The sequence below is a fragment of the Hippoglossus hippoglossus genome, chromosome 22, assembly GCF_009819705.1.
Source record: "Hippoglossus hippoglossus isolate fHipHip1 chromosome 22, fHipHip1.pri, whole genome shotgun sequence".
NCBI classification, from domain to species: Eukaryota; Metazoa; Chordata; class Actinopteri; order Pleuronectiformes; family Pleuronectidae; genus Hippoglossus; species Hippoglossus hippoglossus.
In genome coordinates, this window is record NC_047172.1 from 26,222,879 (window position 1) to 26,294,967 (window position 72,089).

General features: G+C 40.2%; 4 protein-coding genes and 2 pseudogenes across 4 annotated transcripts; 3 read left to right on the forward strand and 3 right to left on the reverse strand.

Annotated features, from left to right (window-relative positions):
- Window positions 1-2,575: 2,575 nt before the first annotated feature.
- On the forward strand, window positions 2,576-8,703 carry LOC117756562 (serine/threonine-protein kinase pim-1-like). Its single transcript, XM_034577105.1, has 7 exons — window positions 2,576-2,617; window positions 2,726-2,947; window positions 3,593-3,773; window positions 3,886-4,059; window positions 4,172-4,269; window positions 8,487-8,546; window positions 8,632-8,703. Exons 2-7 carry the CDS (start codon window positions 2,726-2,728, stop codon window positions 8,701-8,703), a joined length of 807 nt encoding a protein of 268 aa, XP_034432996.1. The 5' UTR covers window positions 2,576-2,617.
- Window positions 8,704-12,585: 3,882 nt separating this feature from the next.
- LOC117756563 lies at window positions 12,586-13,874 on the reverse strand (annotated as a pseudogene).
- Window positions 13,875-15,322: 1,448 nt separating this feature from the next.
- On the reverse strand, window positions 15,323-17,174 carry LOC117756565. The gene is made up of 3 exons (XM_034577106.1): window positions 15,965-17,174; window positions 15,606-15,862; window positions 15,323-15,357 (listed from the first exon to the last, which is right to left on the reverse strand). The coding sequence occupies exons 1-3, from the start codon at window positions 16,375-16,377 to the stop codon at window positions 15,323-15,325; spliced, it is 705 nt and encodes a 234-aa protein (XP_034432997.1). The 5' UTR covers window positions 16,378-17,174.
- A 9,289-nt stretch (window positions 17,175-26,463) lies between these two features.
- Window positions 26,464-28,610, forward strand: LOC117756566 (annotated as a pseudogene).
- Window positions 28,611-32,369: 3,759 nt separating this feature from the next.
- Window positions 32,370-38,656, forward strand: LOC117755898 (proteoglycan 4-like). Its single transcript, XM_034576062.1, has 7 exons — window positions 32,370-33,013; window positions 34,400-34,558; window positions 35,719-35,841; window positions 36,772-36,883; window positions 37,192-37,215; window positions 37,392-38,039; window positions 38,593-38,656. Exons 1-6 carry the CDS (start codon window positions 32,830-32,832, stop codon window positions 37,444-37,446), a joined length of 657 nt encoding a protein of 218 aa, XP_034431953.1. The 5' UTR covers window positions 32,370-32,829; the 3' UTR covers window positions 37,447-38,039; window positions 38,593-38,656.
- A 14,957-nt stretch (window positions 38,657-53,613) lies between these two features.
- Window positions 53,614-58,204, reverse strand: LOC117756567. Its single transcript, XM_034577107.1, has 9 exons — window positions 57,963-58,204; window positions 57,448-57,847; window positions 57,271-57,372; window positions 56,928-57,160; window positions 56,654-56,832; window positions 56,073-56,166; window positions 55,812-55,898; window positions 54,101-54,218; window positions 53,614-53,792 (listed from the first exon to the last, which is right to left on the reverse strand). The coding sequence occupies exons 2-9, from the start codon at window positions 57,479-57,481 to the stop codon at window positions 53,614-53,616; spliced, it is 1,026 nt and encodes a 341-aa protein (XP_034432998.1). The 5' UTR covers window positions 57,482-57,847; window positions 57,963-58,204.
- Window positions 58,205-72,089: the final 13,885 nt, after the last annotated feature.

The window sequence follows — 72,089 nt, forward strand, 5'->3', positions numbered from 1 at the left end:
TATGACACAGCTGGAATAAGATTGCCTCACACGGGGCACCAATTATGTTGTGCAATAGTAGGTAGACTGGATGTTGGCTAATTTTCAATAATCATAAAATATGATTATTAAAATAAATAAAATTATTTAATTAAAATAATAAAATACTTAATTAAAAATGATAGAGTTATCAATTAAGAATAATGAAATAATTAATGAAAAACAATAAAATTATCAATTAAGAATAATAAAAGTTGTAATTATAATTTATCAAAGACGGGGCACCACCCTGGAATCAGGGACCAACAATCAGTCAATAAAGATCAGTCTCATAATCTGAAAAGTTCAATTAGAAATCTCAATATTTCCTATTAATGATTATATAATGAACAGTGAAGGTTTTAAGTTCGAGCACAGGCAGTCATAATCCAGCTGTATTCACATATACATATGCACAAAGAATCACAAAAATACCGGTACTTTAAATATAAAAGGGGATTTATTTAGGATAATGACATCAATGTAACTCAATGACTATTATCACAGCAAACCCACTATATCAAAGATAAAACACCACAAGCATCTATTACAATCGTAACACATATGTAATGCCTCCAATGTGTCTACCCGGAGGCGAGTATGTGTGTGTGCGTGTGTCTCTGTGTGTGTGTGGGTGGGTGTGTGTGTGTATATGTACGGGGAAGATGGAGACAAGATGGCGTCTAAAGCCGTGGTGTGGGGTTACGAAATCAAAAATGGCGTACAAGTTACACGTGGTGTCGGGTTACAAAATGGCGGTGCACCATGTGGTTTGACCACAAGGGAATGGTGGACAAAGGTTACTTGATCTATCTCGTGGTTAAAAGCGCCGAGTGGCGTCGAGATGCGATCGCACTATCTAGATTCTAGAATGTATATAAGACGTGAAGTGCGGGGATGCAGTTCGGACGTGCATGCAGGCGGATTTAGGAGAGAAGAGAGAGAGGAAGGAAAAGTTATACACTAATTTATCAGAGGAGATCTCAAACACCGCCAGAGACAGCTTTGCGGGAACTCTACCACTCGGTACCCAAGCGAACGAACTAAGATCCGTTCCGCTGTGTACCGATCTTTTAATAGGTTAGAATCTCCGTAAAGTCGGTCTGACGGTAACACAACGCGGTGACGTAGCCGGAACTGCCGAATACGTCACGACGCGCGGGCACAATGTAGATAGAATTAGACACAGCGGTCTCACACAAATGTACGCTCAAATAGTAACACACTAATAATTAAACTAGTCTCTGCCCAGACATAAGCCTCTTACTTGTCGATGTTCCGCGGTTGGTTCGTGCGCGAGCGGCGCGTTCCGGGAAGACGAGTGGATTTGGTTCGTGGCCGTCGGAAACAGTGATCAGCTGCTTCGTGTGATGGCAGCGGGGCAAAGCTGCGGCCGGAAAGTGGAGAGAAATCGGTCTCGTTCTCCGTGGCGAAAAGTCTCAATGCCTTGGCGAATATAAACTTGCTCTTCTACAGGGATGAATAGCGGCGGAGCAGCTATGATTTGTGGGAGCGGAGGAAAAGTCTGTGGATAACTCGGCCGGCGAGTATTCGACTTTTGCTGCGGTCCTTTCAGAGTAAAGTTCAAGTGAAAAATTAAAAGAGGTTGAATGAACTTTAAAGGAGAAAAAAAATATAAAAACTACAAACGTTTGTGGTTGCTCCCTTAAGTGTCTGGATCATCTGGAGGGAACCTGGAGAGGTTCTGGTCCTATCTTCAGTGCACGGGGAATGAGCCCTGATTTGGGGGAGCTCTCGGTATTTATTACCTGAGAATTGTCCGGCCTCCCTCCTGGAGAGGGCCGGGGGTCTTGTTGGCTCTCGGCCAATAGAAGGCCCAAGTTGACCTCAGGCCCCGGTCAAGACAACATGGCTGTTCTGTCGAATCTCGGGAGGGTTGTCTCCTGAGAGAGCAAAACTCTAGACAGGGCTTTGAAAAGCACACGCAGGCCTCATTTACGACCCTTTGTCTAGGCTCGATCCCCAACAGATGTAAATATTGACACAGATTAAACAAACCAGATATGATATGTAAATGAAATGATTCAAACAAATACTTATCTTTCAGAGCTTTCAGCCGACTGTTAGGCAGATGGATTTTACTTAGTTGTCATGAAGCTATCTGATGGTTTCGCTCCACTGAGCTATTTCCACAACATCTGAAAAGACTCCATATGTTGAAATGTGGTGGTTGAAAGCCTTAGAAATATGAAAAAGTGGATCATGAGTTAATATATCAAAATGTCAGTCCTGGAAAAAGAATATTAAGTTAGAGGTAGTGATGCCATCTTTTTTTCACAACTATATTAAACCATGTGTCTGTGTCTGTGTTCATTGGTGCAGCTGACTTCGAGGCCAAGTACTTGGAGCTTAAAAACTTGGTCAAGGAGGCTATGGCTCAGTTTATGCCGGCCACAGAAGGTATGATGATTTACCAGTAAGTACATAATATGATGTGATAAAATAATTGAATGTAATATTCTCACATCAAACATAAATACTGTGACTTCATCCCTTGGAATAACCAAAGTGCTCATGATCTGTCCTGTAGGTGGCGATAAAACACATCCCCAACTCGGCTGTGCGCTGTCAAAAAGTGGTGAGTGATCTGTTGTCTCATCACCAACTGTTGAAATCATTCTTTAACTTTTATGTTTTTGTTGTTTACTTGTTGTTGATGAGATAAACACACATATTTTCCCTTTAGATGTTAAATGGGAGGGCATGCAGGATTCCCAGGGAGGTGCTGCTCATGCACAAAGCCGCAGGCGAACCAGTGACTGTGGGAAAATCTGCAGCCGTGTCGATACTGGACTGGTACGATCTGGACCAAGAGGTTCTTCTGGTCATGGAGAGGCCAGTCCCGTCTATGGAACTGCTGCGCTTCATGGATGAGAACTGTGGTCTGATTGCCGAGGACGTTGCAAAGGTACTGGAGCTTTATTCTTCGTGTGAGCTGTTTCCCAGACTACTACTGAAAAGGTCATTCATTTGAATATCATCAGTTTCAGTGGAGAGTGTTTGGCTGCTATCACACCCATATTTCATTTGGGTCCAATCACAACTAACATTTTAAATTTCAAAATTAAATTATTTGAGATTCAGTCTTTAGAAACCTTCCCTTTATCGAGGGCTCTTGAGTTTTAATTAATGGATATATTATTGGCTGAAACATTGAGAAAACTATTTCAGCACAAATTCCTTTTTGAAGTTTTCTGCAGATCACATACTATGATTAAAAGCTACACAACAGCCATTAAATAGACCTTGTGTCAGGTCGTTTTTACAATTGCTGGTCCCAGAAATAAGAAAGGCCTTTGGACCTCAGCTTAGTCCTCAAAGTGCTCAGAAGAAAATGGAAATTTTAACTCCACACTTCACATGGACTTGTGTCCATGTGAAGATGTGGACTTGTGTCCATGTGACTTGTGTCCATGTGAAGTGTGCTCTGGTTGAAAAGATCCAGAGCTTGAAAGATCCAGAGCAGCTACAACATAGACTGTGTTTTTCAGTCCCACCCAGAGTCCCTTCTTCACCACTCTAACTCATTTGTGACTCTTTATCTCTTTCTCAGATCATCATGAAGCAGCTGGTGGATGCTGCCATCGATATACAAGCCAAGGGCGTCTTCCACCGAGATATTAAAGCAGAGAACATCCTCATTGAGTTCAGCTCCGATGGCCTTCGAGTTCGGCTCATTGATTTTGGATGTGGCTGCATTTGGGAAAAAAACTGCATTTACAGCCAGTTCTCTGGTACGGCCAACCTGTCTTGTATTCCTGCTTTTCATTCATCTGACTGTAAAATCTCTGCCTGTAAATCATCCATTGCTTTTTTTTCTGTCTCCTTCTATTTTACATATTGTAGGAACACTAGCATACGCTCCTCCAGAGTTTCAAATCAACTGGCAATACATGGCCGGCCCCACGACAGTCTGGCAGTTGGCATCATTGCTATTTGAAATGCTGGATGGATTCAGGCGGTTCCACACCACAGGGTTCCTCAGAAATGAACTCCGAATCAGCTCTGTGTGGTCCAAAGGTGAGACAACGCTGGTTTCAATGTGCAGTTATTATGTTCCTTCCATGTTACAGTCGATCCCTGTAGATTCAAGCCTCATCGTTTCTTTGTCGTCTGTCCTCTCTCCTCACAGACTGCCAAGACTTCTTGGGAAAGTGTTTGGCTTTAGAGCCTGAGGACCGTGCCACTCTGGAGGAAATGCAGCAGCACTCCTGGTTTAAGTTCCCCTGTGTATATACACTACCGTTCAAAAGTTTGGGGTCACTTAGAAATTTTCTTCTTTTTCAAAGAAAAGCACTGTTTTTCTCAATGAAGATAACATTAAATTAATCAGAAATACACTCTATACATTGTTAATGTGGTAAATGACTATTCTAGGTGGAAACGTCTGGTTTTTAATGAAATATCTACATAGGTGTATAGAGGCCCATTTCCAGCAACTATCACTCCAGTGTTCTAATGGTACATTGTGTTTGCTAATCGCCTTAGAAGACTAATGGATGATTAGAAAACCCTTGAAAACCCTTGTGCAATTATGTTAGCACAGCTGAAAACTGTTTTGCTGGTGAGAGAAGCTATAAAACTGGCCTTCCTTTGAGCTAGTTGAGTATCTGGAGCATCACATTTGTGGGTTCGATTATACTCTCAAAATGGCCAGAAAAAGAGAACTTTCATGTGAAACTCGCCAGTCTATTCTTGTTCTTAGAAATGAAGGCTATTCCATGCGAGAAATTGCGAAGAAACTGAAAATTTCCTACAACGGTGTGTACTACTCCCTTCAGAGAACAGCACAAACGGGCTCTAACCAGAGTAGAAAGAGAAGTGGGAGGCCCCGGTGCACAACTCAGCAAGAAGACAAGTATATTAGAGTCTCTAGTTTGAGAAATAGACGCCTCACAGGTCCTCAACTGGCAGCTTCTTTAAATGGTACCCGCAAAACGCCAGTGTCAACGTCTACAGTGAAGAGGCGACTCCGGGATGCTGGCCTTCTAGGCAGAGTGGCAAAGAAAAAGCCATATCTGAGACTGGCCAATAAAAAGAAAAGATTGATATGGGCAAAAGAACACAGACATTGGACAGAGGAAGATTGGAAAAAAGTGTTATGGACAGACGAATCAAAGTTTGAGGTGTTTGGATCACACAGAAGAACATTTGTGAGGCAGAACAGGTGAAAAGATGCTGGAAGAGTGCCTGACGCCATCTGTCAAGCATGGTGGAGGTAATGTGATGGTCTGGGGCTGCTTTGGTGCTGGTAAAGTGGGAGATTTGTACAAGGTAAAAGGGATTTTAAATAAGGAAGGCTATCACTCCATTTTGCAACGCCATGCCATACCCTGTGGACAGCGCTTGATTGGAGCCAATTTCCTCCTACAACCGGACAATGACCCAAAGCACACCTCCAAATTATGCAAGAACTATTTAGGGAAGAAGCAGGCAGCTGGTATGCTGTCTGTAATGGAGTGGCCAGCGCAGTCACCAGATCTCAACCCCATTGAGCTGTTGTGGGAGCAGCTTGACCGTATGGTACGCAAGAAGTGCCCATCAAGACAATCCAACTTGTGGGAGGTGCTTCAGGAAGCGTGGGGTGAAATTTCTACAGATTACCTCAACAAATTAACAGCTAGAATGCCAAAGGTCTGCAATGCTGGAATTGCTGCAAATGGAGCATTCTTTGACGAAAGCAAAGTTTGAAGAACAAAATTAATATTTCAAATAAAAATCTTTATTTCTAACCTTGTCAATGTCATGACTATATTTTCTATTCATTTTGCAACTCATTTGATAAATAAAAGTGAGTTTTCATGGAAAACACAAAATTGTCTGGGTGACCCCAAACTTTTGAACGGTAGTGTATGTATGTACATCATGTTATCGATTTATTTTCATTAAATATTTAAACCTCCTTGTCTCCACTTCCTGGTTTCATATGGTATCCTCTGTCTGAGGCTGTATCCTCCAAAGGAGGTAAGTTCACCGTGAATCAGAGAATTTGCAAGAGAAATGAGAGGAACAAGCATCAGGATCCAAGTCTCTCAAAAAGTTTAGGTTAAACACAGATGTCATAAATTCAGAGTGTTCCTGACCTGCTCCTGACAGAGTCCCTGGCTGGGCTCGGAGCAGAAGGAGCACGGACACTGTTTGGGTCCTCACAAACCCTGCGGCCCTGGACCATGTTGCGATGGAAATAGCTTCTGTACAGTTAAACTCCTCCATCACTGTAGATCTATGGCGCTGAGCACAGTGCAGTTCTGACTGCACTCACTGGTGAAAAAATGAAATCCAATATTTTTGTTTTTAAAGTGAGTCTTGAAACAAATTATTCATGTTGGTGTAAAAAAATAACCACTTATTCAGTGGTACAGTTGTCAAACTGCATCATCACCCTTGGTCAAATTCCACTTTTCTTGACCTCAGATAGCAACAGGAGAAAAGAACATCTACAGGCAATCTTTATAATAAGGGGGAAAGCTAGAATTCTTGAATTGATGAGGTTATGGGTCAAAGCTCTGCAAACTTTCAATTTTTCTGTTTCCAAAAAGTAAAGACTATATGTATGTTTCTGTTTTGAATCATCGATACATTTATTTATTTAAATATGCAGTGTCTAAAAACACTGCAGAGAACAAAATCCAGGGTTTCTGCAGGTTTCAACAAGTTAAATATAAAACTTGTCAGGACCATAATGAATGCAATTTAACACGAATGTCAAGTACAACAGATAAGCAGGAATATCAGAGTCCCACAATCACTTTCATTTCCCCATAATTGAAGATAGGGTGAAGTGGCCGAGTAGAGAATAACCATGGAAACACCACGCTATCTCTCAAACTACAGGCAGAGATTGTATGTATTCATAGCTGTTCCCACAGCCAAGCTGAGTGTACTGACCAGGGTGTTTGTACTTATCAGGTATTAGTTCCACATTGGTCTTGTTTGTAGTTTTACTACAGTGCACTGCCATTGAGAAAGAACTATAACACACAGAGACATCAAAAACTGTGCATGCCACCAAAATAAAATTTGATTGAAAATGTATTTAAAGAAATGAAGCTTGTCAGTAGCATTAAATTAACATTAACACAATTTGTACCCACTTGAACATATTTAAGACTTTTAAAGACCTGGAATTCAAATTATTGTATTTTAGACACCAACCCTATCAGCACCATGTCTGTGTTTTAACTGTTAAATTGCTGCTAATACTATGGGGCCATTATTGTGCAAAAGTATTCTCAATCCGTCTGTGTTGTGTGAATGTGTATACAAATCTACATGGCGATTAATGGCCTAAAAGTATTTGGCTTCAAGAGCTGAAAAAACAGACAAGTCATCAGTTTCTGCTCAGAACAGAAACATAACAAGCCTCCATCCGGCTCCTGTGGTGTCGTCCAAGTGCCGAGCCCCGACATTCGAACTCAACTCGAAACTGCGTCATTTACACCATGTTGTAGCATGCTAGCTACCGAGACATCGGCAGGTGTAACAATGGGCGTGGACCGAGGCGGCGGGTGCGTGGTGGAAAGTATGTGGAATAAGTTTCATTATCAGAAAGTCATATCAAGCAGTAGAACAACGTTTTGAGGGCCTGTAGTCTGTATTATTCACATTCTGATATTTGAGTATTTTCAATCAGTATTGTCATCAGGGTTCAGAGTCACTTCCAGCTGATCTAGCATTTTGTGTTTTATGTGTAAAACGTCAGACTGAGACTAACACCACTATGAGTTGTAGTTACTAGAGTGTGCCAGCAGAGGGAGTAGAGCGTTGCTGTAGGGGACACAACACTTTCTCCACAGTCACAATACACATGAGCAGAGGGAGATGGTCTCTGTACATTTTCATACGACTTTTACAGGAGCAGCTCGGGTAATGATGGGGGAAGGAGAGGAGACTGGGATGAAAGGAAATCTCCAAACAAATGCCAGATTAGCATGAATATAGCATAATCATTTATTACTGCATTTAGTCTGTATTTTTTGTTTTAAACTAGGCCTGTATTGAAATGTACTGAAATGAAATCCTCCTCTCTCTCTCTATCTACCTTTGGCCTCCCCCCATGTATTATTTTTTATCTCTCTCTCGTTCTCTCTGTGTCTCTCTCTGATCTGTTGCTTTCAGGGACCTGATAGAGACCAACATGGAGTTCCTTTGTTAGATCATCATGCAGAACAAAATAAAGCAACAGACTGCCAGGGCTTTATGTGAATCATGACAAGCCAACATCCGCACCTTGATGGTCACAGGTAACCCAGCTCAGTGAATGTGTTGACTTATCTGTGGCTGAAATCATGAGCATCCATGTCACTATGGTCTCGTTTTCCCTCTCCCTCTGGTATCACCTGTAAGGTGACAACATGCTGACAGCCTGACGGTGGCTGGAGACTGAGGGATGGTCTGCACATGAGAAAGTCATGATAGCAGATGCTGTGCCTCCTAACGATATCCAGCCTGCTAGTACCACATGGCATTATGCTGAAAACCCTGCTCAGACCGCTCAGGACAACCAGGTAAGACTGAAGCTGCTCTCAGACATGCACTGAACTCCAGGTAATCTCCTGACATTCTCTTGAGTGGCTGTATGTGAGAACGCAGACGCCCAAGTCAGAGGCTCCTGACTTTCTCCTGAGTTTCTCCTACCAGACCCCTCGTAAAAACTCTGGATAATGTCAGAGTCAGCCCATGTGTAAATACAGCAGGAGATCACAATGATGTCAGTTATATATCTGCATCAATCAACACTCTGGCCATTTAAATGAGCGCAAAAGCCCAGAGTTTCACACAGTGTCGTGGGATGAAGATGTGATAGAAGTCATTTAAAAAAAAAGAAAAAAGAAGATGAATGAGCTGTTTGACTGCATGTAGTAAAACCAACATGTATTCCAGTGTGTATGAAAGTGAATGAAAACAAACTGTGATCACTCTCAGGAGAGTCCAAATGATCCTCCATCAGTATCAGTGTCCCTTGAGTCAAAGTAAGTGTGTAAAGGAGTTATGGCTGTGTCTCAATTCATGGGCCAAATCCTTTGGAGGATACAGCCTCAGACAGAGGATACCATATGAAACCAGGAAGTGGAGACAAGGAGGAGATTAAAAAATTTAATGAAAAATAAATAGATAACATGATTTATATACATACACAGGTTTAAGTTCCTCAACAGAGGAAAAAATTATCAGAGGCACGAAGGCAGGGAATAAAAGTCCAACGGAGATTGTGGGATGGTGGTGGGAGGAGATGGGGGTTGGGGGGGCTAGGGGGCTATGGGGCTAAGTACAGCCCAAGGGGCAACATCCCGGGCTGAGTGATGAGGCCAATACGGAAGTGCAAAAAGCTGCAGTTCACTGGGTGGCCACTTGAGGCTGGCTCCAAGAAGGAGTCAATTCCCATTGACTCCCATGTTAAAAAGCCCGACTTTAGAGCAGAATTAAACCTGTTTACAGCATGGTTCAAAAAACGGTTTTAGTCTCAATCACTTAGTTCTTCCTTCATGACAACTCTGAGGGGGGTGAATTTTTTTCTAACTCACTCGTTTAAATTATATAGAGGTTTGATATTATGAATAATTATCACTTGATGGACAGGTGACGTCACCGTTAGCTCGCGACTCCAGCTCCTAGCCTGTTGCCTGCTCGGCTTCACCTGAGCTAACAGGCTAACATGCTAACAGGCTAACCCCCATCACTGAACACGACCTGAGTCTGTGGAGAGGTTTCACTCACATATCGGATGAATAATACGGTTTGATGTTCGGCTTGTTCTCCTGACGGAGAAGTTAAAGACGTCTGCGCTCCCGTTTCTGTGGTAAGTAAAGTATAGTATGTTATTTATGTGTTAGTAGTGATGAGCAGGTATCGGTGTCTCTGTACCTGGCTTGTTAGCTTAGCTCCGCTAGCCTGCAGGCAAGATACCAGCAGTAATGGCGATGCTAACGGGACCGTACGGGAGTTATTGAACCGACATGAACCGAGACAGGAGACTGTGTGTTTGGAGAATAAGCTCCACCACGTAAGATATCTAATGTTATGTAAAGTTGTTTCACCCGCCAACCCATTTGACTTGACTACGTTACACAGATTATTATTAGGCAGACTGTACTGAATTATTGTGTTAAATAAGTGGACATGCAGAATAATGTATTTGTTTGTCACATAAATCAATTATAGGAAGTGTAACTTTACTAGAATAGACATTCACATAGAGAACCTGAGGCTGATGTCCACCACCTATTTCCTAAGCTGAAGTGATTATGATCTGATGAACTTTGAAGTAATACACTTTTATTTTTACCATTGTAAAAGTCTGTTAAGGAGTTAACCTTGGCACATGTATGACTTTACATATCTGTGTATTTGTGTTGAATGTTCCTCTAGGTGACTCAGACAGCCTGCACCTGTGGATGTCCAACATGAGACACAACTGGAATCCAACCAGACTGAACACTGAGAGTCATCACTTCAACACTGACTCCAGGTACAGACCTGTTTTCATAACTTACAAACAATCAAAGCAAAGTATTGCACATAATACATAATGCATTCAATTATATATGCAATACTATTAATGTGTAAGAACTCCATACTGCACATTCATTGTCTGGTAGTGCACTGTTAATCCAAAAACCATATTCAAATACATAGTTGAATATCCACAGAAAATAAGGATACAACTTTGTTCAATAAGTAACACTTCCTCTACAATAATGCCATACTTTTATGTTTCCTGTCATGTTATTAGGACGGACGCGCCTGAAGGACACAGCTGTGCTGACCGTGTTCTGTCTCTTATGGCAAAGAAGAAAAATAAAACACTGGGTTTTTATCTAAAGTGTATCAAATCAGAAAGTAAAAGACAAACATTGTTCTGATAAGTGTTCATTTTTTTAACAACCATAATGAATATAGAAATTAACTCTATTATCCATGACACTTAGCAATGACTCTAAACAGCTGCAGGCCATCTTTAGTAAGGGAGGGAAAACATGAAGTGTTGTGCAGATGAAGCTGGTGCAGGTCGTCCTCATGTTGACCAGCCTGAAGCTGCCGATCTCCACCATGTTGCTGCTGCCACAGTGGATGCTGAGGACATCAGGTGCTGCAGTGCTTCATCTAATGAAAAGAAGAAACTCACTATAAAAGGATGTTTCATGTTGTGTATGTTCCAGCAAAGACTGGTTCTTACAGTTTATTCTGTGTTCAGCAGGTGGAAGCACCACAGATTTCAGACAGAACCGATGTACTGGGCTCTGGGTTTGTACCCTCATGGTTAAATGCACATATTGTAAGTCGCTTTGGATAAAAGCATCAGCTAAATGAAATGTAATGTACTGAAAGAAATATAACATTGTACAAATAGATAAAATGTCTTTCTACCTCATCTGTAATATTCAAGGTGATAATCTCCCACAGAGCTGTTGATAACAGTCCACATCAAGTCTCTCCACTTCTCTCAGTGTGAAAACACAATTATATAATAAATATGAGAACTGTTTACAACAGTGGTGTGTGGAGATTATAATCTTATCTAAACTGTCTAATTCACTGTAAATTCCATAACAGGCTAAATAAACAAGGTGGCTATAGTAATGGTGGTTATACAGCCTGTATCAGAACATTTGTGAAACATATAGTTACTATCACTTTCAACTTACACATGTAGCGTATTGATATTAACTTATTAAAATCAAGTCACAACCAAACACACGACTCTGTAGTAGTGTAGTTAATTTTGCTTCAATCTGTTCATTACACGTGTTAAATAAACGGTTACTTTTATAACAATTACATATTAAAAACCCCTTGAGGCATGTAAGCATATGATAATAGATAAAGCAATGGGTTTTGTTGTTGTGTAGTTTCAAGGTTACTTACCTCTAGTGAGTTCGTTGTAAAGATCGCGACCATCCGGAACCAGCAACACCGCAGCGCTAGCCGGTTAGCAGCCGCGGGTAGCATGTAGCCTAGCTCCTTAGCCTGAGCTAACCAGGTAAATTGAGCTCTGCGGGCGTGGCTCAGCTGTCAGTCTTCACTCGCGCTCCTCCTCTTTGCCCATTTATTGTTAGCCAGGAACTAGGAGGAGTCAGCACCGGCAAGATGGCGCCGGGTGAACGCCCACTACTAGCCTCATTTTCACTCTTCAGAAACCAACGGTGACGTCACGGACCCTACGTCCAGTATATAATACAGTCTATGGTTACAGCCTCAGACAGAGGTCACCTAAGAAACCCGGAAGTGGAGACATTGAGGAGATTTAAATACTTAATGAAAATAAAATGGGTAATATGATGGAGAATAACATGGTGTATAAACATAGGACAGGTTCCTCAACATAGGAAAGCATTAACAGAGGCTGGAAGGCAGGGACCCAAACAATTGTGGGATTGGTGGTGGGTGGGGATGAAGGAATTGGGGATGGAGGAATTGAGGACTGTGGGGTTTTGGTTGGGATGACAGTGGGTGGTGGGTATGGGGGGGTTGGGGATGGAGGAATTGGTATGGCGGGCTGGTGTTGGGATTACAGCGGGTGGTTGGGGATGGGGGGGTTGGGATGGAGGAATTGGTATGGCGGCCTTGGGTTGGGATTACAGTGGGTGGTTGGGGATGGGATGGGGTGGGGTGGGGCTAAGTACAGGGTTGTTTAACCAGGGGTGCTGCTGCATTTCCTCCAGAGGTGCACGGTCCTCAGGCTCTAAGCCAAACACTTTCCCAAGAAGTCTTGGCAGTCTGTGAGGAGAGAGACAGACGACAAAGAAACGATGAGGCTTGAATCTACAGGATCGACTGTAACATGGAAGGAACATAATAACTGCACATTGAAACCAGGCGTTGTCTCACCTTTGGACCACACAGAGCTGATTCGGAGTTCATTTCTGAGGAACCCTGTGGTGTGGAACCGCCTGAATCCATCCAGCATTTCAAATAGCAATGATGCCAACTGCCAGACTGTCGTGGGGCCGGCCATGTATTGCCAGTTAATTTGAAACTCTGGAGGAGTGTATGCTAGTGTTCCTACAATATGTCAGATAGAAGGAGACAGAAAAAAGCAAAGAGATGAGGAACAGGCAGAGATTTAACAGTCAGATGAATGAAAAGCAGGATAACAAGACAGGACCGGCCGTACCAGTGAATTGGCTGTAAATGTTTTTCTTCCAAATGCAGCCACATCCAAAATCAATGAGCCGAACTCGAAGGCCATCGGAGCTGAACTCAATGAGGATGTTCTCTGCTTTAATATCTCGGTGGAAGACGCCCTTGGCTTGTATATCGATGGCAGCATCCACCAGCTGCTTCATGATGATCTGAGAAAGAGATAAAGAGTCACAAATGAGTTAGAGTGGTGAAGAAGGGACTCGGGTGGGACTGAAAAAACACAGTCTATGTTGTAGCTGCTCTGGATCTTTCAACCAACAGCACACTTCACATGGACTTGTAGGAGTTCAAATTTCCATCTTCTCCTGAGCACTTTGAGGACTTAGCTGAGGTCCAAAGGCCTTTCTTATTTCTGGGACCAGCAATTGTAAAAACGGACCTGACACAAGGTCTATTTAATGGCTGTTGGTAGCTTTTAATCGTACACTGTAAGAAAAATCCTGTGGTTTTTACGAAAAAAGGTTGGCAGCTGGGTTGCCAGAATAATTCCGTAAAATTTACAGTTAAAAATGTAAACAACTTTACAAGAACAACTTGTAATTTTTTAAACAGTTTAATCTGTTCTAATTTACAAAAAAATTACATTTAAACAGGTAAATCCTACAGCCCTTTCTGCTAAATTAGCATGACCACGCTGCTATTTAACAAATTCCTTCCGTAAGATTTACATGCAGTTGTCGCTTATTATACATTGAACCCCATTCAGTTTCACTGAAAAAAACTGTAAATTCTTCATGTATAAGGCTGTCATTTAACTGAATTTCTCTGCAAATTTTACTCCAAAATTGTTTATAATGTAGTGTATTTTTCAGTATTTATGACAAGACTTTACAGTATAAACAACATCTAAATACTGCAATTACATTTTCTGTAAAATGTACGAATTACGATTTTATGGACAAAAAATCCTGTTCTATGACTCCTATATATATCCCATCTCAAATATAAACTGTAAAAGGTATTCTTCACCACTGTTAGGATTATTGCTCTCTGAAAAAAAGAAAGCTTCTATACGTCATTTACACTGCCTTGCCTTCTTTTAGATGTTTGACCAGAAATGTGAAAAATGTAACCCAGTGTACACAGATTAAGCATTTAAAAATTGTAAAGCAAAGCTAGATATACCTTAAGTGTTACTGTACTAAAATAAAAAAAAATTTAATTAAACAAAACAATAACTTGCCTTTGCAAGGATTTAATTAATCTAAAAAAAGTGCAAAAAACATGTAATTTCTCCACATACATATTCGTTTATGTACATTACAAACATCAGAACTCTCTGTTCATGCTCTCTGCATGTGACAGATTAGTGCTCATATTATTAACTGTTATATATATATATATATATTATTAACATGTATTAACTGAATGAGGAAAGATGGAAAAAAAGAAGGGGTTATTTGCTATGAATAAATGTTCCATGTAACAATATCTTCACAAAAAAAAAGCTCTTCAACTGAGGTATAGGTATGCAAGTGAAGAAATACAAGTGCAATAAAATTCACTAACAACTGCATACAAACTCTGTAAGAATTTAGTCTGAAACTTTAACTTTCTTAAGCTTGAAGAACTGAGCAGACAGAGTTGAGTTGAAACAAACTCAAACTGTGAGGTGGGCACATGGCATGAATCTTACTGAGTTTTAGTCCATATTCAAAGATCACGCCACTCATGATCCGAAAGTTCTTGAATCAAGGTCAGGACTCGGGGTTCACGTGAAGACGGGACGTGTTTTCTTCTCCACTTTAGTGTCCTTCTCCGGGTTGATGGAGAAAAAACACCTTGGGAAATAGAAGAAAAACAGATGACTGTATTAATAATTAAATACCTAAATTTACAACAAAAACACTTCACATCGATCAATATTTTTTATTCAAGCTACTAATTTAAAACCATTTATAATAGTAAAAAGGTAAAATGACAAGTCCCCTAATCTCCAAGTCACTGCAGCAGTGACTTTAGATAATATAAAGAATAAAGTGAAAGTGTTGGATCCAAAAATACACACCTCTGCAGAAACTCCAGGGTTGATGCCAGCTCTGATGGGTAATGGATGTTGAAACAATAATAGCTCCCAAACATCATGCACAGGCAGAAACGAAGGAGGGGATGTTGTCGTGTACAATGTTTCGATCCACACTCAGCATGAACGTCTCGAAGAATAACAGGATCGTCCTAACAACAAAACAAAAGCACAATACAAAATTAAAACAAGACTTGTCTCCCTGAAACATCACAAAACTATTTGAGCATATATGCTTTGAAATTATCACTATCAGTTAAATTGCTTAACATGAAAATAGAAAACAGTGCATGTGCAGGTTGGGGAAAATAAATTATTCAATAGGCAGAAAAGAGAGAGAAAGAAAAGGAAGAAAGATACAAAATACAAAATTTTAATAAAATAAAAATAGTAAACTTACCACACACAACAATGGTGGGAGTCAGGTGAACTTGGTCCATCTGTACTTCCTCTGCCAGGCATGTGTCCTCCACATGGCAGAGCATCGAGTCTTGCTTCTCATCAAAGTAGGAAAGCAGAAGCAGCAGCATCTCTTTGACGTCTTCAGAGCAACCACTCAGCTCTCCCCTCATCACTTTAGACTTTGTAACAGCCTGTAAGAACTTTTTGTTCTTGTTCAAACAAACAGTATTCATGTAGTTCAGGAGCCGTTTCCCCCTTCAGATCCAAATTCCGTGTGAAAGTTTCTTTGAGCCCCAAGTTCCGGTGAGTTCCTTGAAGTGGACTGCCATGCCGAGTTCGTCGAACTAAAACGGCCACTCTTCCAGGAGGAATTGTATATTTTTCCCCTGGTTGACTTGTTCACGCTGTGTGTAGAAAGTCAACTTCATTAGAAGTTTGACCTCCTCTGGATTAGCATCAGTTTGTTGAGACATGATCTTCAGTTTTTCTTTCTTCTCATGCTGGCTCTCATGAGTCTCTCCACGGGGCAGGAATTTTAAATCCCAGTTAACGCAACCATAAGTGTCCTGGATTGTTGCTCTCTGTTCTGGAGGAACTTTGTCTGTGTCGGACTCATCAGTGCGCTGCTTTCGCTTTCTCACTTTTGGGCTTGTAGATCGCTTCACATTCTCGATCCTGTTTTGCAGTTGCTTTACAAGAGAGTGATACCCTGGCCCAATCACATCTCCTCCGATTATGTCTTGAAGAGATTTGGGATATTTTGCCACCATCTTTTTACCAACTTGAGTAGTGTTTCTTCTACGCAATGCAATAACTTTTTCGTGTCATCTAACATACCACAATCCGGATCATCTCCCTTCTCATTCGTGGACTTGGTCATTTTTCCCTCTCCAATGACTGCATAAGTTCCTCTGGGAACTTATCCCACGGTATCATAAACATATCCACCCAGTCTATATCGGGGCTTTGGCAGCTGTTGGAAGAGTTTGAGGGTGAACTTCTGGGTGAAAGAGACTGTAAGGATGCGGGAGGTCCTGGTGAGGCAGCAACAGATGAGCTGCTGGTTTCAGGAGTCTGGCCTGCAAAAAAAACACACACAAAAAAAGGAACACAATGTGAATGTTTCTATATTTCTAATTGATCTTTTATGAAGGCGACTTTGGGCACTGGTTGCATCCTGTATTGTACTGCAATACTGGACTTACATCTCAGCTTCCAAGCAGCAAGGACTTTTCAGGCTTGAATTGGCCTCAAGGCTGTCAGCAAATCGGCTTCCTCGATAAACTGAAAATCATCAGATGTCTCCACCCCAAGCGAATTTAAGGTCTCTTCCAGGACATCTTTCATCATCTCTGGAAGGTCAGGCAAGACCTCAGTGATGGCAGTGCGTAGAAATGTTTGTTCCAAGTGAGTCATTTCTGGAATCAAGGAAGAATGACAATAGTTTTCAAGATTAAAAATGAAAGAAGAGAAAGGTAATTAGCACATTTAGTCATGTAATACTGTACATATATACAGATAATATACAGATACTTTAAGTATATAATGTGAGTGAGGATTTACTTTTTATTTTTGTACATACAGAAAGAAAAACTTCTTAATTCAGACATACTGATTCGGCGGTCTATTCTACGTACTACGGGTAAGCGAGTCGCGTCATTTCCTGTTTTCCCTGCCGCTGGTGGTGGTCGCTGTCTCTGAACTAGCTCCTCTGCTAACACAGATATTTCTCTATATTACTACGGCTAAGTCTATAGTTAAACATCAACACATACCAACTCCTACTCTTTGGTGCTTAGTGATTCTGTGTCCTTACATCAGCGTGTCACCGGATTCTTCTGTTTGAGCTCACCCTCGTAGTCTAATATAGAAGCGATGGCATCTCTCTCTCCCTCTCGCTCCCCTGCTCTCTCTTGCTCCGAGTGTCTCATGTTTACTTACTCCTCTGCCTCCTTTAACAGTAGTGGTACATGTAATAAATGTAGTGTATTGGTAGCGATGGAGGCGAGGCTTAGCGACTTAGAAGCTCGGCTCCGCTGCTTAGAACCTCCGTTAGCTGTAGTTAGCCAGCCCCCGCTAGCCGCCGCGGAGCCACTTAGCTTAGCTTCCGCTATCAGTCCCTCGACTTGTCCCGTGCAGCCGGGAGCCCAGGGCGGCTGGGTGACTGTCCGGAGGGGGCATAGTGCTACCCTTAAAAAGCCCACGATTAAAGACCCACCAGCTCACGTTTCAAATAGATTTTCTCCACTCAGCGACGCACCCGTTGAGAAGCAAACTCTGGTCATTGGTGACTCGGTTCTGAGAAACGTGAGGTTAGCGACACCAGCGACCATAGTCAATTGTATTCCAGGGGCCAGAGCCGGCGACATCGAATCCAAACTGAAGCTGCTGGCTAAAACTAAACGTAAATACAGTAAGATCGTAATTCACGTCGGCAGCAACGACTCCCGGCTTCGTATGTCGGAGGTCACTAAAGTTAATGTGGAGTCGGTGTGTGCTTTCGCAAAAACGATGTCGGACACAGTAATTTTCTCTGGCCCTCTCCCTAACACGACAGGTGATGACATGTTTAGCCGCATGTTGTCTTTAACCGCTGGCTGTCGAGGTGGTGTCCTGTAACTGTGTGGGCTTTGTAGATAATTGGCAACTTTTTGGAGGAAACCTGGTCTTGTTAGGAGAGACGGCGTTCATCCCACTTGGGATGGAGCATCTCTCTTATCTAGGAATATTACCCAGTCTATTAAATGACAACCCAGAGTTGGGACCAGGACGCAGAGCTGCAGTGCTAAACACGTCTCTGCGCTCCCTCTGGATCAGTCACACAACCACAAACCCATAGAGATTGTGTCTGTCCACCGTCCCATTACATTATTTAAATCAAACAATAACAGAGGGAGAATTCCACACAAAAATCTAATACAAATTAACACAACCTCTGCAACAACTCAGGAATAAAGACTTTTAAATGTGGTCTGTTAAACATAAGATCATTGTCATCAAAGGCTATTTAGTTAATGAACTAGTCTCAGATCATAAAATAGATTATTGTCCCTCACTGAGACGTGGCTGCATCCTGATGAATATGTCAGCCTAAATAATCTACTCCCCCCAGTCATGTAAATACACACGTTCCAGAGAATTTGGTCGAGGAGGTGGAGTTGCTGCTATTTTTAACTCCCAGTCTATTAATTAATCCTAAACCTAAACTAAGCTACAACTCATTTGAATGTCTTGTTCTTAGTCTTCCACGCCAATCCAAGAAACACCAACAGCCAATCAATTTGCTGTAGTTTACCGTGCCCCTGGGGCTTATACTGAATTTTTAACAGAATTCCCTGAGTTTTTATCAAACCTAGTCCTAAAGACCGATAAAATTATTATTGTTGGTGACTTTAATATTCATGTTGACAATAATAAAGATAGCCTTAGCGTAGCATTTATTTCGCAATTAGACTCAATTGGTTTCAGTCAGTGTGTACACAACCTACTCATTGTTGTAACCACACACTTGACCTTATATTATCATACGGTGTCAAAATTGAACATCTAACGGTACTTCCAGCGCAATCCAATTCTATCAGAACCATAATTTAATAACCTTCGATTTTTCACTATCAGAATATATGCCACTAATAATGAACTCATTTTCAAGATGTTTACCTGATAGTGCTGTAGCTAACATTAAGGAAATAATTCCGATTACATTTTAAACCCGTACTATCCGTCGATATAAACACAAATTCAATTAAAAACCCTAGCTCCACTGAGATTGACCATCTCGTCGATAGCTCTGTAAGTCATTACGAATTAACATTAGACTCAATAGCGCCTCTAAAAAAGAAACTATAAAAGCATAGTAAATTAGCTCCGTGGTATAATTCCAAGGACACATGAGTTAAACAAGTATCAAGAAAACTAGAAAGGAAGTGCGCTCCAGCAACCGTGTTGAAATCTCCTAGACTGGAAGAATAGTGTTAAAGCATATAAGAAGGCCCTCCACAAAGCAAGAGCTGCCTACTATTCAAAACTAATAGAAGAGAATAAAAACAACCCCAGGTTTCTCTTCAGCACTGTAGCCAGGCTGACTGAGAGTCACACCTCCACCGAACCCAGTATTCCTCGATCCCTAAATAGCAATATCTTTATGAATTTCTTTAATGATAAAATTCTAACCATTAGAAATCAAATCAACCATCTCCTGCCCTCAATTGGCACTAATACCCCATCAAGAATAGAAAACTCAGAAACGGCCAAGAATCTTACCAATTATTTAGACAGCTTCTCTCTGATCAGCCTCGATCAGCTGACCAAAATAATCTCATCTTCTAAACCAACAACTTGTATCTAGATCCCATTCCTACAAAATTACTTAAAGAAATTCTGCCACCTAATTGACAGTTCATTACTGAACACAATACATCTGTCATTATCATCAGGATATGTACCACAGTCTTTTAAAATAGCTGTAATCAAACCCCTCCTCAAAAAACCCACCTAGACCCAGAGGTTTTAGGCCAATTATCGTCCGATATCTAATCTCCCCTTCCTGTCTAAAATCCTAGAAAAAGTTGTAGCCAATCAGCTGTGTGAGTTCTCCAGGAAAATAATATATATGAAGACTTTCAGTCAGGGTTTAGAGCCAATCACAGCACAGAGACAGCCTTGGCAAAAGTCACTAATGATCTTCTAATAGCTTCAGATCAGGGGTTTGTGTCTGTCCTCGTTCTGTTAGATCTTAGTGCAGCATTTGACACAATTGACCATAATATTTTATTACAGAGACTAGAACAGTTAATTAGCATTAAAGGAACCGCCCTAAAATGGTTTAAATCCTATTTTTCCACTGCTATGCGGATGACACACAGTTATACTTGTCAATAAAACCTGAACAAAGTAATCAAAATAACTAAACTTCCAAGCATGTCTCAAGGACATAAAAACCTGGATGACCCGCAATTTTCTCTTATTAAACTCAGATAAAACAGAGGTTCTAATACTTGGCCCTAAACACCTTAGAGATACATTATCTAATGATATAGCTGAGCTAGACGACATTGCCCTTGCTTCCAATGAAACAGTCAGGAACTTGGGAGTGATCTTCGATCCTGATTTATCCTTTAATTCTCACTTAAAACAAATTTTCCAGGACAGCCTTTTTTCACTTGCGTAATATCTCCAAAATCAGACATGTCCTTTCTCAAAAGGATGCAGAAAAACTAATCCACGCCTTTGTTACATCCAGACTGGATTATTGTAATTCCTTATTATCAGGCTCCAGCAGTAAGTCGTTAAAGACTCTGCAGCTTGTCCAAAATGCTGCAGCACGTGTCCTGACAAGAACCAAGAAAAGAGAGCACATTTCTCCTGTATTAGCTTCGCTACACTGGCTTCCGGTTAAATCTAGAATAGAATTTAAAATTCTCCTCCTCACCTTCAAGGCCCTTAACAATATGGCACCATTATATCTTAAAGAGCTGTTAGTACCTTATCAACCCACTAGAGCACTGCGCTCCCAGAATTCAGGCTTACTTGTCGTCCCTAAAGTCTCTAAAAGTAGAGTAGGAGCCAGAGCTTTCAGCTATCAAGCTCCTCTCCTGTGAAATCATCTCCCACTTTCAGTTCGGGAGGCAGACACCATCTGTACGTTTAAGAGTAGGCTTAAAACCTTCCTTTTTGATAAAGCTTATAGTTAGAGCTGGTCCAGGCTTGTCCTAGACCTGCTCTTAGTTAGGCTGCTATAGGTTTAGAAGGTCGGGGGACACATGACACACGGAGCTTCTCTTTCCAGCTTCTCCTTCCTCTTCTCAATCTTTATCACATCAAAGTAATTCATATCCCATCAATACATGTTACTGACTTGACTTCTTCCCCGGAGTCCCTTTGCCTTATCGTCCGCAGATCCAGGGCCGCGGCTGTGGCCACATCATGGATTAGGATCTGTGGATCACGTATCAGAGGTCGTAATGGTGGATCCAGTATGGCGGATTCTGCATCGTGCTGGCTGATCGTGATAATAAAGGCAGATCCTTTATCGTGTTGGCATCAGATACTGGTAGTGGACCACGACCGAGGTGGCAGCTGATGATGGATCCTAATGGCGGCAGTGGACAATAACTGTGGACTATAGTGGCATCCGATCTTGATGGTGGATCATGATCTTGCTGGCTGCTGACCATGGACTATGATTGCAGCAGGACTGCTCGATACATAGTATTTCTCCTCAGACACTTGACCATTAATGACATTAATCCACCAATTCACTGACCTTCAGTTATACTTCAAAATGTTTACCCTAATCAATGCTGCTAAAACCCTTATCTTGCTAAAGTTCTCCTTTACACTTGACATCCATTGCACTTCTGTCCGTCCTGGGAGAGGGATCCCTCACATGTGGCTCTCTCTGAGGTTTCTACGTTCTTTTTTCCCTGTTAAAAGGGTTTTTAAGTAGTTTTTCCTTACTCTTGTTGAGGGTTAAGGGCAGAGGATGTCACACCATGTTAAAGCCCTATGAGACAAATTGTGATTTGTGAATATGGGCTATACAAATAAAATTTGATTGATTGATTGATTGATTAATTGTTACTAAATTTACATGTGCATTTTTAGTATGGCTTCTCCACCTCAGTGGCCAAGATCGTGTTTATTTCGACAAAACACTGTGTTTCAGTGGAATGACTTGGTGCCGATTAACAATGTATGATGGTAACAGATAAAAATCTACCAAGTCGTTAATGTTCAGACATTGCAATCTTGTACTCTGTTTTGTCACGGAGTACAGATGGTATTCAGAATGATAGTCAGCTTTATGTACATCCATCACAAAATACACAGCTGCATAATTTTGAATTAAAATAATGAGAAGTTCTCCAAACTCCATGGACTCATCATTTTTTGACACAAGGAAATTCCCTTTTTTATATGATGTACCTTTATACTGTATGTCTGTGGAAACACTAGTATTGTTTTCTGAAAAGCCAAATTCCCTCACTGCATGTTTAATTGCATCACTGTAAAGGTTGGGGTAAAAGGTACAACTGTCTTTGACTTGCAGAAGCTGGCTGCATCCTGGCCCAGCTGAAAGATATGCCTGAAACATCTGATGTCTCTCGGATAAAGTTAGGCAGATGTTTTTCAAGTTTTTCAAGTGCCTGGCACATCTCTTAAAGTAGCTGTGTTTACTTTCAAAACGCATCGTCCATACTCTGATCAAGGGGCCAAATTTCAAAGTTAGTTCTGGATAGTGCCGCATGAAATGGTGTTTTGGTTTTAGTGGACTCTCAGGAAATAAACACTTTCTTGATTCCAAGTATTCTTGGATTACAATGTCAAGATATGCTACCTGTGACAACGAAATCTTTTGCGCACAAATCATATCAACGATATCTTTAAGCTGGAGAGTTAACTGCCAGACATCATCTTCTGGATTTTGCACTTTGTCACCAATTAATACAGGCAGCAACCTTAACAAATTCCAATTTTGAATGGCTTGACCAGAAAGCTTGCCAACCTCAGAGTTGACAGCACATGGCTTTGTGAGAGCATCAGATCCTTTACTTGAACTGCTTGATGCGCCGGTTCAAAAGTGAATATGTAAGCCATTTTTTTCTCTTAATGAAATACTTCAAGTACAGTGCAACACCCTCAAATATGTCATGGCCTAAACAAGGTGGGAGACCAGGCTGGCAAACATGAAAAGATTTCAGCCTTTGACGTGTTGACTGTCTTCAGCTTGTAGATCATCAACAGCAGAATTGTAGCTTTCAGGGGTGCGCTGTGGACCACATACATTTGGATCATCACCATGAAACATTCTTTGCTTAATTTCACAGTACCTGCAAAAGTACTGAGAACGACTAAAGTTTTCAGTGAACCCACCAATGCTGTGTGAACTGTCGTGTTCTTTTTTCCTTAGGTAGAGATGGTAGAGTCGGTCTGGTTCAAAAAAGTATTTATTTAGAAGCAATGAACAGCTACTACATAGCTATGGGCACTCAACGTACAACCCCCAAGCCGCCTAATACCGACGGGGAAGTCAGAGTCGCCCCGAGCGGACGGTGGTGCAATATTATAATAATAGGTAGAACTTCAGCAGGAGGGGGAGTCACGTGGCTAGTGCACAGGCTGGTCCCAGCCTCAAGGCACTGGAATTCGCCAATGATGAGGAGCCGCTCCCAGTTTCGTCCCTCCTTTGACAGTAGCTGGGACAAATCTTCACATTCTGACAGTGTTTGGTTTGGTGTTTTATAACAAGCCTTGAATCGGCTGACAGCTTGTGAGCTTTCAGTATGGCATGCGCATTTTCTAGACAAAACAACGTCTTTCCTATCTGTCCTTCAGACCCTAGTGGCCGCTTGAATTCTTCCTAAGGGTATGTCACAGTTTTTTAAGAAAACAGTGCATTCATCTATGTGTGATTTTTGAAATAAAGCTAATGGAGTTTATGCTGTAATATAGTAAGTTAGGTATGAGAACAAGTTAAAGTACAGTTTATTGTCTGCCACAGATGTACAGTCTTCTCAAACAGGCATTATCAGACAGGTGCAAGACTGAACTGCGATGTGACGCACACACCCACACACAACAATCAACTTCAGATTAAAACCAGCCAGCAAACGGGCTACTATCAGTCACTATGTGAAGGCCGCACATTTTCCCACCTATTCAGATTCAGCCCAAACTGCCCCTGCCCCTGCCCCCACCCCTGTCTAACATACTGCACTTGTTTAGTTCAGTTTCATTGCCATCTTCACAGACACATATTCAAAAGAAAAACATAGATTTTAGTCTTAACAATATTCAAAGGAAAACATAGATTTTAGTCTTAACAGAACCCAAATTATCGCCAGCAATACAATACAGAGCCCCTTTGACCGTTTCACGACCTATTTTTATTCCATTTTCCTCCAAATCTTTTAAATCCACTAACATCTCTGAGAAAACCTTAGCATTTCCAAATTTTTTTAGGTCATTTCTCTCCACACAATAATACAAGGGACATGTGATCAGTATTGGACCGCACATGAGCAGGTAAATTTGCCACAGAAAGATAGACTGCAACAACTTTGTGTTTTTTCTTAGCAGAGCCGAGGGGATTGACCATTTCAAAAGCATCCTGGTACAGAATAAGCTTTAGACATCCTGGATTTTCAATGAAGGCTCTGTGAACTAATAAAATCAAAAGGTCCACATGCTTTGGACTCCTGCATTTTTTCAATTTCAAAGATCATAGGAAATGTGGCTTTGAAGTTGCTACACATGTAACCATAAGTTATCAGATCACGTAATCAGTTGTCCTCCAAAATCAACAGAGCTAGACACACGTTTCGATTATTCAAAACATATTAAACATTGCGTTTGGATATTTTTCAACCTACATCTCTGTTGATCTGGGATTATTGTATGACATGGAAGATACAACCTTGTCCAATTATCTGAAGAATTTTCCAGGTGGGTTACAGCTACTTCTCCAGATGTGTCAAGTCTTTTTGTGTGGAGCTCAGTGCAAGGCATGCATAATATTTCACCCTATTTCCAACACAAATCATTTTATTAGGGGCCCGAGCACTGACGGTGCTGTTTTGGCATGTCTTACACTAGTACTTCTCCTCCTCCATTGACCACAACCATGTAAAACTTCGTGAGAAGGGCCTCAAGACATTGATGATGAAGTCTTTTGAAAACTGTGAGCTTTCTTCTAACACCTTGTTCGTTCAACAGACTTGATCACCTGGATTTCATTTGCAGGCTCTTGATAATATGTCTTTACTCGAACACTGTGCAGGAAAGTAGCCAGAGTCATTGTGAATAAAAAACAGTACTTTCACTAACCTTAACCAAACAGTAGTTGCCATGTTCACATAATGTAATAAAACTTGATGTCGTTTAAAATTACAAAATAATGTTTAATGTGATAAAGAACTTTGCGGAGCCATCCAATGTCATCATTCTTATGTGGTCATAGGATTCAGAAGTCACTACATGCAGTCAACAGGTTGATGCTCACTGTTTTTTTCCCTCTTTTGTAGAGATGGTTGGCCGCCCCATCTCACCCATCGCCATCTTGGCGAGTAATTGGTCTGTGACTAAGGCCACTAAGAGGAAGGCCACCCACTGAAGATGAGCCCCAACTGAAGAGGCAGAGGGGTGGAAAGGGCACTGATGCCAACACCAACCCTGGTCAATCAACCGTGGAGTCAGTAATCGAGGACAAAAGCTCCAGTGACGAGAGCACGGTGTTATCAGGCCACACCAGCAGAGGTGACTTACTTTTAAAGAAAATGTGCTGCTGTTTGCATGGAAGCAATATGATCATGTTAAAATGGGGATGGTGTTGACTCCAGTTGGGAGGTATTTCAGTTTTCTTTTTGTGATGTTGTTCACGGTGTTTGAAAACTGGCTTGTCCAACTTAAAGGAATAATTCTACATTTGAGAAATATAATTATTTACTTTCTTCCTGAGGATTAGATGTAATATTGACACAGATTAAACAACCAGATATGATATGTAAATGAAATGATTCAAACAACTACTTATCTTTCAGAGCTTTCAGCCGACTGTTAGGCAGATGGATTTTACTTAGTTGTCATGAAGCTATCTGATGGTTTTCGCTCCACTGAGCTATTTCCACAACATCTGAAAGACTCCATATGTTGAAATGTGGTGGTTGAAAGCGTTAGAAATATGAAAAAGTGGATCATGAGTTAATATATCAAAATGTCAGTCCTGGAAAAAGAATATTAAGTAGAGGTAGTGATGCCATCTTTTTTTTCACAACTATATTAAACCATGTGTCTGTGTCTGTGTTCATTGGTGCAGCTGACTTCGAGGCCAAGTACTTGGAGCTTAAAAACTTGGTCAAGGAGGCTATGGCTCAGTTTATGCGGCCACAGAAGGTCTGATGATTTACCAGTAAGTACATAATATGATGTGATAAAATAATTGAATGTAATATTCTCACATCAAACATAAATACTGTGACTTCATCCCTTGGAATAACCAAAGTGCTCATGATCTGTCCTGTAGGTGGCGATAAAACACATCCCCAACTCGGCTGTGCGCTGTCAAAAAGTGGTGAGTGATCTGTTGTCTCATCACCAACTGTTGAAATCATTCTTTAACTTTTATGTTTTTGTTGTTACTTGTTGTTGATGAGATAAACACACATATTTTCCCTTTAGATGTTAAATGGGAGGGCATGCAGGATTCCCAGGGAGGTGCTGCTCATGCACAAAGCCGCAGGCGAACCAGTGACTGTGGGAAAATCTGCAGCCGTGTCGATACTGGACTTGGTACGATCTGGACCAAGAGGTTCTTCTGGTCATGGAGAGGCCAGTCCCCTCTATGGAACTGCTGCGCTTCATGGATGAGAACTGTGGTCTGATTGCCGAGGACGTTGCAAAGGTACTGGAGCTTTATTCTTAGTGTGAGCTGTTTCCCAGACTACTACTGAAAAGGTCATTCATTTGAATATCATCAGTTTCAGTGGAGAGTGTTTGGCTGCTATCACACCCATATTTCATTTGGGTCCAATCACAACTAACATTTTAAATTTCAAAATTAAATTATTTGAGATTCAGTCTTTAGAAACCTTCCCTTTATTGAGGGCTCTTGAGTTTTAATTAATGGGATATATATTGGTCTGAAACATTGAGAAAACTATTTCAGCACAAATTCCTTTTTGAAGTTTTCTGCAGATCACATACTATGATTAAAAGCTACACAACAGCCATAAATAGACCTTGTGTCAAGTCCGTTTTTACAATTGCTCATCCCAGAAATAAGAAAGGCCTTTGGACCTCAGCTTAGTCCTCAAAGTGCTCAGAAGAAAATGGAAATTTGTGTGCTCTGGTTGAAAGATCCAGAGCAGCTACAACATAGACTGTTTTTCAGTCCCACCCAGAGTCCCTTCTTCACCACTCTAACTCATTTGTGACTCTTTATCTCTTTCTCAGATCATCATGAAGCAGCTGGTGGATGCTGCCATCGATATACAAGCCAAGGGCGTCTTCCACCGAGATATTAAAGCAGAGAACATCCTCATTGAGTTCAGCTCCGATGGCCTTCGAGTTCGGCTCATTGATTTTGGATGTGGCTGCATTTGGAAGAAAAACATTTACAGCCAATTCACTGGTACGGCCAACCTGTCTTGTTATCCTGCTTTTCATTCATCTGACTGTTAAATCTCTGCCTGTTCCTCATCCTTTGCTTTTTTCTGTCTCCTTCTATCTGACATATTGTAGGAACACTAGCACACGTTCCTCCAGAGTTTCAAATCAACTGGCAATACATGGCCGGCCCCACGACAGTCTGGCAGTTGGCATCATTGCTATTTGAAATGCTGGATGGATTCAGGCGGTTCCACACCACAGGGTTCCTCAGAAATGAACTCCGAATCAGCTCTGTGTGGTCCAAAGGTGAGACAACGCTGGTTTCAATGTGCAGTTATTATGTTCCTTCCATGTTACAGTCGATCCCTGTAGATTCAAGCCTCATCGTTTCTTTGTCGTCTGTCCTCTCGCCTCACAGACTGCCAAGACTTCTTGGGAAAGTGTTTGGCTTTAGAGCCTGAGGACCGTGCCACTCTGGAGGAAATGCAGCAGCACCCCTGTGTATATATGTATGTACATCATGTTATCGATTTATTTTCATTAAATATTTAAACCTCCTCCTTGTCTCCACTTCCTGGTTTCATATGGTATCCTCTGTCTGAGGCTGTATCCTCCAAAGGAGGTAAGTTCACCGTGAATCAGAGAATTTGCAAGAGAAATGAGAGGAACAAGCATCAGGATCCAAGTCTCTCAAAAAGTTTAGGTTAAACACAGATGTCATAAATTCAGAGTGTTCCTGACCTGCTCCTGACAGAGTCCCTGGCTGGGCTCGGAGCAGAAGGAGCACGGACACTGTGTTTGGGTCCTCACAAACCCTGCGGCCCTGGACCATGTTGCGATGGAAATAGCTTCTGTACAGTTAAACTCCTCCATCACTGTAGATCCATGGCGCTGAGCACAGTGCAGTTCTGACTGCACTGACTGGTGAAAAAATGAAATCCAATATTTTTGAAAGAACATCTATAGGCAAACTCTATAATAAGGGGGAAAGCTAGAATTCTTGAATTGATGAGGTTATGGGTCAAAGCTCTGCAAACTTTCAATTTTTCTGTTTCCAAAAAGTAAAGACTATATATGTATGTTTCTGTTTTGAATCATCGATACATTTATTTATTTAAATTTCTGCAGGTTTCAACAAGTTAAATATAAAACTTGTCAGGACCATAATGAATGCAATTTAACACGAATGTCAAGTACAACAGATAAGCAGGAATATCAGAGTCCCACAATCACTTTCATTTCCCCATAATTGAAGATGGCCGAGTAGAGAATAACCATGGAAACACCACGCTATCTCTCAAACTACAGGCAGAGATTGTATGTATTCATAGCTGTTCCCACAGCCAAGCTGAGTGTACTGACCAGGGTGTTTGTACTTATCAGGTATTAGTTCCACATTGGTCTTGTTTGTAGTTTTACTACAGTGCACTGCCATTGAGAAAGAACTATAACACACAGAGACATCAAAAACTGTGCATCCCGCCAAAATAAAATTTGATTGAAAATGTATTTAAAGAAATGAAGCTTGATGTCAGTAGCATTAAATTAACATTAACATAATTTGTACCCACTTGAACATATTTAAGACTTTTAAAGACCTGGAATTCAAATGATTGTATTTTAGACACCAACCCTATCAGTACCATGTGTGTGTTTTAACTGTTCAGGCTGTTCTCATCAAAATTCCGTAGGAAATGCTACGAAAAGTAATGCATTAGAATTCGTATGAATTCCACGTAATCGTGAGTCAGGAGCCTGGGGACACGTGACCTATGCGCTTCTCTCTCTTCGTGAAAACAAAAAACATGGCGGACATTCATTTTATTCTTTATGGGAAATTAAATATTTTCATCGTTTAAATGTGTTTTTGATCAACTTTGAAGCAGAACATTTTATATTTATTTTCATAATCTTCTTTCAGATGGTTTGTATGATATTTTGTTGTTAGTTTTCTTTTATCGGATTTATTTTGTTGTTATGGTTGTTGCTATGGACGCTTCCCTCGCTGCCACCATAGGCCGGCACTCACATATAAGGCAACCACAGTTTAAAACTCCCAAACCGGGACCATTGTGTTATCGATGCGCATGCCGTTGACGGGTACTTTGTTATGGAATGAGTGGAGCTCTTTGAAAAACTTCTCCTTAGCATTACAGCTAACCGCTAGCATGGGCGTGTTGGTCTGTTCAGCCTCAAGGCCATTGGCTAGCAACGGGCATGAAAATGAGTGATTGACAGGCTTGCCTGCCAACTAGTATCACACTGACAGGTCCTGTCAGAGAGAGATGCAAGCTCATAGGCTAGCCATAGCCGTGACAACGGAACATCACATGGTGTTTTGTTTACTTTTTTTTAATAGGGTTACGTAACTAAAAGAACGCCAGAACCTGCTAACCCCCCATGTAAGCGCTGGAAACATATGTAATGCTATATGTAATTGTTGTTTTGATTCTGATTGAAACCGGGGAAATTAGGTAGTGAAATTTGAAAACATTTTAGTGTTTTATAGATATCTAGATCAGTAAACCGGGACGTCTGGTCATTGTACTGCCGAAATTTCCGCCTGGAGGTTTTCTTCTGACTACCGAGTCAGGATGCCGAATGGCTGAAAACAGCAGAGAATGGTACAACCGTCCCAGAAGAAGAGAGGGGAGAGCTGGGATAAGGCACAACGGGACTTAGCTAAAGAGGAGACAATGTGAGAGCAAACAAAGTGTATATTTTTATTCTGCAAATTAGCAATGATTCCCATCTACTATTCAAAACGATAGTACAGATTTTACTTCGTCAAAATGTCGCGGGATGGCGCTGTAGATGTTGTGTGGGGTCAACTCTACCGACTGAGAATGCAAACGAGTGAGAATGCGTAATTCGCCCAGAGGTCACTCATAATAGAAAAGTAAGTAAATCGTTTATCTTACCTTACTACTAATTATACTTAAAGCAAAACTCAGTTCTTAGAAAATGATTAATCAATACGACAGTCTGCATGTATTTGATTATTCAAATTCTATTTATTTCTCTGTGACGGTGGTTTGAAGACCAACGTTAGTCAGTTGTAACTGCTAAAGCTAACTGTACACACTAAGCTAACACATAAAGTAACATTAAAATAACCCCAGATCGTTTTCAAGTAAGATAAGGTGTCACGTCCAACAAGAGACAACAGTTATATTCAGTAATGCTATATGATGGTATCATATACAGTCTGATAGCATAAAAGTTGCCAATACAGTCAATTCAGATAGCTTACACTATTTCTGCCAGATTTCTAGAGCATAAAAAACCCAAGACATCAAAAGTTGAGTAATCTTAGTTCTATATCAGTCCAGAACTGCTAATATCAGGACACATCTATAATATATAAATATATTTTTTTAATGTGATTTTAGTTTAATGACACAACATCTGTGGGAACAACTGACCTCCATTCAAAGTTCAGGCCACACATTTTGTTGTATTGACTAGCAGAAGTAATATGTCTGCAAAGTCCAGGAAGAATCTTAGAGTCAAGGATTCTCACACAGGGATGTTCTTATACTTGTTAAGTAACTATGTACAGGTAGAATGGCTGTCCTCGATCTAAAAGATACTCAATAATAATAATAATAATAATGATGATAATAATCAACAAATGTGGAAAAATATGTTCTCCATATGCAATTGTCACTTATCAGAAAATGCTTAAAGTTTCTTTGGGAGAACTAGGGTAATATTCTGTAATGCACCTTGACATAGGTTTCCACTCACCAATAAACCGAACCTACGGTAATATGATCCTGTATCCTGTTCACTATTTGCAGCTGCAAATTGTTAATAAGTGTTAATTAGTTAATAGGTGTTTTATAGCAACCTAAGTTTTGTCTGTTTTCCCTCAGATACCTACATCTTCCTTTGCACACCAAGAAGGTAATGTTATTCTGACAATCTTGACAAACTGTTCACTCATGACCAATTGATCACTATTAGGAGGACACTATAGTTATTGAAAGACTAATTTATTATAAGATAGTATGGCCTCTGATGGATGAACTCTAATATTTGTTTCTCTTTTCCCTTTCAGTTGAAATGCCTGGCTCGACTATTAAAACCTGCATATCTTGCATGCAGCATATACGTGTAGCATGCAAGATATGCAAACTTTGTGGAGCCCAACAACCAATGAAAAAAACTGTAAAAAAAAGCAAAGGAAAAGGCAGATAAGGAATGGGGGGAAAAGTTTGAATGCCTGGATTCTGGTAAACTCTTCACTACCTGTAGCCTGCTGACTCTTCACACTAGCTACATATCCCGGTCAAATGAATGTATAATAGTAATAATTATTATAATACATTTTATTTGTATAGCACTTTTAAAAGGTACTCAAAGGCACTTTGCATGGTAAAAACACTGACAGTAAAAACAATAACAAGGTAACATTATAGCAGTTAAAAGACACTTATTAAATAAATAAATCACAGATTAAAAGCAAAATAAAAAAGGTATAGAGATTAACTTTAGATGCCTTGGTGAAGTGCTATATTTCTTGTACGAAAACACTAAATACAAAGAAGTAAGAAATTCAGGTGACATATGTCAAACATTCATGCTCAAATCGTACAATCGTACAATACAACATATAAAATTGTTAGTCATTGTTTTTTCTACCCTCCCAAGGTCATAGCCCCATTTCTTACTAAATTTACTGCCCAGAAAATTGGCACAAAAACTTCAAATATCTCACTTTGATAGTTCAAAGGCCACACTGTATGACCACTAGACCAGAATTTTGGAAAAATAGTAAACAGGGAGTAATACATTTTTTATGTCTCTCTCTGATTTCCATCAAACTAAACTTTGTACTATAATAGCAAGGATGTCTGTAAAGTTTAAAGTCATTTTGCTTTGCTAATCTGACAAAATTTGGATACCTCCAAAACTTGTTTTTCCTACTCCTTCTAAGCAAACTTGACTCTCAATGAACTTTGTTTGGCATCTTTTTAATACTATAAGGTGGACAGGTTATAGGCCATACTGTTTGACCAGATCAGGGCCATGGTCAATTGGCACAATAAGGATATGGAGCTACTGACAATATAATGCTTTTTGTTTTTAATAGTTAATCCATTTTGATTATGTTCCCGATTTGTTTTCAGGTTCACAAATTCAAGATGGCAGGGTTGCACCCTGTTCTTCTTTTTGGAACAAAGAAGAAGGACTGTGTGTCCTGTGAGTGCCTCAGTGGCCTGGAGGTAGTCACAGACACGGAAAACGCGTCGATGAAAGCAGTACGCACACTTTATGAAAGCCTCTTGTCAGGTTAGTCCACAAAATGTTTTGTTTGTGCTAGTGTAGTCTTTATTAAATATTTTTGGTTACTTTTCATGATCTCACGACACCAACTCTGGGTGGATACAGTCTACAGTGAGCTTTGAACCCTCATTGAATCATTATACATTTTATGATCAGAAACCATATTAGAAGAAAACCACAACCCCTTGGACCAGATATATAGAATTACAGAGTTATCATCCAAATATGTTTATTTCTTTTAAATCTTTCTCACTTTGAATTTACAAAGTCATCCTTGGTGTATGACAGTATTCTTTTGCATTATTTGTATTCTGCCTTCGTTTTATCAACAATGTTGTTCATGACTTCATGCTGCCTTATCCATCTGCTGCACTTTCTCCACAAATTGTCCAAGCTATCCAAATTCCAGTGTTCAATTTGCACAACAATTTTTGTAGCTTTATTTGTACATATGCAGTCCATAAACATGTGATTAGGAACTTTTAAGATTATAAAGATGTTATTCCCTTAACAACTGACTCATTATATTTTTTAATAAGCACAAATTAGATCCTAAACATATACACTGCACACTGAATACGCTTTAGCATTTATTCTTGACCTAGCTCCTGTGCTGCTGACTATGTCTTTCATAGGCTTTACTACACTAAGATTGCCATTGTGTACCAGGAGATGTTTAATAATGTGAGATGAAGTACAACTTTGAAATTTATAAGTGTGGAATTAAAAAGTAGGATAGTCACAATAATCAGAACTAAAAGTTGACAGTTTTATGATGTCACCAGACTTCCATCTCAGTAGAGTGGAATTTTACTAAATCAAACAACCACATTATTTAAATTGAGAACTACCTTAAGATAACATTTTGGCTATATCAGCAAGGCCAACCAAGCCACAGTAGTTCTACCAAATGTAGCTCAGTATGGTTTTATGAGGGTCAGGCATTTTTTAGGTCTGTATGTGTTTGTCTGTCTGTTTTTTGTGCGTATCTTTGTGTTCACTCCCATGTGTGCAAATGTTTATATCATCGAAAATAACCTTTTTTTGAGACATCACTGGCAGCTATGTAATTTCTGTCTAGGCATTTATAATGAATGTCTAATAATGCCAGAAATGTTGTGAAATGAGACAGTATCATTAATTGTCCTTGTGTAATGTACAGGATCAAGATAGATTAACACTCACAAATATGTTATAGTGTAGATACCTTTACTCACACTTTGTCAGTACTTGAGAAAGCCTATTATTATAATTGTTATTAAATTGAGTGCCCTTATACAACAGTATGGCATAATACAGCTATAATTCCCTTTACATATTCCATGACATGTGCGGAAGACATGTATGGTGTCAATATTTCATCATGACCTAAGATAACTCTTTTTCAAACAGTGATAGTTAAAAGAGAGGCCAACACATCAACTCCAGTGGACCCAGAGGGACCGAGGGAACTGGCTGAATCCTCTCTTCATCCAGAAGCCACGGAGGAGGAGGAGGAGGAGGAGGAAGGGGAGGAGGAAGAAACCTTCAGCCTCTTGTTGACACCTTGTGGTAAGAAGGGCCACATGATAATTTATTTACCATAAGATGAGAAGATGTTTGTCAACCACCTTTGATGTCTGTGCTTACCTCTGAACCTATGAGGGACACAAGAAATATGTATATAGCTCATCGCCTTGCTTGTGCCCATTGTTTGCCAGATTTCTTTCTTGGGAAGGGTTTTGGTGGTTGTGGTATCAATGGATATGTCTCTGTCATCCTCTTAAAAACACATTTAAGAGTCTATCAAACCAGCAAAGTTGTCAGATGGATGGCTGCATCAAATTAACAGTAATTCGGTAATTCTGTCCAAGATAATCAGTGTTTCTTCAACTGCTTGAATCTTTCTTTGGTTTACACTGTGCAAAATGAGTTTTGCCAGGTGACGGTACCCATTGCTTCATTTGGAGATTTACGAAACTCTGCAATTGACCTGTGTAGCTTTTCTCTGGATGAGTCAACAACAGCTAGCTTTAACTTCAATCAGAATTTTGAAGTATCAACAGTATTTACTTTATTTTTTTACTTTATCATTAAAAACACTATAATGTTTGAACATCTATGAAGGTCACTGATAACAAATAGTAAATATAAATTATTTAATATATGTATTCCACAAGGAATACAAAACAAACTCTATGGATAATGTTAATGAGGCCTATTCCAATTTTCTCAGGATCCTGTATTATCCTAAATGAGTACAACTACTTTGAGACACACCTTTCACAACCACACACATCCACACACACATACAGCTGATATTGAGCCACTTCATACCAAGGATAAGCCAGAGGTCTGAATGAGGAGTCTTATAATTTTGGTGTGCACTTATCCCAAATCTGAATTAGGCCCTTATTTTACACGCATTGAAAGATGCGTGTAAGATAGAGTTTTTATCTGAGATGGTCTGTGGCCAGCCTAAGTCTCCCAGATTTTATGATTGTAATATAATGTTCATGCAAATTGGCCACTTTGGTGTTCCATTGCTAAAATTTGCACGTTGAGATTGTGGACCATCCAATAATCATGCACTCTTTAAAAGGGATTTTTCTTTATGTTTACAAGTCTAATCTTACTAACATCCAAGTTAGTTTCAATAAACATCCTGGAATACATTCAAAAGTATTTACTTTGTCGTTTATGTTTATTCTCTTTTGCCAACTGTACATTAGACCTTGCACCTACAGCTCCCGCCACAGCCCCATCCACCTCCCATTCACCTCCTGGACCAAGTTCCCCATCCTCATCTCCCCCACTCTCCAACTCCAAAGAGAGCTGTCCAACATTATATCCAGGTAAGACCCTGCAAATAAACCATTTACGTAAAGTATGTTTACCCCATATTTTCATTTAATATTTGGACTTTCACCACAGTTCAAACAAGGTTCATACAATTTTGAGTTCATCATAAGGATCATCATGATAAATCTGACTCCAGTTTTAGAGAAAACTTAGGCCATGACACCACAAGACACTTGGACACAATGTGTAACACTGTCCTTTTTCATATAGACTGTTCTTACTAGCATATAATGGTAATTTGTCACCCTTAAATATCATATTTGTTACGTCCAGTCCTGCTTCCTAGTTAAGTTGGCCTGATATTTATCGTTTGTTCTTCTGTTCTGTGTTGTGATTGTTTACTCATCTCTCCTCTCGTTTCAGACTCCTCACTCCCTGCCTTGTGTGTGCTCCACCTTGTTGATTGTCTGCTCCTCCCCGATTGTTTGCACCTGTTCCTCATCACCTAGTGTATTTAGTCTGTGTGTTCCTGTGTCGCGTTGCCAGTTCGCCAGTTTGATAATTAAGTTTCTAGTGATTCCGACCCCGGCCTGTGTAATCGACTCCGCTTTTGCTTCTTCCCTGTCGGTACCTCTGCCTGTTCAACAATTGTTTCCCCGTGTACCGAACCTGGACTGGATCTTCACCGAACCCTGCTACTGCCTGACACTCATTGGAATTGTGTGTTTGTTATTGGACTGCCTCACCTGTGTACCGAACCTGGACTGGATCTCCTTCGACTTCTGCTGCTGCCCGACACTTATTGGAATATTGTGTTTGTTACTGGACTGCCACTCCGTGTACCGAAACCATTCAGTAAAAGTTATTCTTTATCATCTCTGTCTCCGAGTCGAGCATTTGAGTCCAACACATCTCAGTACATTACAATATTAAAATGTCTTTACCTTATATTACTTTTTTCTCTTTTGCCAACTGTACATTAGACCCTGCACCTACAGCTCCCGCCACAGCCCCATTCACCTCCTGGACCAAGTTCCCCATCCTCATCTCCCCCACTCTCCAACTCCAAAGAGAGCTGTCGACCAAAATATCCAGGTAAGACCCTGCAAATAAACCGTGTTAGGGACCAGAAACAATCGCTATATTTTCAGTTTTCAACAACAGATCCCATTTGTTTTGATGAGAAGAAGTTGTTATTAAACTTAAAGGAGCATAGACTTTGAAAGTATGATATTTCACGTGCCTAGTGGATACAGAATGTACTGCCCTATTTATGTATTTCTGTGCCTGGCAGATAAATTTAGGTATTAATAAGTGAAACGTCGAAAAGATTTTCAGTAACATTCTTTTATATGTTGGATCTCAAACGTTTTCTTCCCCCAACTCCCTAGGTGGCCGCAAAGGAGGAAAAAGAGTCAACCCAACAAGTAAGATTTAATCACTATTCCATTTTGCATTTTCCAGATTTTCATTTCACATTTTTAACAGAGTTAAGCAAATACTATGTCAAGTTAGATCTAAATATGACATTTGGAGTTGTGGCTAACTACTAATATTTCTATTCCTCTGACTAGGCAATGAATTGTCTCTTTTAATTTTTCAGACTGCAAGTACCACAACTCAATGGCAAGCTACCCACATTCAAAAATCACAGCTGAAAGAGTTCTAAATATAAGTTGAATATTGCACATTTGCACTGAATTAAAATATTTTATGGTACACTATTATGTATATTTTACAATTAATGTTTTACAATTATATTTCCAGGGAAATTTGTAAATTGACAACATAATGTGTAAATGAATGTGTTAATTGTGTGCATTCCTGGATCAGACATGATATGTGTTTGTCAATCTGGTTAGAAAACATCTTATGCAGTAGGGGATGCTGATTAAAAAAGATGGTTTGATTTGCATTTTCAACAGTATACATGCAGATAAGAACTGCCCTGTGTGCAATTATCCAAGTGAATTCTTACTCACCATTAGTTTTGTGAAATACATAAAATATTCTGTTTACACAGTTTAATAATGTGGTACTTTATATTTGACATCTGACTGACCTTTGCAGGAAGATCCTTTCAGGGCTTCTACTGTCAATTCTCATATTTTAGTGGAACATGCACATTAACTGCTTCATATACACATGATTTTATTCATTGTTAATGTTTTTGATTTTTATTCTTTTTGGCCACTGATTGTTTTCAGGGGGAAAAGGAGGTGAAGGTGAGGTGGCTGCCATGCCCCAAATGGTATGTATAAAGCTTCATCTCTGATGCCACATCATGTTGCACCATCACAAGTTCTGAATTTTTCTTTTACTCCATAGAAGGTAGCTCTGATATGATGTTGGATTCAAGTAACTCTAAATCTGGATGCGTTTATAATTCTTTGACTGGTCTATAATTTTAAGGTCAACCATGGGAAATATGTTTCATTATATATACAGTATATATATATATATATATTTTTACAGCATTTAAGTCAAGTATCACATCAGTCTTTGTGCAAAAAGAATCACATTCCTCTGAAAATCTTACAGCAATATGTCACTCAAGTGGCTACTTGCAAACCCTCTAGCAATACTGATTACTAATCCTTACAATAAGAGAGATTACAAAGATGTTGAAAGAAATATTTCAAATTGATGACATTGTTTACAATGTAATGGAAACAATTTACAATACCATACCATATTTATCACCATTAGTTCTCTGTTCACATGTTCCTGTGCATTTATATGCCCATAGTGATTAATGATCCATTGACACTAAAAATATTTTGTGTTTCTCTTTTTTGTTGTAGCAATTTGAGGTGGAAAGATTCCTGGGTGTCTCAAACTGAGCTACAGTAAACCGGATGCAGCTTAAGTTTCTGCTTGTAGTTGTATAATTTGTTATTTTAGATGTTATTGTATACTGTTACATTTACTGTTACTTGTTCTGTTTTTACATAAAATTTCATTTAAAAAGGGTGTTTGTGTGACTTTTTGCCTTTATCCAACACTTACTTTTGTTAATATAAAGATATTTTTGTCTTAGACAGTCACATTAAGCAGTTGCATCTAAGCCTCTTGATCAGCAGTTGAAGGGAAGGAGAAGGAACGTTTGAACTTACTATAATATACAGTGGTATGATTGACTCCCTGGTCAGAGACGATCAACTAAGGCCTGACTTCACCAACATAGCCACAGCAACAATGTCGCAAACAGGCCCAAAAAAATACCTAAGAACTACAGAGATTTGTTGCTCAAAACAACATTCTGTCCCAGCCTGGAGGAAAAGTGGATCTCGTCCTATATAGAATTTCATGTTATTCAACCCTAGCAATATTATGCATTGTGTAAATAAGTAATCTCATGACAAAACCTTTGCACAACCGGAAATGGGTTAAACATCTGTACCTCACAGTAAGCAATTGTTTCGCAACTCCCATCTCCAGACACAGCATATTCTTGCATGGCAAAGGCCTACCAAGCTATTTAATAGAGGTCATGCTACAGTAATTTGCAACATTGACTTTTTCCTCATATTTATTAGAACTATTACACACTTTAATCTTGGTCATATATGACCACCCTGTCAGCCGGGGATGGTTGGTTATAAATACATATCAAGTTAATATGAAAAATACATATGAAAAATTGGGTTGTTAATGAACAAAGGTGTCTCTAACTTGGTCCAAAGTGAAACATGATTGTGTATAAAGCAAACATACATATTTTGAACATATCTGGCCATTAAATACCACTTAAAACATATTTGACAGATTTGATCCAGCTTGGACCTCAAAGGGGTCTAAGAAAGTATACCCGAGAGGGCCTGTGCTTGGAGCAAGATGAAATGTAAACTTTGTCGTAGGACAAACGCAAAAACATAATCGTAAAGGTCTTGACCTCGGGAGTAACATGTCAGTGGGAAAATTGTGGATGGCTCCTGCTCCTCAGGGATGACCTTTGAACATTGCACCTGAGTCAGTTTTGATGGCTTACAGGATGGAAACTAAATATGGAACAGACATGGTATGAACTGTTTTGGAAAGGTCTTGAACTCCACTACCATAGCCCAATGCAAACCTATGGGGGGTGCCACTGAGTAGGGCCAAAACCTTGAAAAAACTAGATTTTACCATTTTATTAGTAAGAAAAACTAAATCTGACTAAACAGGTGTTTTTCTCACACCAAAAAAACAAAAAGAAGCATGCAAGGTTCCCGATCGCAATCTCACATAATAGTAAAAACACATTAGAACTACAAAAGATGGGAACAACACACACACGTACGGGAACCCCGTTCAATTTCTAGTTCTTTGTATCGTTCTTCCGGGTTGAGATTAGGGTTGTGAAAAAAGGGTTTAGAAAACATATTAGCGGTTTGTTTTTTAACCAAATACGCCTAACCAAAGCATAAATGTTCAAATCTTGAAAGAAAAATTGCTATAAAAACACACACATATACATTTACCAATGCTTTTTCACACTTTATTGTTACCGCGCTTTTTCGTGGACTGAAAGGGGTGCATTCACTGCCCAACGGATTTATCACCGTTTTCACACAAATCTTCCGGGCCTATTACCAGAATTATTTATTGGTATTAAGTGTTAAAATGGTTTACAATTTGTTTATATACAATCTGCCTTCCAAACAAGACGATATAAAAGCATAGAAATTGATTAATAACTGATATGCCTTGTGAACATACCTCAAGTTGTCAAAAACACACGTTTAAGGTTAACAAAATGTATTTGTTGTCAATATGTCACTATTTAAATTTGATAAATATCATTTTGCTTTAGTATCTATCCAATGCAATAGGCTAAACATAAATATACATAGTATTAATATTATTATAAGTAATAATATTATAAAGGATTGTATATTAAAGAGAAGGCAAGTTGTAATGGTAATGAAATGGTTTTTATTTTGGTAAATACTTCCTTCTTACATATACACCACATGTAGTCACACAACAGTATTACACAGTAATAAGTGCACATATAACGTTGGTCGGTTTGAGCAGTGCATGTAACAACCAGACATTGTTAGATATTCATGCCTCATAAGTAGAAAAGTACTGAGGAACATGTGACTGAGCAGGGGAATACCGACGAAAACATAACTCACAGCCCAAGGCTGTGGGACAGGAGATATAGGTTCCACCCAGATTGTATGTGTATAAAAATGTTGTCCGGGGCTGATTTCCTCATGATCCATCCTCGGGGTTGGTGAACGGAGGAACTGAGCCCAGGGACTCTGTAAGTATCATGATTTATAATAAAACATTTGTCTGATAACTACATTGTATGTGTGTGACTTCCCTCTATCAAACGAACATGGCTGACTGGAGAATTGAGAACAGAATAAGGTGATCAACGTTGCGCCGCCAACAATTTGGTGACCCCGACGTGATTTGAGGCAGTCAATTGATAAAACCCGAGAGAGGGGAAGGAAAAAGAGATCGACAAAGGAGTGGTTTCTCCAATGCAGACCGCGGTCAACTATCAATCAATCAAATTTTATTTGTATAGCCCATATTCACAAATCACAATTTGTCTCATAGGGCTTTAACATGGTGTGACATCCTCTGCCCTTAACCCTCAACAAGAGTAAGGAAAAACTACTTAAAAACCCTTTTAACAGGGAAAAAAGAACGTAGAAACCTCAGAGAGAGCCACATGTGAGGGATCCCTCTCCCAGGACGGACAGAAGTGCAATGGATGTCAAGTGTAAAGGAGAACATCAAGATAAAGGTTTTAGCAGCATTGATTAGGGTAAACATTTTGAAGTATAACTGAAGGTCAGTGAATTGGTGGATTAATGTCATTAATGGTCAAGTGTCTGAGGAGAAATACTATGTATCGAGCAGTCCTGCTGCAATCATAGTCTATGGTCAGCAGCCAGCAAGATCATGATCCACCATCAAGATCGGATGCCACTATAGTCCACAGTCATTGTCCACTGCCGCCATTAGGATCCATCATCAGCTGCCACCTCGGTCGTGGTCCACTACCAGTATCTGATGCCAACACGATAAAGGATCTGCCTTTATTATCACGATCAGCCAGCACGATGCAGAATCCGCCATACTGGATCCACCATTACGACCTCTGATACGTGATCCACAGATCCTAATCCATGATGTGGCCACAGCCGCGGCCCTGGATCTGCGGACGATAAGGCAAAGGGACTCCGGGGAAGAAGTCAAGTCAGTAACATGTATTGATGGGATATGAATTACTTTGATGTGATAACGATTGAGAAGAGGAAGGAGAAGCTCCGTGTGTCATGTGTCCCCCGACCTTCTAGACCTATAGCAGCCTAACTAAGAGCAGGTCTAGGACAAGCCTGGACCAGCTCTAACTATAAGCTTTATCAAAAAGGAAGGTTTTAAGCCTACTCTTAAACGTACAGATGGTGTCTGCCTCCCGAACTGAAAGTGGGAGATGATTCCACAGGAGAGGAGCTTGATAGCTGAAAGCTCTGGCTCCTACTCTACTTTTAGAGACTTTAGGGACGACAAGTAAGCCTGAATTCTGGGAGCGCAGTGCTCTAGTGGGTTGATAAGGTACTAACAGCTCTTTAAGATATAATGGTGCCATATTGTTAAGGGCCTTGAAGGTGAGGAGGAGAATTTTAAATTCTATTCTAGATTTAACCGGAAGCCAGTGTAGCGAAGCTAATACAGGAGAAATGTGCTCTCTTTTCTTGGTTCTTGTCAGGACACGTGCTGCGGCATTTTGGACAAGCTGCAGAGTCTTTAACGACTTACTGCTGGAGCCTGATAATAAGGAATTACAATAATTCAGTCTGGATGTAACAAAGGCGTGGATTAGTTTTTCTGCATCCTTTTGAGAAAGGACATGTCTGATTTTGGAGATATTACGCAAGTGAAAAAAGGCTGTCCTAGAAATTTGTTTTAAGTGAGAATTAAAGGATAAATCAGGATCGAAGATCACTCCCAAGTTCCTGACTGTTTCATTGGAAGCAAGGGCAATGTCGTCTAGCTCAGCTATATCATTAGATAATGTATCTCTAAGGTGTTTAGGGCCAAGTATTAGAACCTCTGTTTTATCTGAGTTTAATAAGAGAAAATTGCGGGTCATCCAGGTTTTTATGTCCTTGAGACATGCTTGGAGTTTAGTTATTTGATTACTTTGTTCAGGTTTTATTGACAAGTATAACTGGGTGTCATCCGCATAGCAGTGGAAAAATAGGATTTAAACCATTTTAGGGCAGTTCCTTTAATGCTAATTAACTGTTCTAGTCTCTGTAATAAAATATTATGGTCAATTGTGTCAAATGCTGCACTAAGATCTAACAGAACGAGGACAGACACAAACCCCTGATCTGAAGCTATTAGAAGATCATTAGTGACTTTTGCCAAGGCTGTCTCTGTGCTGTGATTGGCTCTAAACCCTGACTGAAAGTCTTCATATATATTATTTTCCTGGAGAAACTCACACAGCTGATTGGCTACAACTTTTTCTAGGATTTTAGACAGGAAGGGGAGATTAGATATCGGACGATAATTGGCTAAAACCTCTGGGTCTAAGGTGGGTTTTTTGAGGAGGGGTTTGATTACAGCTATTTTAAAAGACTGTGGTACATATCCTGATGATAATGACAGATGTATTGTGTTCAGTAATGAACTGTCAATTAGGGGCAGAATTTCTTTAAGTAATTTTGTAGGAATGGGATCTAAGATACAAGTTGTTGGTTTAGAAGATGAGATTATTTTGGTCAGCTGATCGAGGCTGATCAGAGAGAAGCTGTCTAAATAATTGGTAAGATTCTTGGCCGTTTCTGAGTTTTCTATTCTTGATGGGGTATTAGTGCCAATTGAGGGCAGGAGATGGTTGATTTGATTTCTAATGGTTAGAATTTTATCATTAAAGAAATTCATAAAGATATTGCTATTTAGGGATCGAGGAATACTGGGTTCGGTGGAGGTGTGACTCTCAGTCAGCCTGGCTACAGTGCTGAAGAGAAACCTGGGGTTGTTTTTATTCTCTTCTATTAGTTTTGAATAGTAGGCAGCTCTTGCTTTGTGGAGGGCCTTCTTATATGCTTTAACACTATTCTTCCAGTCTAGGAGATTTTCAACACGGTTGCTGGAGCGCCACTTCCTTTCTAGTTTTCTTGATACTTGTTTTAACTCATGTGTCTTGGAATTATACCACGGAGCTAATTTACTATGTTTTATATGTTTCTTTTTTAGAGGCGCTATTGAGTCTAATGTTAATCGTAATGACCTTACAGAGCTATCGACGAGATGGTCAATCTCAGTGGAGCTAGGGTTTTTAATGAATTTGTTGTTTATATCGACGGATAGTACGGGTTTAAATGTAATCGGAATTATTTCCTTAAATTTAGCTACAGCACTATCAGGTAAACATCTTGAAAATGAGTTCATTATTAGTGGCATATATTCTGATCGTGAAAAATCGAAGGTTATTAAATTATGGTCTGATAGAATTGGATTGCGCGGAAGTACCGTTAGATGTTCAATTTTGACACCGTATGATAATATAAGGTCAAGTGTGTGGTTACAACAATGAGTAGGTTGGTGTACACACTGACTGAAACCAATTGAGTCTAATTGCGAAATAAATGCTATGCTAAGGCTATCTTTATTATTGTCAACATGAATATTAAAGTCACCAACAATAATAATTTTATCGGTCTTTAGGACTAGGTTTGATAAAAACTCAGGGAATTCTGTTAAAAATTCAGTATAAGCCCCAGGGGCACGGTAAACTACAGCAAATATGATTGGCTGTTGGTGTTTCTTGGATTGGCGTGGAAGACTAAGAACAAGACATTCAAATGAGTTGTAGCTTAGTTTAGGTTTAGGATTAATTAATAGACTGGAGTTAAAAATAGCAGCAACTCCACCTCCTCGACCAAATTCTCTGGGAACGTGTGTATTTACATGACTGGGGGGAGTAGATTCATTTAGACTGACATATTCATCAGGATGCAGCCACGTCTCAGTGAGGGACAATAAATCTATTTTATGATCTGAGACTAGTTCATTAACTAAAATAGCCTTCGATGACAATGATCTTATGTTTAACAGACCACATTTAAAAGTCTTTGTTTCCTGAGTTGTTGCAGAGGTTGTGTTAATTTGTATTAGATTTTTGTGTGGAATTCTCCCTCTGTTATTGTTTGATTTAAATAATGTAATGGGACGGTGGACAGACACAATCTCTATGGGTTTGTGGTTGTGTGACTGATCCAGAGGGAGCGCAGAGACGTGTTTAGCACTGCAGCTCTGCGTCCTGGTCCCAACTCTGGGTTGTCATTTAATAGACTGGGTAATATTCCTAGATAAGAGAGATGCTCCATCCCAAGTGGGATGAACGCCGTCTCTCCTAACAAGACCAGGTTTCCTCCAAAAAGTTTGCCAATTATCTACAAAGCCCACACCGTTTACAGGACACCACCTCGACAGCCAGCGGTTAAAAGACAACATGCGTCTAAACATGTCATCACCTGTTGTGTTAGGGAGAGGGCCAGAGAAAATTACTGTGTCCGACATCGTTTTTGCAAAAGCACACACCGACTCACTATTAACTTTAGTGACCTCCGACATACGAAGCCGGGAGTCGTTGCTGCCGACGTGAATTACGATCTTACTGTATTTACGTTTAGTTTTAGCCAGCAGCTTCAGTTTGGATTCGATGTCGCCGGCTCTGGCTCCTGGAATACAATTGACTATGGTCGCTGGTGTCGCTAACCTCACGTTTCTCAGAACCGAGTCACCAATGACCAGAGTTTGCTTCTCAACGGATGCGTCGCTGAGTGGAGAAAATCTATTTGAAACGTGAGCTGGTGGGTCTTTAATCGTGGGCTTTTTAAGGGTAGCACTATGCCCCCTCCGGACAGTCACCCAGCCGCCCTGGGCTCCCGGCTGCACGGGACAAGTCGAGGGACTGCTAGCGGAAGCTAAGCTAGGTGGCTCCGCGGCGGCTAGCGGGGGCTTGCTAACTACAGCTAACGGAGGTTCTAAGCAGCGGAGCCGAGCTTCTAAGTCGCTAAGCCTCGCCTCCATCGCTACCAATACACTACATTTATTACATGTACCACTACTGTTAAAGGAGGCAGAGGAGTAAGTAAACATGAGACACTCGGAGCAAGAGAGAGCAGGGGAGCAAGAGGGAGAGAGAGATGCCATCGCTTCTATATTAGACTACGAGGGTGAGCTCAAACAGAAGAATCCGGTGACACGCTGATGTAAGGACACAGAATCACTAAGCACCAAAGAGTAGGAGTTGGTATGTGTTGATGTTTAACTATAGACTTAGCCGTAGTAATATAGAGAAATATCTGTGTTAGCAGAGGAGCTAGTTCAGAGACAGCGACCACCACCAGCGGCAGGAAAACAGGAAATGACGCGACTCGCTTACCGTAGTAAGCAGCGACCTTTTATAATAAAACAACTGCATATTGGATAAGAACAATTAATTGAAGATCCGACTCCGGCATTGATCTCATAAAACAAATTTAATTCTAAAAGTGTAATATCAGACAAAAGAAAAAAAAAAAAGAGGTTAAAGTCCTCTGAGTGAATGATAAACAGGTTAAAGTCCTGCCAAAATAAGAGGTTAAAGTCCTGAAAAATTGTGGTAAATGTTGAACAGTGTGGGGTGGTTTCCTGTGGACTAAGCAACCATTTGCAGACGCACAGAGTGTCGCAGTCACAGTTGTGTGGGAAAATGAGGGTGGTATAGTATGGTGAATATTTTTATCCAGAACAAGGAGAAGTTTGAGTAAGAACCGGGGAAACCCCGAGAGTTTTGGCGCAGGATTTCCTGTAGAAGCTTCCAAAACTGGTTCCCTCAGACGGGCATTGCGACCCCTTGTCTGGAAGATATTCACGTGTCATAGCGTAAGAACTGTTAAAATGGCTACTTTTGATGCAAAATGGACCGCAGTGGTGACTGCCATAGTCAACCAAACAGCGGAAAAACAACGAAAAAAAATAAAAAAGAGACTAGAGAAATTAAGATCTGACCATGATAAAAAAGACCTGCTGTCTCTAATAGTAGCAGAATTGGGAAAAATGAACACGAAAATAGAAAAGACACGATTCATGCAATAGATTGCATCCGTGCAACCTAATCTGGGATTAGGGTGTGAACCTGGAGGAAGGGGCTGCCTGCACTGACGAGTGAGGAGTTTAACTAGCCAGACACACCGTTGCTTGAATCGGGCACAAATTAAAAGACGCAGAGGCCATAACATGTTACGAATAAGACTGACAGAGATAAAAAAGACTGACAAAGAACAAAGACTTGACAGACGCAGAAGAACAAAGACTTGACTAAGACCTAGCACCTCTGAGTTCCATATGAGCAAAGAGAAACACGCAGATTATTTTTCCTAAAATGGTTTTAGAGTTATGACAATATATAATCCAACAAAATTTGCTATCGAAACCGCCAACCATAATATTTTTATAGTGCACAAAATTAGAGGGTTCCTTGCACTGTTACACATATCCAAGCAAAATTGGTACTGTGAAATTATATATCCTTAACTGAATAGAGATCGAATTTGGTGTCAGAGTTGCTGTGGCAGTTGGACCCAGACGCAGAGTTGAAACTGAAAGGGACAGAGTCTTTAACGAACAAAACTGGGAGCACAAAGGGAGAAAATACAGGAAGCTTACACGGGGGGTTGCAGAGGCTCAGGAGACACGGGATACAGAAATACAGGGAGAGCAGGGCAGGAGATCCAGACAGGAGGACAGGACAGGAGATAAGGACCGGTAGACGGGTAGACACGAGAACACATACGACGACGATCCGACAAGGACAAAGGGAAGAACCGAGGCTTAAATACAGACACACAGGGAAGGCAGGGGCAATTCGACACAGGTGTAACACATGAGGACTGGTGCAGACAATCACAGACAGGAAGTAAAACTAGATATGAGACACAAGAACCCAGACTACAAAATAAGACAGGAAACAGAACCCGGAGTGTGAAAACATGAAACACAGGGATGTACTAATAAACAGAAAACACTTTGGAAACGGATGAAACTAAACATTGACAAGTACAAAACCCTGACATTTGGAGTGAAGAAGCAATTTCCACACAGAAATTCTTTATTTATTTAATTGTCTTTATTTTTAGAATTGGAAAATAAAGACTACTTAAGAATTTTACTTGAGATTTTCACCCTTAGATATAATATGTGCTGACATTTTGCAAGTAAATTTTGTATCTGATGTTGTGATCATTTTATGATCAAAAGGGAGGAATGTAATGGAAACATTTTATCATTATACCACACTAAATATTATCTCTGCTTATGCATACTATTTCTGCTTGTGTAACTGCCAAAATGACATCAGAGCCACAAATCTGAGACTGTGCTCATCTCCCCCAACAAGACCTCGAAGAGGCCTTCAGCATGTGTCTGTGTCTTATCTCCTGGGATTTTAATATTCACTCAGTCCACACATGTAGTTCTCACAACACATAGTTCACACACACACACACAGTTCAACTCTTCACACACACACACATCTCTTCATTGAAGCTACATAAAAAGCATACGCCTGCAACTGTTTCTTTGTCATTACAAATGCAGTGTGCTACCCAAAGGAATGAATGTGATAAAATGGCCAATGAATGTGAACGAACAGATAAATCTGCACAGAAAAAGTTTTCTTTGTATCCTACAGTGCCTCAGTGTGTCAGAGTGGACCACGATCTCGACTGTGCCCCTCTTCAGAGACCTGAAGTGGCTTCAGCCCCGGCCGTTCACCTCCGCCCTGTATTCCTCCACGAACAGAACAGCAGACACCTGCTACAGGTGTTGAAATAGGGGACATTGGGCGGGGGAGTGTCAGGGGGAGCGAGGTGCAGCTGCTCAGGTAGATTTGAGGAGGGGGGGGGGGGCCAGGAGAGAGCGGTGGAAACTCTGATTCATTCGACGCCTGAAATACATGGTATCGCACCCACACCACACATACATGAAAGTGACACACCAAATGTCACTGACACACACACATTGATATTAGAAGCAATCACATGCTTAGAAATGAAAAATTACTTTTCTGCATTGTACATCACATGTTCATATGGTTCCTGATATCACATATAAAAAACAATGGAAAAGAGATGAATTGAGAAATTACCAGTAACTAAGTAATTACAAGAGCAAAATTACTATTGATTATATTAAATAGGGGGTATTACATTATTTTGAGGATGTTTATATTGCTAAGTTTCCTATTTGCTCCTTACGATAGCGTTTTGGAGATTGATTGGTGACTTAAGGTAACTAATACTTAATAAATAAAAAGAAATTCTTTACATGGGTAAATGAACAATTTAAAGATTTGGATAATGGAACTGATCTGAGTAATCCTAATATGAAGGTCATGCGAAGGAACTATGGTGACACAGCACCAAGTGTGGATGAAAGAATGTGGGTTTCCAACTGGGGGGAGTTTTAGTATAAGGCAGCTAAAACGGCTGAGACTGAAGCTAGAGGAGAGAGAAAAATTTAGTCAGGCCAGAAAAGTAAATCTTACATTTCAGGCAGATAGGAAGGTATGTGGAATGTGGTTAGAAGAATTGCATCAAAGGGACAGAAAACACACACTGGCAGGGACAGATAACACCTCACAAATGTCTCAGTGTCTCAAAATGCAGGTTTCCGACCTTGACTCTTCCCCGCCGAGAAGACGACAACCAGACAACACCAAGCCCCACCAGAAGCAGATGTTCCACAGGCAGGAGCCCAGGCTCCACAACAACCTTTTCCAGCTAATAACATTCCAGACCCGCAACTCCTCTCTTCTCTCGCACCAGACAAGGGGCAATATGGACTGGGACAGGATCCAGCCCAAATCGCGATGGTTGAAGTGACCTGATGTTGCCAGCCTGTTAAAACGTACAGGCATCAAGTAGGACTCGGGAAGAACTTAATAAAAACACATTCCGTTGATGCGAAGAAGATAATTAAACATTAAGAAAAGAAGAAGAAAAGAGAGACTGATCTGCATAAAGTCTCACTGACAATGTTCAGAGGTACATCGCGGACGCAAAAGAAGAGGATTTCAAGGAAGAAGGGGAGACGGCAAATGGAATGATGATTGGGACATTTGTTTTCACTGCGGAGAGAAAGGACATTGGGCAGAAATTGTCCGAAGAAACAGCAACAAGCTTACAAGGCTGATTGAACCGAGGCGGGGATGGAGGAGAGGGAGGAACCAGCATCTTTGAACAGGGAACGAGACCGTGAGGAATACCTCACACATCAAGAGGGTGAATGCACCACACCAACACAAACACTTATCATAGAAGTAAACGATTTTTTAAAAAAAAGAAAGACTGATAGGAACATATGTTAAATATCAATGAGATGTATATGAACAGACACCAGTATATGCATCCAGAAGATTTACACTGCACTGCACACAAACACGAAGGGAAAGATGCAGATTTTGAAAAAAGATGGTTTAGAGAAAGTTGTGTGAAAGAGAATTTAACACTAAGTTGTATTTTCTGGAATGAACATAGATGTGCTGTTTCTGTAATTTTACCCAAACCAGAAAATAAGTCACCCTCTCAGTTCCTTCACAGATATTCAGAGGATGCTTTCCTTTTTTGACGTTCCTGGTTCACACTCACATGTCTTGCTGTCAAAACACATGATGAATGGCAAGACTTGGGACCGTGGATAAATAAATGTGTCAATGCTGACATTGGGGAAATGATATCGGATCCTGTGGTTCAGTATATTCCATTTTTGAAAGTGTTTGGAAAATGATTTACATCTGTTGGTCACACTTTTAAGGCTGTTTAACTGGCACCAGACAGAAGCATCTGGTGTTAAAGGAGAACATGGAGCTTCAGTACATGACGAGGGAACAGAATCTGTAATTGGAATAAGGGACATCAGCCTTGCCTTAGAGGAAATAAGTGTAGAAAGACTAAAGTTGAGATCAGAATTCGAATCATCCAAAGCAATGCTGTCTGAAGCAGAGGATATTAAAACTAAAAGAGAAAGAACAGCAGAGCAGAGAAGGAGACGTCAGGCAGCTGATAAAGAGTGTGAGGAAGAGATAAGCGAAAGAAGCGAACAGAGAGAACATTGTAATGAGAATGGAGGCGTGGGTGTTCCTAAGGAAGTACAAACGCAAGTGGACTGAGCCACGGTGGGAGGGTCCTCTAAAGATCACTGCCCGCTCGTCGCACGCCATCCAGCTAGCGGACAGAGGCACCACTTGGTATCATCTCAACCAGTGTGCCCCTGCTGATCCACCAAGACATGTCCTGGAGAGAATCCCCTCTCCCCCACCGGCAGAAGGGAACACCACCGCACCACACGGAGTCATGTACACACAACTGAGTCAGACACGTTAAAACTCACTGTTATTTCTCATGATGTGCTGGTAACCTCTCATGAAGGTCATAGAAGAACGCTCCAATAGAACTCATGATTATCAGTGAACCAGGACCAACAGAACCCGAAGACACAATAAAACAAGAAAACCTGTGTACTTTTGCTGTATTTTACTTACAAACCTGTGATAATATTGTGTTTACAACCTGTGTTTTGCAGAATTTCAAACTTTCTAATTTAAACTGTCGATTAAGTAACAGAACTAAGTTCATATATCATTATTCAGTTTATCCAGAAAACTCTCCCCATGAATTTTCTGATTTTACCTCGTTTTTATAAACATGCTCATTGCAGTTATGTGTCCAGGAACACTAAAAGGTTGTAAACTCCTGGGTACAACGGTTTCCCAGCACATTGTATGAATTGTTGTTCCTGGCCTGGAGGGTATGCTTCTGCTATTTCTATCATTTTCTACTACGTCTTCCATAGATGTGTTATTGTTTACCTCAGGGTTTATTTGATATCGTGTTGTGGCGTGTGATACTCACACGCCACAACACGATATCACACAAGAGAGGGACATAAAAAACATCCTAGCTGATAACATGTTTTGAAAGGGTCTATGTGTTGTCATACTTTTTATGTTGTGGCGTATGGTGTCATACGCCAAGAGAGGGAATTGTTAGATATTCATGCCTCATAAGTAGAAAAGTACTGAGGAACATGTGACTGAGCAGGGGAATACCGACGAAAACATAACTCGCAGCCCAAGGTCACAGCCCAAGGCTGTGGGACAGGAGATATAGGTTCCACCCAGATTGTATGTGTATAAAAATCAGCGGACGATGTTGTCCGGGGCTGATTTCCTCATGATCCATCCTCGGGGTTGGTGAACGGAGGAACTGAGCCCAGAGACTCTGTAAGTATCATGATTTATAATAAAACATTTTTGTCTGATAACTACATTGTATGTGTGTGACTTCCCTCTATCAAACGAACACGGCGGACTGGAGAATTGAGAACAGAATAAGGTGATCAACGTTGCTCCGCCAACAACATTAACATTGTGTTTGGCTTCTTGAGGATTACAACTGAGACAGATGTTACTTTGTGTCTATTCAGATAACACTGTCAATATTAGATCAAATGATGTTAGATAATAAATGGGATAACCACAGCTTTGGTATAAACCGCAAGTTATTGTGATTACAACATATTTCAAAATACATATCGCATCAGGTTTTAAAAACTAAATTAATGATGTATCCCTTCCATCCTATACACAAAAAAATACACAGGTAATTACTTCCGCCAAGGAGGTTATCTTTTCATCTGCGTTTCTTTGTCTGTTAGTTAGCAGGATTATGCGACATCTTGATGGACTATTACAAAACTTGGAGGAAGGATGTGGTATGGATCTCAGAATAATCCATAAAAATTTGGGTGTGGATCCGGATCAGGGGGCAGATCCAGGATTTCCTTTTTTGCCTTTCTTTAATATTGTGGACATTTAAAAAAAATTCCTCAAGAAATAATACAGAAATCACAATGAAAAATATCTAGCATATTTGCAGAACTGATATCTATGAGTGTGTGTAATTGGGTGTGGCTTGATTGAATTTAGGGGTACTGATAGATCTTGGTGGAGGTGTGCACTCTGAGTGCCATTACAGCAGTATTTAGAATTGCTAAGGGTCAACATAGTCAACAACGTCCTCCTCTGGAATCTGCTGTCCACTGTCAAGACCCTATATAGGAAGATATAAGGAAAGACATGGTAATTTGCATTGACTTCAATGTGTATGATCCACAGAAAAATGCATTTCTCATACATGTATAAAACAATATTCAACTAATCACAGTATCTATGATTACTGTCCCATGTTAAAAGGTCATTAATCACCTGCATGTCCATGTCCTACTCATCTGAGCAGCTTTCATAAGCACTTCTTATAGCTTGCTCCTCAGACTCTTCAGGCTCTTCCCCCTCAACAAGGTCCAGCATTGATCCTTGAAGCCCTGCCTTTATCAGCTCCAAGTATTTTTGCCTCACTGAGGCAAGTTGAGATCGCTGCTGAAACAATCTGCAGTTGAGCTCTCCCTGGAGACCTTTTTTTTGACAAGGAAATCAATGCCATCTAGAAATGCATCCATGAAAATTCCATGCATTAGTTCACAGTGGTGGAAGGGAAAAACTATTGAGGAAAACAGATTTAAAACTAAAAACAAATGGGATACATTATTTCAAAAATAATAGTATCATCATTTTTCCCTGTGACTCTTCTCTCCCCATATTCACAAAAAGTTAAGGCAGGTGGTCTAAGCAAACCATTAACCAATGTATATGCTACAACAATACCAATCAAGCTGTGTCCATATTGTCCACAATGCTTAGTACACCTGCTGGCACCTGGGACACCCTCAATCAGAATCATGACAAATAATTAAATATGTTATATACCACTGGGCGGCAACAGCCATGGAAAGATGTAGCCAGCTTTTAAGAGGTTTTCAACAGCGCCGATTTGCTGTTGTGGCTGGACCATTTCGTCATGCTGAGCCACATGGACCTCAAGCTGGTTCCTTTCGCTCCACATGCGGCTACGAATCACAGAGTGTCCTGAGTTGGTGTCTGCGATACATTACAAAAGACACATTACAAAATATATTAAATATTCCATTGTTAAAACATTTTTGAAAGATTTTATGTATTCCACAATGTGTGTACCTGTATGACTGTAAAGACGGGCTCTACGCTGTCTTAAGCCCAGTGAATTCTCCTCAATTCTTCTCCTCACTTCCAGGAGAGAATCACTGCTGCAAGCTGGTGAATCTGAACAACACAAAGCAATACTGTAATTTTGATGTACATTGTGTAATGCAATGTTGCCACGTCTGTTGTCTGTTCTTATTTGAACACGGAGATAATAAGACACCTACCCTGTTCAGCCCAATCCTGTACATCTATGACCCACTGCTGCACAGTCTCATCATTCACAGACAGGTCCTCCTTGATAGCCTCTAGGCTCTGCCTCTCCCTCTGAAGATCCCTTTGGGTCTGTGGGGAAAATAGAGAATACAAATGTTATCTATTTATCACTGAGATTGCAATGTGGCCTTTTAAAAAATATATGACAATTACCTTATGAAATCTGGAGCATAAGGTATTGCACATGTTTTGCACCTTCCTTTTGTTCCAGTCCATGATCTGGACAGTCAGCATGTCTGTGCGGGCTGTTACAAACAGAAAATTATTTTACAGCACGTTGACATGAACCGAATACCATTCAGTCATTTTTTCATCCCACCAATGTTTTATTGACTGTTTTAGTACAGGTTGTGCTCACCTAACAAGTCAAATTAACAACAATACAATCAGTGTTACACTCTTAATTATGCTAATTGTCATGTAATGCTATTGATTGATTAGCCTGGATGTACAATTATTATATTAGATAAGTCAGAAACTACAACCAACCTCCTTTGCCCATAAACTTGGTGTTTATGGCAGTCCTGGAGAGGAAGGAGTTGACCATTTCCACCTCCTCTCCCAAGGTGGAACCAGCTCCATCCTGATTTCCTCCTCCCCATTTTATCTGTCATTTTAGGATGATACCGTGCAGCCCATTAGTATAAGGCCAGAGAAACATTCGCTGTTGTTTTGGCTCTGTGATCCAGCACATTTAAATAGAACAATGAATGAGAATAAAGTGTGTAGTTTAAGCTTTAACATGAGGGGGTTTACATTCCTATTTGTAAAACCATGTAGGAATCATACCCCTTTTCACATAGTAGCCCCACGAGTAATTTAACAAATGAAAATAAAATTGATGTGTAAAATTACCTCACACTTGATACCGTGTGCTTTAGCATGGAGCACAGACAGAAAGGGTTTCATGGCAGTGAGGTGATGATATTCAGGGTAGGCTTCACAAATTCTGCTGATGTAAGGCCAATATTTGCAAATAACGTCCATGCAAAAGAAGGTTGGAGGACTGATGGCAGAGACTTCCTTCTGCAGGAACATTGGATAAGCGAAGATCTCACCCCTGTAGGATTGCATCACAGCATTATGTCAAAAATACATAATAAGCACACAAAAAGACAGAAGTTAGGTTTACGATTAATTGATGAGTATATCGTGTTAGCAAGTATATGTCCTGAAATGGTGAAACCTTTTTGGAAAAGCATTAGTCAAAGGTGCAGTATCTCCAACAGCATTCTGCTGGTTAAGTTGCAGGGTTATTTTTATCTCTTTGTGAGCATTTCAAAAGAAGTAGAATTGATGTTAGTAAGAGGGTTATCAAACTTGCCTGAACATATTCAGAGCACGAAGAATAATCCCATGTCGGCACACAGCTACTTCTATACCCTGTGGAACAATGGTACACTTAATTTCACATAATTTGTCTGCATAGTAGAAAAGTTATCAATGGCAAACTACCCTTCCAGTAAATAAATTGCTAAAAAAACAATGTTACTGAGGAACAAAATAAAACTGCGCACACAAAAATGACCCTGTGCGCAGGGTCAATATAATATAGATTCAGTCTGATACCAACTACATAAGTTTGCAACTGAATTAGCATGTTTATTAGGGACTTAGTTTCGGTAATAAGTAATTCCAAGAGAAATCTCTTACAACACATACCTGTTCATCAAGGCTGGAGCTACTCCTCTTACTCGTCTCTTTGGCTGCATTCAACGGAGACCTGCCACAAACCCCCTTTCCTGGCACCTAAAAATGACAAAACATAGTCACAGTAGTAATTTTAATTCATCTATTAACATTTTCGGGTGTAATTTTGCAGAATATACTTTTGCAAATGGTAGTACTCATCTAAAATAAAATTGGGCTTGCAGTATACAAAGTACAATGACAAATTATGTGATTAAAAACAGACACTATTACATGCTTGGTCCTCCTTTGGATGTCTTCCACAAATGCTGCCACCTCATCATCTTTGCAGAGAAGCACACCCTCAAAGTAACTTGCTTCATCAGTACTAGAGAACATACATAGCAATATATGATAATTTAAATCATTTGAAATATTTGTTTTAGCACATTTTAAAGCATGCTTTATGTGGAGGTGTGTGGGTTTAGCTACATAAATATTGCGGCTGCTGCTGCAGCAGTCACGTAATCTATATTTGGGAGTCCCAGCTGTGGGAAATCCCAATCTGAGGAAAACACAGATTTTCAACCACGTGTGGATGTATGAGTTTCTTGATAGATACTCACAAGCTTATTATTTGTAGGCATTTCAAATTAAATCTGTTAACATTAACAATTTAAATGCAAATAGAAGGTTCCGTCATTTGAGCACAACAGGTTGAATGTGTTTAGAATCCCTCAAGTGGGTTTTTTGTTGTTTGGCTGCCACTATAACAGTTTGCATTGCTTAAGAATTTACACAAACACGCTGACATAACAAAAAATAACTGATACATGGACATGATGGGATAATGTAACATAAAAACATATACACACCACCCATCCTTTTTGAAGCGGTAGTGCTTCCTGTTTCCATCGACGGACACAGCCAGCATTTGTGGACAACAGGCTGGGCAGGTGAACGGCTGCTCTGAACATAATTTGTTCACCTCGTAAGAACATATCACCCACTCCATGAAGCTCTTGTAGAATGTGTCAGAACACACTTTACCAGTCTGTTGAAATATCCATTACAATTTAAGTTATATGTATGCAGAATTATAAGGAGACAATGATAAATATTGTAAACATATAATATATGCCAACCCACCCTGCCACACTCTGTTGTTTGCGCTTCGAGCATTCTCATAAAGCTCAAGCGAGAATTCCCTGGAGCAACCAACTTCATTTCCTTGAACCCTTGAAATATGGCTACATCATAGAGTGTGTAAAAATGGATGGTGGCTGGCCAGTAGCCACTAACTTGGACATCATTGAGCTCTGGTTTCCAGCTAGCACAGCAGCTTCCACACCGCAGCTCTGGGAGGTTCAGATCATATCGCCCTTGGAAAAAAACAAAAATCCTGTGATATTCTCTGATAAGAATATAGAGAAAAGGTGCTTACAAGCCTAAAATTGTCAGACAGTATGGAATGTTCATGCTAATGAGTTACCTTTCATGTTTATGAAGAGTATAGGCCTCCCTGGAACAACATTTACACTCTCTGGAGGGAATTCACAAATATGGTCTGGCATTTCCATTGGCAATATTCTTACTAAGGGAAAAGAGATTAAAAACATAAATAAATAGATTTGTGTTTTTAAAAAGAAAAGAAAATATATTTATTTACCACGTGTGATGAGAATAGTGCCCGTCAGCATCATCTTTCACAACAACTGTTGGCGGCAGTGGCTTGTGGAAGCCATGAATCCTGGATGCCCGATTGTGAAGTGCTTGGGACTGATGATGGATAATGTCACAATCACAGCAGTAATATTGCATGGGCATGCATTCAGCACATCTGATTGTGGCGTCCTTCTTCAAGCATCTTTGACAGAGCTGTGGTTTGATGCAGTTTGCTCTGAGCATATTGTCCATAAGCTGATGTCTGGCTTCCTTCCATCTCTCTGACGAGAAGATGTTTCGAGTCTTCCAGTCGCTGGCTGTTGTTGGTGTGCTGGCATCAATAATGACATCAGTGTCATCATGTGCAACACTGAGAAGACTCTCAAGTTCTTTAAGTGCATTATCTGTTTCAGGAAGAGAAAATGGTGTTGATAAGGAAAAGTATGGGCTGGGCCATCAAATGTGTTTGCCAATCAAACATGGCACAGAAATATAAATATAGAAACTATGATCACTTACCAAGTCCTTCCTCTTGGTCATCGGGCATCTGTACAGAAATCCCCTCAGGAACACTGGGATTGGATGATCGGACCCGTTTCGCTAAGAAGAGAAAGTTTAATGTGAAGAATGCCAACATTTCATTGCAGTGTCAATGTCAATCACTACTAATCTTCTTAGTTCCCAATGGAACTGCCCTTGTCTGGGGATCTCTTTCCTGTTTATCCTTCTGGACCAAGTCTGTTTTGTACACTCAAATTTGGTCAGGTTACTATTTCAGTTGTTATAGTAGCACTCCTCATTTGCAGACTGCATACAGTTTGCATGATAACACAGCATCTATCAGCACACAGATTAAAGTGTGAAGTGAAATAGGTTCATGAATCTCCTATTCAATCAACTCGGCCAAAATCACATGCCACCCCCATGCAAACCTGCTATCAGTGTTGATCTTGACACTCTTGTCACTAGCATATTTGCATTCTTCAGTCAATGCACAATAGTGTGATGGGAGTGGTTTAGCCTCTATTGTATCACACAGTCGTAAACCCACTTGGTTATCTCAGTTGCTGCATCCTTTGATGCTGAACTTATCACCAAACAACTATCACTTCTGCATAATTAGCTGTTTATCCTTTAAATCTAATTCTAAACTAGGAGAAAAAAAACTTTTATTTTTTTTCCTCTTTAGTTAAGAAAACTTCTACGCAATCATGTGGCTATCCCTACTGATGTAGGGAAGAGAGTCGCATAGTTAAAAACATTGCATCTCTAAATAGTGATGTCTATCATCTAAGGCAATACTGTCCCATATCTGAGCCACCTGGTTGTTAAAAGGTGGGAGGTATTTTGCTCAAGCAAAATCATCGTATCAGCATATTGGCACCAGTAAAGTCATATATCATAGCGTCACATATCACACATCAAATATCACAGCTCTCTCAGCAGTTGTCGAAACTCTAAAACATTATTTGAAGCTCTGCTTCCTTTGTTTTTCCTTACAGGAAAAAAGTAGTGTGTTAACAGACGATCTTTACATATTCCATACGAGGATTCAGATATTCTTTTCTATTTGAGTCCTTCTCCCTTGATCAGACCCAAAACATATTTGTGCCCGGTCCACAAACATGACGGTACCTGTTTCAACTCAGGAATATCATTAATGTTTACACCAAAACTAAAAATCGTAATACATTTTATCAAAAGATTTACCACATTCAGGAATGAGTTCAACACTCCTAATTTCATTTATCACTATGGAAAATCGTTTGCGATTAACCTTTAACCCTCTTTTAAAATATTTTATTGGTATTAAATGTCTTTTCCCCTCCAGTAGTATTATAATCAAAAGTTGATATTTTAACAAATCTTTAGCCAATGAGTCTTATCAAAACTACTAAGACAACACAGTGTTTACTATCTCAATACAACCAACTTACTTTATCCTTTCTTTAATTCACATCCTCTACAACCTTCTTAAACTTAGTTTGCTCTTACTTAATAGTTCGCTTCTCTGAGTAAATAACATCTATGTTCACATTTGTCTGAAGTCTCTCTGCCTCTGCCTTTCGCAAGAGGGTGTTACTTCCAGAGAGTAGAAAAGAGTCTAGACCTCCCATTGATATGCTAGTGTCAAATCCCCCTTTCTCTATCTAACAAATGCAGATGTTATTTAGACTCCAGTTACCTCTAATGCCCTGTGGTGTTTAAAATTTAACATACCACTCAATGAACACATCAAATCTTTACCCATAAGATTTATCAGGCAGTGTGGTAACAACAAAAATGAATCTTAAAAAAATCCCCTTCAACCACATCATGAAAAATAGCAATTGTACAGTGCATCTCTCTATCACTGTTGTACCTGTTGCTCCAATCATTATGAGATATCCAACATTCATTTTAGGAGTAATATCACACTCTTCACATTTATTAACTGATTCCGGTTCCTGAATCTACAAATATATGTGATGTTTCTACCACTCACTGTGATTTGTGTGTTCGGGCATTAGTTTATACACATCATTGTGAAAATATTTAGCATAAAGTACAGTAGGCCTCTCTCTACTGATCTTCTGATCAAGCTCACAATGGTCAATAGCAATCTTAATCATCTGTTCTATGTGTAACATTAATTCACATGGTGTGTGTGTAACCGTGTTCTTACTATAGTGACGTGCTTGAAACTCTCTCTCCATCTCAGTGTCCTCACCAGATGAATTCCTTCACTGTCCCCAGCTCACCGCTAATCAATCGCACTGTGTGCGCTGCTTCCCAGGGCATTCTCTTGCCCACCTCTTGGTGGAGCTGAATCTAGTCGGAGACACTGAGACTGGAGATTATTTCAGTTCCTGCATATTCACTTCAGTTAAACAACATCCATACACTCTTCAATCCAGCACAAATATCCCTACATTCATTTTCCTTTTTCTTTGTCCTCTCTACTTCGTTCTTATTCTTTCTCTCTTTTCACACGCAGTTTAGTTTTGAGTTACCAAAGATAATTTAAACTCAAACTTCCCATGCTCCGAAAAGTCATCCTCTCTATTTTTGAACCTATTTTCTCAAATAGGTTGTCTCAGCAATTGTGAACCCGACTCTTATTTTATAAATTTAAACTCTGGTTTGTTCAGCAGAATATGAAATTTGGAAAATAAAGTTCTGCTTATATGGGAAAAGAACTTAAAAGTCTCTTAATTTAATTTTTTAACCAAATCGTTTCTATCTCTTAGAAAAAATTATTTTGAGATTTGTTATGAGGTTATTTATTTTTCCTTTTACTATTAGCCTTTAAAAAACCCAATTATACCCCAAATATATTTAAACATATACTCACCTTTTTCTCCAGTTCGAGGATGCTCACACTCCTCTCTTTTTCTTTTCTCCTCTGCTTTCTCAGCTGAAATCCTCAGCTTAAATACTCAGTTTAAATACTCAGTTTAGTTTCATCAAATTCTACATGTTTCTTCTTTCAGTCACACATATCCATCAACAAAATTTGTTAAGTTTTAGTTTATTAGTGTTTTAGTGTTAGTAACCTTAAACCTTCAACCAACACCAAAATGCTTTTAACCTTCAACCAACCTCCAAAAAATGCTTTTGTAAGGAACAATAAAACCCATCTCCAATATAATGTTGTCAATTGTAATTACCTCTTGTAATTCCTGATCACTTGGCAAATTTCTCAATTATTGTTCCTAAGTTTTTGATTCCTTAATACATTTTAAATACTCTGCCTGATATAATGCCTTAGAGAAATCTCATATTCACACTTCTCTTTAGCACCTCGCATGCAGGTATAAAATGTACTGGAATTATCAGATTTTCAACAGATTGCTGTACTGAGACGATCCGGACCTGGCCTTGGTCCTTCCGTCCCAGCTACACCTCTATTGCAAAATAATAATAATATTACTATATATTAATAATAACTACTAATCATGAGCCCGACATCAGAGCCCAATCTTATTTATAATATTTTTGACCTTTTCCTAAAGATCGAAACGAAGCTTCATGGATCCTACACCGATTTCCAAAACCTAGCCATGCAGACACGTCTGTCCCTCAATACAATGAATGAGTGAATCTCTTTTTCCTGGATCTTTTCCTAAAGATCATAACATTGGACCTTTTCCTAAAGGTCATAACATCTGTGGATCTTTTCCTAAAGATCATAACATTTTAATTTTACTTACCCGAAAGACAGTGCTTGTTTGCCAAACCAGGTCCGTTGGATCACCTCAGTGAGTGCACTCCTGGCTCTCAAGCATTCGGCCCTCATTTGTTGAGGTATGAGTCCCAGACTTTCCTCAGCGTTGAGATCCAGAGTGTCTGCTCACACGAGTGACCCTGCCGACAACGCCAAAATTGTGGTGGCAGTTTCTGTTTAATAATGATACTCTATTGTATAATAATACACACATAACATTGTCTCTCGGAAAGTTCAACTAAAACACCTGCAGGTGGGCTCACCCCACACAGCCACCTAGTGTGACGTGTATAGAATGAGCACAGAGCACAGGAGAATCACTTCACTTATACAATCAGAAGCCCCTCCCTGCGAGGAGCCAAAAGGTATTTTCTTCAGTCTCTTGATGTCTGACCAGGTTGGGCAGAGTTACTGTCTCAGATCTCCGTCCCAGACCCCTGGTGTGACCTCTAACTTCATTTACAACATCAAAAGACCCCAGTCCTGTATACAATGCAGAGTTCCCCTCACCCATCTCTATCAGACACACTAAGTAACACCCCTGCAGTGAAGCATTTGCTAAGACACACATGTGGGGGCCATAAACACTTATAGTCCCCTCTGCAACTTTTGTAAGTCACAGAAACACATTTGTTATCTACTTCTTCTAAATACATATCTGTTCTTCTATTATACATTACACAAATGCAAAATCTACCATTACACTCTATTCCCCCATCCGCCTCAAGTGGTGAGTCCTGCAACCGTAGTTGAGTCCTACGTCTAGAGCGTGGAGGTATTGGAGAGTCGTTGTCACTCTCCTCAACGTCCAATCCTGAGCTCTCCTGTTACAACGCAGGCATTTTGTTTGTTCCCCCTACGTTTTGTCCTACGTTTTCTAGGGGACAGCTGGGCAGCCGGCACAGCCATGTCCACTGGCCAGTCTGTCCCTGTGTCAGTCCTTGTCGTCACTGTGTCGTTTGTGATGTTTCGTCTTGGGGCCTGTGCCACCACTTGTTCCGTCCGTCGCGGTGTTTGTTGTGATGTTTGTACAGACTGTATTACTCGTGGCGGTGCAGGCTGTTGTTCCGTCTCGGATACCGACTGCCCGTTCTCATAAGTTGTGAGCAGCGCCTCTGCGTGATCTATCTCCTCCTGTGTGATCCGGGATAAATTTCTGCGGGCCCATTTAGTGTCCACTTGAAAAGCAGTTTTCCAGTCAGAGGTCAGATCGCCAGAGATGTCTTTAATGATCGTTTCGAGTCCCTCCAAATAGTGCTGCTCAAGAATGAGAAGTGTGTTGTATCCCCAATTCTTGGCATTCCCCATTATCAGGTCCACTGTGTTGGAAGTAGGTGCCGCTGGTTTTATCATTGTGGTTAGGGTTTCAACCATGCGAGAAATCATTCGGGGTTCAGCTTTACCCGGTTTTGGAGCAACATTCTGCAAGTGATGCACTTGTTTGATGACAGAATGCAATTTTCGTACCAATCTGCCAAATGCTGGGTCAGTTGGTGTGTGTTGATTCTCAATGTTTTGTGGTCTGTTGCCGCCAGGTGCCGTGGATGTAAAAACCGGCCTGTTATTGTTCTGGCGGGTTACAGCCGCGTAAGTTCTGGACTGAGGACCAAGGTAGCGAGGACCCGGAGGAGGCACTGGCCGGTTAGGGTAGGGGAACTGAGCCCGCCTCCTATTAAAGGTGGCGGAAGGTGCACGGTCCTTCCCCCAGGGGGCTACCTGGTCCCAGTTACGCTGACGGGGACGACCTTGTCGCCTCCCATATGTAACTTTAGTCCACCCCCCATTGTTGTGGTCAGAGTAATCCATTATCTCTGATTGTTTTTTAAGTATTTATTTATAGATGATTTATAATTATTTATACAGTCTCCTTTGTTATTTGTCTACAATGAAATATAATTTGTAATAAATATGTAATAATACTATTTTTTGTATTTATTAGCTAGATATATATAATAAAGAGTGAAATATTTGTATATAAAAAAGGTCAAATTTATGAAATAAAATCAAAAACACGAAAACTAAAAAAACAAACTGAAAATAAAATCAAAAACAGAAAACACGTGACCTTGTCACCGTGTTGCGTGCCTCTTGACTACGTTTCGACCCTCTTGGGTCTTCTTCAGGTCTTATGGGCACGTAAAATATTTTTAAAGTTGAGGCTGCAGGTCTGAGTTGTGAGGTCCTTCCGCTACAGTGTTCAGAGCAAGAGTGAGTGAGGAGACTGAGGGCTCCTGTATTTATAAGCTGCCTCTCATAGACTCCTCCCCCTTGTCGATTCCACTGTGAATCAAAAGTAAACGTATTTCTTTTATCCTTCCTGATCCAGTGTATCTATGAATCTTATATGTTATTGGACTTAATGATATATTTATGTATTTATTTATTATTTATTTATTTATTAATATTCTTTAAAAAATTTAAAAATGTGACTTTTGATTGTAAGCGAATTTCGTATAGATAAACTGATTTTTGATTAATGTAATTTGGAGAATATGTTAGGTTTTAGGCAGAGAGAACGTGGGTTAGTTTTGGGCATAAGTAGAAGAGACTTAGGTTTAGGCATGGGTTTAAAAATGGTTAGGGTTAGGGCAATAAGCCACGGCCAGTCTTATTTAGTCTAGTTAGGTTAGTTAGATTTAGGCAATAGTAGAGGAGACTTAGGTTTAGGCATGGGTTTAAAAATGGTTAGGGTTAGGGCAATAGGCCACGGCCAGTCTTATTTAGTCTAGTTAGGTTAGGTTTAAGCATGAAATATACACAAAATTGTTTTTAATTAATTTTAACATTTAGGCCAATTGGTTCTTTGGTGTTTAGGAGGAAGATCCATCTTCTCTCCATTTTCTTTCGTTCTATTTTGGTCCAGCTCAAATTGCTTTGGAGGCCTGCTACTCTCAGTGATTGTGGTCCATGTAATAAAAAGTGCTTGACTAGAGGAGTATTTGTGTTTATCTTATTTCTCAAATTATATCTGTGCTGTACCATTCTTGTGGCTATGGAATTTTTGGTTTCTCCTACATATTGTTTTCCACATTTTTTACAGAATATTACGTATACGCAATTGGATGTCTGTGGTGTGAATTGCTGTGAAATTATAAAATTAATCCTGGTGTGTGTGTTTCTGATGAATTTAAGTTTGCAAAACACTTGTAATAATATATTGTTTTTTTTTGGAATGCAGTGGTGTGAGTGTTGCCTTAACTAGTAGGTCTTTTAAGTTTTTATTCCTCCTGTAAGCCGAAATAATTTGGAATCTGTCCAGTAACCCTTGATCTTGTATTATTGTTTGAAAATTGTTCTTAAGTTTGTTATTCATTATTCTACTCATAGTAGAGAATGTTGTGATCAGAGGAATCATTTTTTTATCTATTTGTGGTTTTTGTTCTTTATATTTTTTTAGACAGTGTCTTAAGAAAGATCTGGAATATCCCCTATTTCGTAGAGCCCTAAACAGTGTTTTGACTGCTGTTGTGAAATCCGAATTTCGTGTACATATTCTGCGGAATCTCACCAGTTGTGACTTTATTAATCCCTTGTATGTATGTCTGGGATGAAAGCTTGTTTTAAAGAGCAGTGCATGTGTATCTGTATCCTTAAAATAAACCTTGATGTCCAATTTCTGTGACTGTGTGAATGTCGGTCACTTGAATACCGTGGTGTCCAGAAAGTCCACAGACTGGTCATTTGAAGTGTACTTTAGAGTGATGGAAGCATCGTGTGTGTTCAATATATTTACAAATTCATCAAAATCCTCCTTAGAGTGGGTCCAAATGCCCCAAATGTCATCCAAATATCTAAAATAATGGAGTGGCTTTTTGGGGCATTTTGCCAGGGCTTTTTCTTCCCAATCAGCCATGAAAATATTGGCATAGGCGGGTGCGAATTTTTTGCCCATTGCCGTACCCTTGATTTGTAGATAAAATTGTCCATTAAACTCAAAATCGTTTTTTGGTGAGATTGATTTCCAATAATTGTAATAGCGCCTGATCCGGCCTTTTGATGTTAGGATATTTTTTCATTATGTTTTTCACAGCCAATAGTCCAGCTTTAGTATCAATATTGGTATATAAGCTGTCTATATCCATGGTGAAGAATGATGAATTTGGAGGGATTTGGAGGTTTTTAACAATGTCCGTGAAGTGATATGTGTCTTTAATATATGATAGGTGTTTTGTTGACAATGGATTAAGATAATAATCGATAAATTCTGCTGTTTGGTATGTTTCACTTCCGCAGTCAGATACAATAGGCCTGCCTGGAGGCACTTCTAGTGGTACAGTCCATTTTTCTGGATCCTTGTGAATTTTTGGGAGCATATAAAATCTTCTAGCCCTCGGTTGGCTCTCCCCTTTTAAATATTGTTTTTGTCTACTATTTATATATTTATTCTTGTGTAAATCATTTAAAATGCTGTGAACGACAGGTATAGTTTTTAAATATATGGGTTCGTTAAGCTTTTTATAATATGTAGTGTTCTCTAATTGCCTATTGGCCTCCATAATATATTGATCCCTACCTAATATTACAACAACACTCCCCTTGTCAGCGGGTTTAATAACAATGTTTTTATTTTTACTTAGTTGTCTAATCGCTTTTACTTCCTCCTCTGATAGATTATACTTTTCCTTGTGATTTTTAAAATGTGTTTTGAGAGTGTCATTGTCTTTTTGAGTTAAAAGATTCAGTTGTGGTGGTAGTTTGTCAGGTGGTGGCGTCCAAACCGAAGGGGCCATGAATGGCAGAAGCTCTTTATGTTGTGATCCTTTAAAGTATGCTGCCAACTTTATCTTTCTATGGTACTTTTGAATGTCTGTTTCCAGTTGTCTTTTCTGATCTTTGTGTACATCGATCGTTGGAATAAAGGTCAAGCCTTTGTTTAAAAGATCCAATTGTGGCTTTGAAAGGCTGACATTTTTTGCCAATACTAACACATTCTGTGAAGTGAGAGATGCTGAACTCTTAACCCCCTCCTTTAAAAAGCTTGTGGGGCCTTGAAGTTTAAAATAGTCGACCAGTGGACAAGCATTGTCTGTGCGGTTGTCTTGGTCCAGTGGATGTAGTCCCTTTCCGTAAAAAACAACTTGTCCTCAAGTTTGTTGATGTACGGCATGTTTTTAATGATGTGTGCATTGAGTATCCGTAAAGAGCTTTGCTCTGAACCAGTCAGAGACGAAGAAAAATTGATCACTGGGATCCAGATCTCGGAAAAAGGAAATTGCCTTTTGGCGGTCCTCAGCGCAGCCTGCATCTGTTTGACAGCAGTCATTTTGGCTTTTTGTCCTCTGCAATTCAAACCAAATGACAGAACCAGTTTTTCCACTACAGTATGGCAGCTTGCTTTCGCCATTATGGCCTGAGCATGGCGGAAGTTGGCCCCCGGGTAGCTCTCAATCTGCAGGTCCGGGATTGAAAAAGCCGGTATCCTGGCCAGATTGGAGTCCCCAAGGATGAGCCACCTTTTTTGCACGCTCAGGTCCCAGTCCACTAGTTTGCGGTCAGTGTTCATGTGTCTCGTTACCCTAAATGTCTTGTGTTCGGGTGTGGGTGTCAGATCCACTAATAGGTCATCTACATCGTCATCACTATGTTCTGGCGAAGTATCATTGTGGGGAACTGGAATTTGATGTACCATTACCGAAACCTGTAGGTCCTTATCAACCACTTGTTTGCGAGGTACTGAACTCTGTAAAGGGGTCAAATTTGGAGTCATGTCTGTCTCTATTCCCCCATCCGCCTCAAGTGGTGAGTCCTGCAACCGAAGTTGAGTCCTATGTCTAGAGCATGGAGGTATTGGAGAGTCGTTGTCACTCTCCTCAATGTCCAATCCTGAGCTCTCCTCTGTTACAACGCAGGCATTTTGTTTGTTCCCCTACGTTTTCTAGGGGGCAGCTGGGCAGCCGGCACAGCCGTGTCCACTGGCCAGTCTGTCCCTCTGTCAGTCCTTGTCGTCACTGTGTCGTTTGTGATGTTTCGTCTTGGGGCCTGTGCCACCACTTGTTCCGTCCGGCGCGGTGTTTGTACAGACTGTCTTACTCGTGGCGGTGCAGGCTCTTGTTCCGTCTCGGATAATGCCTGCCCGTTCTCATAAGTTGTGAGCAGCGCCTCTGCGTGATCTATCTCCTCCTGTGTGATCCGGGATAAATTTCTGCGGGCCCATTTAGTGTCCACTTGAAAAGCAGTTTTCCAGTCAGAGGTCAGATCGCCAGAGATGTCTTTAATAATCGTTTCAAGTCCCTCCAAATAGTGCTGCTCAAGAATGAGAAGTGTGTTGTATCCCCAATTCTTGGCATTCCCCATTATCAAGTCCACTGTGTTGGAAGTAGGTGCCGCTGGTTTAATCATCGTGGTTAGGGTTTCAACCATGCGAGAGATCATTCGGGGTTCAGCTTTACCCGGTTTTGGAGCAACATTCTGCAAGTGATGCACTTGTTTAATGACAGAATGCATTTTTCGTACCAATCTGCCAAATGCTGGGTCAGTTGGTGTGTGTTGATTCTCAATGTTTTGTGGTCTGTTGCCGCCAGGTGCCGTGAATGTAAAAACCGGCCTGTTATTGTTCTGGCGGGTTACAGCCGCGTAAGTTCTGGACTGAGGACCAAGGTAGCGAGGACCCGGAGGAGGCACTGGCCGGTTAGGGTAGGGGAACTGAGCCCGCCTCCTATTAAAGGTGGCGGAAGGTGCACGGTCCTTCCCCCAGGGGGCTACCTGGTCCCAGTTACGCTGACGGGGACGACCTTGTCGCCTCCCATATGTAACTTTAGTCCACCCCCCATTGTTGTGGTCAGAGTAATCCATTATCTCTGATTGTTTTTTAAGTATTTATTTATAGATGATTTATAATTATTTATACAGTCTCCTTTGTTATTTGTCTACAATGAAATATAATTTGTAATAAATATGTAATAATACTATTTTTTGTATTTATTAGCTAGATATATATAATAAAGAGTGACATATTTGTATATAAAAAAGGTCAAATTTATGAAATAAAATCAAAAACACGAAAACTAAAAAAACAAACTGAAAATAAAATCAAAAACAGAAAACACGTGACCTTGTCACCGTGTTGCGTGCCTCTTGACTACGTTTCGACCCTCTTGGGTCTTCTTCAGGTCTTGTGGGCACGTAAAATATTTTTAAAGTTGAGGCTGCAGGTCTGAGTTGTGAGGTCCTTCCGCTACAGTGTTCAGAGCAAGAGTGAGTGAGGAGACTGAGGGCTCCTGTATTTATAAGCTGCCTCTCATAGACTCCTCCCCCTTGTCGATTCCACTGTGAATCAAAAGTAAACGTATTTCTTTTATCCTTCCTGATCCAGTGTATCTATGAATCTTATATGTTATTGGACTTAATGATATATTTATGTATTTATTTATTATTTATTTATTTATTAATATTCTTTAAAAAATTAAAAAATGTGACTTTTGATTGTAAGCGAATTTCGTATAGATAAACTGATTTTTGATTAATGTAATTTGGAGAATATGTTAGGTTTTAGGCAGAGAGAACGTGGGTTAGTTTTGGGCATTTTTTTCTTTATCCGGTTGTTCAATCCCCTTCTGGGGTTGGCTTAGTCTAAAAAAGTTTTCCAAGCTTCCCACATGTTTTTGGCCGTTCTGAGTGTCCAGTGTATCTGGTCGTTTTCTGTGTCGAATAGTCCTTTGTCTAAACGTGGTATTTGGCGTCCTGTTTCTTTAACGATGAAATTCAAGGACCTAATGTTGCCCTTAATTTTCCCTGGTAGTTGTTCTGAAGTATTCATGAGCGGGATGAAGATTTCAGCTTGGGGAAATGCAAGAGTTGCTGCCATAATCATAGCATTTAAGTCCTTCCTAAGGAGGAAAGGGTTTCCCTGCTGTCTGTTATTGAGGCCGGGTGGTGATGGGCTTTTATAAACCGAGCGAAAGCTCTGATCAGGAGTTGGAAGTCGCTGAGTGGTTTGGGGTTAGACATGTTTCCTTCCATTGAAAATGGCCTTGTAGACAGGGTTAGGGGGTTAGGGTTAGGGTTAGGCGCTCCACATAGACAATGAATTGGGTCGGGTCCTCTTCCAAAATTCCACATTCCAAATTCTGAATTTTGCATTGAATAGATGGGAATTTGGAATTCCATATTCCAACTTTTTCTTCCATATTCCAACTTTTTCTTCCAAATTCCATTTTTCAAAATTCCACATTCCAACTTTCGATTTGGCCACTGGGGGCAGTACAATCCTACAAATTAGCGTTTTTGATTACATATTCCAACTTTTGCTAAATTCCATTTTATAGTCTATTTTTATGCCTAAGGTTAGGTTTTGCCAGCATATTCCACTTTCAGGCCTGAATGCATGCAAACACTGCTAAATGCATACAAACACTCCTGAATGCATACAAACACTCCTGAATGCATACAAACACTCCTAAATGCATACAAACACTCCTGAATGCATACAAACACTCCTGAATGCATACAAACACTCCTAAATGCATACAAACACTCCTGAATGCATACAAACACTCCTGAATGCATACAAACACTCCTGAATGCATACAAACACTCCTAAATGCATACAAACACTCCTCAATGCATACAAACACTCCCAAATGCATACAAACACTCCTCAATGCATACAAACACTCCCAAATGCATACAAACACTCCTGAATGCATACAAACACTCCTAATGTTCCCAAAAGTCCAATTAAGTCTGTTTTATCCCAAATTTACAATGTAATGCCTAAGTAATGCGAGCAATTATGTTTTCAGCGGGGCTCGAACCCTGAACCCTGGGATCATTAAAAGAACTGCTCTGCATGACTTGGCATCAGTGGATAGGTGTCAATGAGCTCAGCAGCTGTTATTCTTTACAAAACTTTTACTCGTATCTGTAAGATAATCTTTGAAGTTGTATTGATCGCAGTGTCAGAGTTGGGTGATTAAACACATTCTCTATAAAGTGCTTAGAGATGCAGAACTAATGGAAAGCTCTGGATGTGTATGCAGTGATAGTGATAGCGGCACCAGCTGATCATTATTTAAATGTCAGCGCCATCTAGTGGTCAAACCACCAAATGCAAAGAAGGAGGTTTGAGGAGATATTCTTGAATAACGTTTTTTGTGAAGGTTGTAGAGACTTGAGAAGTGCGTTCGTCTAAACTAATTCGGGTACGCCCGATCGATTGGTACCATCCCCGAGCTTCTAAGACCTTCGAAAGTGGTCAAACCACCAAATGCAAAGAAATCTGAGGAGATATTCTTGAATAACTTTTTTTGTGAAGGTTGTAGAGACTTGAAAAGTGCGTTCGTCTAAACTAATTCGGGTACGCCCGATCGATTGGTACCATCCCCGAGCTTCTAAGACCTTCGGAAGTGGTCAAACCACCAAATGCAAAGAAATCTGAGGAGATATTCTTGAATAACTTTTTTTGCGAAGGTCGTAGAGACTTGAAAAGTGCGTTCGTCTAAACTAATTCGGGTACGCCCGATCGATTGGTACCATCCCCGAGCTTCTAAGACCTTCGGAAGTGGTCAAACCACCAAATGCAAAGAAATCTGAGGAGATATTCTTGAATAACTTTTTTTGTGAAGGTCGTAGAGACTTGAAAAGTACGTTCGTCCTTCCTGTTGGCTCAGAGGGAAACAAAAAGCACGCCCACGTTCAGCGGGATGCCAGCTGTCAGTCAAAATGGGTTTCAAATCAATCGGACCTTGTATGGTTGAAGAGGCCTCAGAAATGTTACTCAGAAGGCCCCCATTGACTTAACATTGGTGACCTTCTGACCTCGCTAAAAATCTAACATTTAAAGCCCCACAAGTCAGGAACGGTAAGAGCCACAGGGATGGGACATAGTGTTCCTGGGAGCTCTGGGTCAGCTCTATCACATATGTCAGAATCAGATCGATAGCTCACTGCTTTCTCTTGGAGCTCCAAAGATGTTGCAAATGCAATCAGTACCATGAAGACTTACTGCCCCCAAGACCATCTCTCTGACTCAGGCTGGGGTTTCCAACTTTGTCATCCTGGGTCGTACAGTCACAACCAAGACATCTACGGAAAGGCCTTCGTGCCCTGAATGACTGAGCGGTAAAAGCAAAGGTGTACGCCTTTCCTGGGCGGCGCTAGGGGGCGCCAAATTGTGAGCTTTTGCACCTCGTTGGGCTGTATCTCTTTGACAGAAGCAGTGAGGGATTTGAGACAGACATGGTTGGAAAGCTCTCAAAGAGTTGTATTACATATGTCAGCGCCATCTAGGTGGCGCTGTTCTGGAGCCAACTCTTCAAATTTAGGAACCATTCTGGGATCCTTTCTGTTGGCCCAGAGGTCTGATATTTTGCACACCCTCTCCCCTGATGACCCCGATGGCTCAGCCTGGTTTTCAAAGCTCTGCCAATTACAGGGCCGGAGATATAGCCGACGACCTTTTGTGCACCCGGGGTCCACCGTTCAGGCCCCGAAACACCCAG

Coding starts and splice junctions, on each gene's coding strand:
- LOC117756562 (XM_034577105.1), top strand. CDS start 2,726: ATGTTAAATGGGAGGGCATGCAGGATTCCCAGGGAGGTGCTGCTCATG. Junction 2,948..3,592: donor TTGCCGAGGACGTTGCAAAG/GTACTGGAGCTT, acceptor TCTCTTTCTCAG/ATCATCATGAAGCAGCTGGT. Junction 4,060..4,171: donor CAGCTCTGTGTGGTCCAAAG/GTGAGACAACGC, acceptor CTCTCCTCACAG/ACTGCCAAGACTTCTTGGGA.
- LOC117756565 (XM_034577106.1), bottom strand. CDS start 16,377: ATGGTGGCAAAATATCCCAAATCTCTTCAAGACATAATCGGAGGAGAT. Junction 15,863..15,964: donor ATACAATTCCTCCTGGAAGA/GTGGCCGTTTTA, acceptor TTGGATCTGAAG/GGGGAAACGGCTCCTGAACT. Junction 15,358..15,605: donor TCCCACCATTGTTGTGTGTG/GTAAGTTTACTA, acceptor TTTTGTTGTTAG/GACGATCCTGTTATTCTTCG.
- LOC117755898 (XM_034576062.1), top strand. CDS start 32,830: ATGTTCCCGATTTGTTTTCAGGTTCACAAATTCAAGATGGCAGGGTTG. Junction 34,559..35,718: donor CCTCTTGTTGACACCTTGTG/GTAAGAAGGGCC, acceptor ACTGTACATTAG/ACCTTGCACCTACAGCTCCC. Junction 35,842..36,771: donor CTGTCCAACATTATATCCAG/GTAAGACCCTGC, acceptor ACTGTACATTAG/ACCCTGCACCTACAGCTCCC.
- LOC117756567 (XM_034577107.1), bottom strand. CDS start 57,481: ATGATGCTGACGGGCACTATTCTCATCACACGTG. Junction 57,161..57,270: donor ACTCTTCATAAACATGAAAG/GTAACTCATTAG, acceptor TTTTTTTCCAAG/GGCGATATGATCTGAACCTC. Junction 54,219..55,811: donor GCTCCAGCCTTGATGAACAG/GTATGTGTTGTA, acceptor TTTTCCCCACAG/ACCCAAAGGGATCTTCAGAG.